Below are 71,618 nucleotides of genomic sequence, written 5' to 3' on the forward strand. Positions count from 1 at the left end.
TTTTGGTATACCGGCTTGTGGTTCGTGCTAGTGTTGAAGAGCGCATCTTACAGCTTGCCAAGAAGAAACTGATGCTTGATCAGCTTTTTGTAAATAAGTCTGGGTCTCAAAAAGAAATAGAAGATATTTTGAAATGGGGAACTGAAGAACTCTTCAATGATTCTCCTGGCTTGAACACAACTGAAAATAACAATAGTAGCAAAGATGAGACGATAATAGATGTAGCACACAAGCAACGGAAGAGGACTGGTGGTCTGGGAGATGTTTACAAAGACAAGTGCACGGATAGCAGCAGCAAGATTGTGTGGGATGAAAATGCAATTTCTAAATTGCTTGATCGATCTGACCTTCAAGATGGTTCAACAGATATTGCTGAAGGGGATACCGAGAATGATATGCTTGGCTCAGTGAAGGTAAAATAATTCACTTGCGTCTAATACAGTCTTCTATCATTTCTTTAAATTCTGGGTAGAATTGTACTGGTAAGTTATATGATGTGTGGTGTGAATACATGAATCTTGTTTTGCATGTATATGTTTGGACGAGGACCCTCTCCCATTCTTCCACTCTAGTTTAAGTTCTTACACGATGATATTTATTTTTCTGTCGAGTAATCTTAAGAGCTTATGCAATGGCTTTACTGTACTGTAGTAAATGGTTGTACTTGGTTCTAGAGGAGCTCTTTCAAAGTTTCATTTGTGATTAATGTGTAGAGTATCTAAACAGAGTTTGTTGATGCTCATGTTCCCTTTGCGCTAATATGCATCCTAGTGTGATGGGAAGTTTCTCTCTCCTACAAATGTTTTGTTCTGCATCAATTGACTGGTTAATTTCTCTTTTATTTTGATTTTTTTTCTTTGAAATATTCCACTTTGCTTACATACTGTTAGATATACAAAGACAACGATGCCCCTAATCATGATTGTAATTTTTTTTATTCAGGCGGTCGAGTGGAATGATGAGCCAACTGAAGAGCATGGAGTGGATGAATCTCCTCCTCACGGAACTGATGATTTGTCTACTCAAAATTCTGAAAAGAAAGATGATATTGTTATGATTGCCAATGAAGAAAATGAATGGGACAGACTACTGCGTGTGAGGCAAGGAGCTTTTACTTGCTTGTATCCTCTATTTCTGTAACATTTTACCTAAATCAAGTTGTGTGAATGTTTACTTATGCACCTAATTACCTATTTAAAAAGAATAGAATTATCATTTTAGCTCTAAACCATATAATGGTAAAGGTGCTACAGTTATGAGATAATGGCTTTTGAAAAATCAGAACCTTTTAAATGAAACCTGGGATAGGTTATATCTCTAGAAATGATGGTTGTACAATTATCATCATCATCATCATCATCATTATTATTTGGCAGCACAATTAGCTATCCAGTGTTCTGAATGTTTCTTCTGCGTATAATCTGGTTTGCAGGTGGGAGAAATATCAAAGTGAGGAGGAAGCGGCTCTTGGTCGAGGGAAGCGCCAGAGGAAAGCTGTTTCTTATAGGGAAGCATATGCTCCGCACCCAACTGAAACAATGAGCGAGGTAATTTGGTTTCTTTCTGATTTTAAGTAAACCTACTTTTAAACAAGCTTTAGAAGAGAAATGAAAAGGGTTCGCTCCTTTGGTAACATCTCAGTATCCTGAACGGTGTTTTCTTGATGTTAATGTTTTATTGATGTGCTTTTTCTACCAGAGTGGCGGTGAGGAGGAAAAAGAGCCAGAGCCAGAACCCGAACGTGAGTATACACCAGCAGGACGGGCTCTGAAGACGAAATAGTATGTTTTCTGCCTTTGAAATTTCCGAGTTTCTCTGCAGTTACTAAATATGGGTATAAAAGATAAATTTGTCCTTTATGGAGCATTTATAAAGTCCTACTTGCTGTCGGCTAAATTGTTCATGGTAGTTTGAATTCTCATACATTAATTTCAGCTAAACAAACTGGTTATATATGGTATATTGATACCTCCTTCCTGGTACTGGTTAGATTATTTCTATATTGGTCTGAATTATTCACTGTAATACTAATTCTCAAGCTAGTATATATGTTGTGCACTTGTAGTTGGTACTGTTTTCCGGAATGGTATAAGCTTCATAATTAAATGTGCTCTCAATGCTGAAAACACTTTCTATTATTGGACAGTGCTAAGCTCCGTGCTCGGCAGAAGGAGCGAATTGCTCGGAAGAAAGAAGCAGCATCACGTCCTCCTGAGGAAATCCCAGGAGTTGAGCCACTCCCACAATTTCCAACTAATACTAAGGGTGGGGACATAGGAGCTGGAGCAATGCATCCCGTTCAAGAGGTGCCTTCCATCAACTTAGTGGACAGCAAATCTAATCAACTTGCAGAAGCACAAGTTCAGAACAGCAACAACACAGATACCATTTCAAGGATCGACAGGCTTTCGAAACATAAAATGAGCAACCATTTTGATGCTCATTTGAATAATCCAAGCCGTACTCTACCTGACATTTTTGTCCCAAATCACCATATTAAGGGCGGACCAAGTACCTCAAACTCTATGCCCCCCAACAATTTGTTGCCTGTCCTGGGACTTTGTGCTCCTAATGCTAACCAGATGGAATCATCAGAAAGTAATGTTCCCAAGTTAAATTGGAGACAAAATAGACATGGAGTCAGACAAGAATTTCCATTCAATCTTGCCTCTTGCTCTGGGACATCCATGGATGCAGAGGTCAGAAGTCAGGAAATGGCACCAAATACCAAAATACCAGATGCCTCGACTGAAAATGTTAAACATAGTTTCAAAAATAGCATCCCTGACAGCAATCTCCCATTTGTTCCGGTATGCTCACTTAGTATGATGAGTTTGGACTTAATTTTGGGTTGCCATTGGCTTTATGTGTGGTTTTAATTCATATCCATTTGCTTTTTGCAGTTCCCACCTTCTGTTAAAGGAAAGGAATCCAATGCATTTGAAAAATCAGGTGCTAGATTCTCTGCTTTCCAGGAGAAGATGGCCCTGCCAAATCTGCCATTTGATGAAAGGTTACTGGCACGATTTCCGCTTACAACGAAGAGCATGGCAAATTCACATCTGGACCTCTTACCGAATTTGTCATTAGGAGGCAGGTTTGAACCTCTGAATGGATCTGGGCAAGACCTTCCAACAATGCCAGCACTACCTACTTTCAAAAATCCCCCTGAAGACATGTTCAGATATAATCAGCAAGACAGGGATGTTCCTCCCACCTTGGGTTTGGGACAAAGACCAACCCCATTCCCATCTTTCCCAGAAAACCATAGGAAGGTGCTTGAAAACATAATGATGCGAACCGGCTCTGGATCGAGTAGCTCGTTAAAAAAGAAGTCAAAATCAGATGGATGGTCTGAAGATGAGCTCGATTCCCTGTGGATTGGTGTCCGTAGGCATGGAAGGGGTAATTGGGATGTCATGCTCAGAGATCCCAAGTTAAAGTTTTCAAGGTATAAGACGCCTGATGATTTATCAGGGAGGTGGGAAGAGGAACAAGTAAAGGTCTTTCAGGGGCCAGCTTTTCCTGTGCCAAGATCTTCCAAGATGACAAAGTCTACCAAAGCTGCACATTTTCCAATCTCTGATGGAATGATGGAAAGAGCTTTACAAGGGAGCAAATTCATCTTGCCACCGAAATTTCAAAACCATTTGACCGACATGAAATTAGGGATAGGTGAGTCTGTGTCTGGTCTGCCACATTTTAGGACATTGGATCGACCTAGTTTGCAAAATGATCAGTTTGTGCCAGTACCATCTTGGAGTTCAGACAAACATAGAGCAAAACTACCTGAAGATGGTTCTGCTGAAGCATCTGATAGGCCTGGGACTTCTAATGTTCTTTCTGAGCACCCATTTATGCTCAATTCTTTTGGAGCCAGTTCCTTGGGTTCTTTAGGTTTGAATTGCTCAGGTGGCCTTGATATACGGCAGAAGGAAGATGAACAAGGAAACAGGAAGCGAGGAAAGTTGCCAGAACTTCTGGATGGATCGTCCAACGATTTGCGCGATAATCGTGCAAATGTGGGAAATGGTGAATCAATGGGCTCAGGATTGGCATCTAACGCCATTAGACCTGATCTTTCACACTCAAAAGGAGATGATGTAGCTGGAAGTAGTACTTCAAAAGACAAGCTTCCACACTGGTTGCGAGAAGCCGTGAGTCCCCCTGCCAAGCATCCTGATCCTGAACTGCCACCTACAGTATCAGCAATTGCTCAATCAGTTCGCATGTTATATGGAGAAGATAAGTCAACAATTCCTCCTTTTGTGATTCCTGGACCACCTCCATCCTTGCCAAAGGATCCCAGGTGTATCCTCAAGAAGAGGAAGAGGAGAAGGTCACCTAAGTTTGATCAGGGTCTTGCAGATTTTGCAGGATCCAGCAGGGACTTCCCCAGCAACCGCGATGCTGATAATGGTGCTTCAAGCTCAACTCCATCGGGGCCACCATTTCCTCTACTTTCTCAGACAGCAACTCGAGGACCTCAGCAGGTCGAATCCAACCTCAGCTTGCCTCTTCTAAATTTAAAAGATTCAAGTCCATCACTCTCATCCGGACTGTCTCCTTCCCCTGAAGTGCTTCAATTGGTTGCATCTTGTGTTGCTCCTGGGCCTCATCTTCCGCCAGTTTCGGGTGCTTCAAGCTTTCTTGAGGGCAAGCTCCCATTGCCAAGGCCTGTTGCCAGAGCCAAATTCAAGGACTCTGAAGGTGCCTTTGAAAACAAGAAAGCGCATCAAGTTTCACCAAAAACTTGGTGTCCACCTGAAGACGATATAGTAGAACTCCCTGACAGCGGAGATTCCAGCAAGACTCAATCGGATCCTTCCCGGGTCGAACGACCCGATGAGGTTGAGGAGGTATCATCCGAGGGAACAGTCTCGGATCATGCGGTGAGAGATCAGGAAACACAACTGTAGTTTCTTGAATTATAAATAAAAACCATATTCTTTTCTTGCTGCTTAGAGCCTTCTCACCAAGATTAGAGCCTTCTCACCAAGATGCTAGAATTTTTGTAGGTATGACAATGAGTGAAACTAGCAAATATAGGATTGTTGAGAACATGTGAAGGTTTTTGTCTCCAAGTGAAAATGAAATATAGTATTGCTTGCTGGGTATTTTGTTTTATTCCATGGCATTTTTTCAGTTGGAACAAGATACATAGTGCCATGAAGCATTTGGAAACATTTGTGCTGCAGTAACAGTACATAAACATTACTACTGCAGTGACATGTTCTATTCTATCATTCTGCCTAGGAGAAAGGGTAAAGTTTCATAACCTAATGTTCTTGAGAATTTTGAAATATATTGTATTCTGAATTTTAATGATATATACAAGCTGTTTATGTATATAACTCTTTCAATTGGATGGGTCCGAAATTTTTTTATTTTTTGGTTGTTATTTCCTAGGCAAAGTGAAATTGCCCAAAGCCAAATTTAAATAGTGAATAACTACATTTCAAATATATTTTCAAATGCCTGATGGATGTGTTACTTGAAATGTAGACATTTATTTCAATGTCTAAGGAATTATAACTCATAAATCATATATAAAAAGTGAAGATTTTATCTAAATATAGAATTGCCTTATACTTGAATTAACAATTAACATGTGTTATTTGATCCAACTTTATAATCTCATACTTTGCAGTTTGCATATCAATTTGGATCTATACAATTTTTCTAAATATTTAAAATTGGATTAACTAAATTCCTAAAGTGGTTCTTCAGATTTGGGCTGTGCACCAATTTGACTCTTGAGATTCCAATTATACTATTTTGGACTCCAAGATTGCGCTCCGGGCTACATACTGGCTCTTCACGCCAATTTCGGCGTGAGTCAGCAATTGACTTGCTGATGTGGCATAACTATTGCCACTTAGGATGAGCATAACAATTAGATGACGTGGATAGGAGTGTACAATTCTCCAATTTAGTCCCCGTTCCCTTTATAAACCCTAAAGCTTCTTCTTCCTCCTCTCATTCTGGTTCTCTCCATCCACGTTCTATTCTTCATCTTCAATCTATAGAAATAATCGTTGCCCATGATAGGCAGGCATTGGGAGCCACATTGCAGGAAGCTTGAACTGGTCATTCATCATAACAATCTCTAAGTTTACTACTCATTCACCATAATAATCCTTCTCATTCACCATCGTGTATCTAAATTAGTCCCAACACCAAACATTACAATAGTTTATACCAATCATGTCTAGATTAAAGTGAAATGAAGTGAAGTTACGAGAGTACTTTTTGCATATCAGAAATGAAGCTCCATCCACGTGTTTTATAGTCACTAAGATCTTTATGTAGCAACTCTAGGAACCACTTCCAATTATCCTTGTTCTCCACTTCCATAATTGTCCATGCAATGACGTATATATGGTTGTTAGCATCTTGTCCAACAACCAATAGGATTTATCTTGCTTGACTCAAGTTTTCACTTTCTTACTTTACTTATGGATAAAATGGAATATATCTTACCCTACTTCACATGAATAGGAATAGAAGAGAGGGATGTTCTAACTCGACCCATAAGAGGAAGGGTAGAGATAGATTAGGGAAGGAAGTTAGTATAAGTCTTTGTACTTGTATCATTGCCCTCCGAATACAGTCTTCAAGAAGGCACCATCAAGTCCAATTAGTGGATGACACTCAGCCTTAAAACCATTCTTGCATCCACTCAAACAAACGTACATCTTCTCAAAAATTACCTCACCACTTGGCAAAAGCTTTATGCATATCTGAATTGTGGAACCTGGGTTGGTCTTCAGCAGAGTTTCACCATAATTCCTCGTCAAGGCATATTGTGCCTTCGCATCACCATAAATTACATTCCTAGCATAAAAAAGTGTCCGTAAGATTGAATTCCTATTAAGTGACAAATCGTATTTGGTCTTAAAGAATGTTGTAGCCTCACAATGCCAAATTGAGATATTTTCTCACTTTTTTCACCAACTTACTAGCCACCCAGTTTCTATTTGCTGTCCTATTTTTATCTTCTGTTGGATATATATGATCATCTAGGAAGGTCTTAACTTGCCAACAACTGTTCCCATGATCCCTCGAAGCATAGACTACCCACTTGCATTTCTTCACTTTACATACTGCCCTAATCTTTTTGCTATCATTCTTTTTGAACCTGATTCGCCTTCGTTCTTGTATAGTAAACTCCCTCGTTACCTCTTTGAAATTCCACTTAGTGTTGAACTTTATGCCTACTTCCAAGTGCAATTCACCAAACCTAGCAACATGCCTAAACACTGGAAAATTTTTCTCTGATTCGTCCTCTTCATCCAGCTCATCTTCTGAATTCGGTGGGATTTTCATCTCCAAAGAATACCATGAATCTGCACTATCGAATTCTGAAACCCGGATCATAGGCATTATAAAGATCAGCCCTGGTACCCCTAACAAATCCAATGTCAACTTCGTCATCTGAAACGTCTTCCACAAATGCATTATCATCAACACAAACCTTCTCCTTCCCTTTTTCCTTTCCACTACCCTACTGAACCTTCTTTCTCAGATTTTATTTTCTTTTTTTATTCTTGGAGGAAGTAATTTCGTCTCCAATGCCTGATTCAAATGAACTATCTTCCAGCAGTACGAGCTTATACAGCTTATCGTAAGCACTCTCATAGCTGTTATGAGAGTCTAAGTCAGAAGAGAGCAATATGGCATCACCTCCATCTAACTTGATTTTGAAACAGCTTTCCCTAAAGCCTTGGGGGTGAAAGATCTCAAACAATAATATCTCCTGGTCTTGGTCACTTTCTTTTGTGTAGGTTTCAGGATTATCTTATGTAACATCCTTACTATCAGAATGTCACGCTTCCGGCTGCACCACTTTAATAACGAGGACATTACGATGACTTCTATATACTTAATAATAAAATAGAAGCCTTTTAACTCGAAACTGTATCGCTGTATGCTTTAAAAAACTAAAAGTTCTTTTTCTTTTTACAAATATGCTTATATAAACAAATTCAATCACACACACACACACACACACACACGAGACTTTTCATACAAGTAACTTAAAAATATTACAAACATAAATATCATTACAACTCCTATCCCTCTTAACTAAGGCGAGAAAAAAACTATAACTAATATATAAATATACAACAGAATCAGATGTGTAGAAGAAACTCCTTAGTTCCTCATCCGTCCTAAAAAGAAAAATATGTAGGGGGTGAGAACCTAACCACACGGTCTCACTAGAAAAGTTTTGGAATTGTCATGAGAGAAATATAAAAGAAAGTTGTTTTCAATCACAATGATCATCGCTCGTCTTGTGAATCTTTTCAAAAACTAACGGTTACTTATTAAAAACCCAAATTCATATTTCCATTATAAAATCTTAAAAGTTATTTAAACTATATGAATGACCAACTTGTTCTAAGCGTAGGTTCATTAAGTCTATGTTAAACCAGTTTGATTTTTCATACTTTACTAAACTTAAACATAAATCAATCGCGGCCTCCAGCCCATCACATAATCAATCATGGCCTCCGGTCTAAGCAAAAGCAATCAACACACAACCCACCGCAGTCAATGTGAATGTCAACGAGTTAATACTCAAAATGGTCTCTGAAATTTGACCCCCGACGTAATTTAGCCCTCAAACTTTCAATTGACTCAAATTGTACCCTAAAATTTTGACCCGTGCCTCAATTTGATCCTTCCGTAGTTTTCCGTCACTGGAAAGTTGACCTGGCAAATTTCAGGGGCCATATGGTCAACAATTTGGTTTCAATTTTTATTTTCTATTTTCACTTTCAATAATTTCTATTTTTAAGATTTTGTGAAAAAAAAAGAAACAAAATTATACTAAACCAAACAGTAAAAATAGGCACCAATCAGTCCCTGGTTTTCTTGAATAAAATTATACTTACCAAATATAGTTGATTTTAAGGGAAATCTGATTAATGAACCCTTAACTCTTAGCTCCCGGTTTTGCTTGTTGTTTCTACTTTGTTTCTCCAAAACTGCAGAACTACTACTGCTACTTTTCCCAGCATGAAAATCTATCACCTTATTTACCTTTTCATGGTATACAGCAGGTGGGGCAAGCCTCAATTGAGGCAAGTTTTCTATCTGAATAAATCTCTCATTTTTCTGCAAGCTGTTCAAGATCTCAAACTGCAAAACCATTACTAAGGTTAATAAAATCTCTAGAAAATTCATGACCTTAATATATAGTGATTTGTGTGTAAATACTCGTGATATCTGTTGATGTCCATAAGAATTCTCTGCTATATCATTTTCATGCAGAGGAATGGGGCTTCCATGTGGGGTTGGCATCTTGTAGAGAATCTGCTGATCAAGCCATTGTCAACGATAGCTGATTTGTTTCTAGACCTCAAGATTTCAGGTCATAATGCAAGTAACAAGAAGTTCCAAATGTGATAAAATAAAATGGTTAAATAATAAATACTTAGCCAGATAAAAGTTAATATTTGGTACCACTAAACATCTGGGAACCAAAAGGTTAATATCATCAAAAGGGTCCCTGAACTCACTTGGTGATATTGAGTGCTCTCACAAAGTTCTAGTACATATGCATCCCAGTCTGAATCAGGCAGTATTTCCGAAAGTGCAAGCACTTGTGTTTCTTTATTTTTTGGAGTTAAACCATGAACCAAGACATTTGTTGCAGAGTACCTCTCTGAAGTCAAATATTCAAATATTTGACACAGTACATCCTTTGAGATTTTAGCTCTTTGGAGAGCGACATAATAGGCAATGAACTCAAACAGATAACCCATGTCCTTCAATGGCCACTCTTTTATCAACCCATCATCACCACTACTAGAGGTCGTGTCTGGTGAAACAGATTTAATATCAATTAATTTAACAAGAGCATCTACTGTGTTCTGAACCAAAGTACTTTGATGTTCTGTAATACCATTTTCTTCTTTTGCTTCTTCAATGGATTGATCAATCGAGTTTAGTGAAGATGAACCAGTAATTGAAATTTCATCTTCATCAAACGCACATCTAAGAACATCTAATGTAGCTTCAGTGTCCAACTCTAAGAGAAGATATACATTCAGACAGGGTTGTTTTGCAACTAAGTTTGATTTTGCCTGTGATTTTGAAGCATTAGAGTCTTCTAACAAGAACTCTACAAGTTCCTTTCTAAGAGTCTAATTTCAGAAAGTGGTTTTAAGTCTCACCGATGCTATGCGCACATGGTGTTGCTGTAGGCCAAGTTGGAAGCTTTTCACACTTGTTTACCTAGTACTATGCATATCAGGGTCACCCAAAATTTCCTAGCACAAGCAACGGAAGATTCAGAAGAGGAGTGGATGCAGACAGCCAACCTGAGCACCACGATGGCAAAGAAGAACCAGAATACGCAGAGCCAGAGCAGAGGCAGATGCTGACTCACAATTATGACGACGATGATGACTCAAAGGCCGAAGCAGAGGATGGCGAAGGCTAATGGAATAAAGAAGCACCAGAAGAGGCAGATCCAGAGAACATGCTAGAGCTACCTGAGGCTTGCTCCTGCTCCCCAATCCCCCTGTTTTTCTCTTTCCAGCGTGTCAAATGCTGCCGGCACCACTTCTAGTGGCCGACCACCACTGCTGCTGCTCAGTCTAGCAACCCTGTACCCCTTACTCTGTCTCTGTTTGCTTTACTTCCAGGTTTTTATATTTTATATTTTATTTTTTTCGTTTCTTTTAATTTCTTTGTTCATTTTAGTTAATTTTGATTAGTTAGTTTGATTTGGTTAATTGGTTAGTTAGATTAATTCTCTCTGTTAGTTGATTATAGGTTAGGTTAGGTTAGGTTAATTTAGTTAGTTTACTAGTTTCTGATTCTTGGCTCAATGTGTTTGAAATTGTTCTAAGTTGGTGATGTATGGTGGAGATTCACTGTTTTACTACTGTTTTTCTGAGTTTGCTGTTATATTCTGTTGAACCAGTTTGATTGATGTTTTTGTTGGATTAATGGATAATTTGCCGACGAGCTAAATTGGTTACTTGATCTGATTGTCTGAATTTTGTTAATCCATGATATTGATTGCTGGATTCTTTGGTTTTTACTTTATTATTTCTATTTGCCATGTTGTTATGCTATCTTACATGTTGGATATGGTTTAGTGAATATGTATTATGTGCTGATGAATTGGAATTGCAATTTATTGGTTTGATCATGCCGAATTTCTGAGTTATCTTGTTGCTTTTGTGTTATTAAGGCTGAATTTGATGCATTTGTGTTGCAAAGTTCCCTTATTATTGTTATTTGGTATTGTTTCTGACTTTGCATCCCAATTATTTGCAACATACATCAAAATGCTTTTTATTGAACATTTTGGTCAATTCTTTGACATCATTTCTTATTCTCTTCCTGTTTTACCTATTTGCATTGATGGAGTTTGAATTGGTTTTAAATTGACCAAAATGTTTGCATTTGGTATGTTTGAGGTTCTTTTTGCCTAATTATACAAGATTGACAAATTTTGGCCTATGTAAAACATTTAATTCATTTCGTTTGTCCTTAATTGGTTTTTGGAATACATTAGGCTTGGAACTTCCCGTTTTTCATATTAATCTTGTGATTTTATTGTTGGAAAGCATTTTGGTGTTTGAACTTGCTATACTTGCCTTGTTGACCATTATTCTTGTTTATTCATTCACCAATTGCTTATGCTTTATGCCTATATGTCTCATTTATGTTTTGAATTACATGTTGTAGCTACCATGTAATTTGATTCATTATTTCTTGTTTAGGCATTAAGTTGAGAATATTGCTTCTGTGCCCTTGAGTGCTGCTTATGTATACCCTTGCTTTGTTTGCCGTGTGATTACATTTCACATACACCTTTTTTTTATTCTTTTACAGGATGACCGCCAGAAAAGGAAAGGAAAAGACAAAGGGCATAGAGCCGAGTAAGAGGGGAAGAACCCGACAAATTACTGAATCAGTGGATAAACCACAATCTGAGAGGACGATCAGTAGGAGAGGCCAGATTAATCAAAGAACACCTTCTACTGATCTGTCTAAGTTCTCCAACCTCTACTCAGAGCTCAAGTTTTTTGAATTTCAAAAGAGGAGCCTCCATGTTGAGCGAAAGCTCCAGATCCTCCCTGAGATGAGAAAGTTCACTGATGATTGGATTGATCAGCGGGGATGGAAATGCATCTTGGGTTCTTGAATTCTATGCCAACTACTACATGGGAGTCCTCGATGCAGTTTACCTCATAGACAAGCAGATTTTGGTGACTGACGAAGTCCTCGAGGAGATCCTTCACATCCCGCCTAAGCTTGAAGGCCAGGATGATTATGAGAGGGCGGAGGAGGATCGACTCATTTTGACCTTTGATTGGCACAAGGTCCTAGAGGTGATAGCCCAGTCGGATAGCACATGGATTTATGGTACTCAGAAATCGGGCCCCAAATCTATTGCCATCAAGTACCTGACTATTGAGGCCCGAGTATGGCATCAGATTCTCACTAACTATGTGATGCCAAGTACCTATGAGACCGATATCACAGCAGATATGGCGGTTTTTATCTGGTGTGCTTTGGAGGGTAAACAGATGTACCTTCCAAGACTCGTCAGGAAGTACATGGGACGAGCTCACATCATGGGCAACCTAGCCTTCCCTTGCTTGAACACTCGGTTAGCTCTGAGGGCCGAGGTTGTCTGGGAGGACGCTGATGAGAGACCTACAATCGCCGGAAGTAAGAAGATCATACCTCATGGCGACTTGTACAAATCTTAGCCATCCACCAGATGCAGAGGGTGCAGCCAGGCATCCACTTCAGCACCAGCACCTAAGCAGCCACAGTTAGCAGCAGCACCACCATCACCATTATCACAGCCGATCCATCATCTTGTCCAGAGACTCTTCGAGGAGATAACCCGCTTGGAGCGTCGTAGGAAGTGACGCTATGAGAATATCAAGCGTCAAAACTGGAATTGGGACCCGATGATCGAGGAATTAGACACCCCTCAGAGCATTGCAGTGAGAAGGAGCAGAATCCACCAGTTAAAGGTGGTGATGAGTAAAGCTCCAACTTGTTTTACTTGCACGGAAGACCGTGCATATTTTTAAATGTGGGGAGGTCGAGCGACAAGATCGGCTGTTGGGTGATAATTTTTCCTTCCAAACACTTACTTTTTTATTTTCATTATACTTTTTGATTATTTGCTAGTATTTTGATACTTTGAGTACCTTTTAGTTTATTGTACTTTTTATTTTGATTTGTATATATTTTAAATATCTTTTCGAGTTTTAGCGTATTTTACTTCTTGCATATGGTTTGTACATATATATCTTTAGCATTTAGTTATTATTGGATAATGTGATAATGATTTGTACATATATTCTAGTTTACTTTTCTATATGCATATGATGATTTGGATTGATAGAGAATAAGAAAAGAACCTAAAATTTTGATTTTTTATCCAATCGCATCATGCATACATATATATACATAATAAGTTTAGTCAAAATAATTAATTTTCAAGACATTTATTTATAGGGCATCCCATTAATTTGAGCTTTTATGTGTGGTTGAATTATATTAACCACTATTTTCATTCTTGTGTGTTATTCTCTTTCTATGATTGCAATATTTGACTTGTTTAATTTTTTATGTCAAATATTTTGTGTATGAATGCATTTACATCATTGAGGCCTTTATTTTATTTAGCTCACTTACCCAAATGGTCTTACCTTTTTATCTACCATTGTTAGCTAATATTGAGCCTATTTAATCCCCTTTTTGTTCTTAATTTTAGCACAATACTACTCCTAAGTGAAAAAACAATAATTATTTAGTTTAGATCTTTGCTTAGACTAGTGAGAATGTGCATCATCTAAGTGTGAAAAATTTGAAAATATTGGTTGAGAAAAATGGGTATTTTGCATTTTTGTTGAAAATCTTGAAAATTGGGTACATACTCATGCATTGAATGTTGAACCATATGCACTAATCTTTTTATATATATTATCTTATTGAAAAAAAAAAGAGTTTGAAAAAAAGAAAAATGAGAAAACAATAAAAAAGGGACAAATGTTATCAAAAAAAAGTTTGAGAAATAACTGCATATGTGATATGAATTAAAAGAATGCATGAGTGTGAAAAAAAAGTGAATAATAGGTAGTTAGATTTTGCATTAGAGTTGAATAGGTTGTCATAGGTTAGGTGGGGGTTTAAGTTAATCAAAAACTCAATTTCAAGTCTACTTAGACAAATACAATCTTACCATGACTCTAACCCCATTACAACCATTTAAAAGTCCTCATGATACTTGTATATATGCATTGAATAATTATTGATTGTTAGATGAAAAATAAGTCTTCGAAAGCAAGATTATAAGAGAATTGAGTGAATCGACCCTATACACTTGAGCGATTAGAGAGTATACACATCTAGCGAGAGATTTAATTGCTCAATTCTATATTTTCACCTTTTATTATCTATTATCTTGCAAGTTATTATATCTTTTAGAACTCAAATTGATTTATGAGGATTGCATTGATTGCTATATTGAGTTAGCCCTCTATACATATATGTTTTTTTGAAAATTAATTTGTTTTGACTAAGTAGATACTAATAGATACAAGTAGATAGATAGATAGACAGACAGATATAGATAGAATAGATATAGATAGCTTGCTTTTAATTGGTGTGAATATCCCTTGATCTTGTCTTTCTTGATGTTTAGCATGAGAACATGCTATTGTTTAAATAAAGGGAGGTTGATAAATCCATATTTTATGATGAATTTTGGGTGGAAAAGAGTAGAATTTATCAACTTATCTTACATTTATTCATTGAAATTGTATGTTTTTGTGAATTTCTCTTAATTGTGCTTAATTATAAAAAACATATTTTATGCTTTAAAATTGCTAAATTTAATTCACTTTTATCTCATTTGATGCCTTGATATATTTGTTTAAGTGATTTAAGGTTTAGAAAGCAAGAATGGTTTGAAGGAATGGAGGAAAAGCATGCAAAAATGAAGGAATTATGAAAAATTGAAGTTTTGAAAATATTTCACAAGTAGCAGCACGTGATTTGCTTAAGTAAACATGTGGATCGCGATTTCATGCCCATTTTTTTGTCTAATCCAACTCATTTGTTATGCATATGGAGGCAATATTCAAGGGAGATCAAGCAAGTAGTGTAAGTAGTATAGTAGTAGTTTAAAATGATGTTTTAGGTAAAATTCTAGTAGAGGCTCCAACTTCTCTCTAGAATTTAGGGTTTCTTAATTTAATTTCTTCTTAATTTTAGATTTTTATCATTGTTTTCGTTTAATTTTTTTTATATTTTCATGCTCTAATATCTTGATTCCCTTAGTTTTACTTGTTAGCTTCTCAATTTTGATTAATTTTAGTTATTGAACACTTGTTGAATTTTTATTTTCTTTAATGTAATTTTGATGTTTTTCATATTATTGTTGCTTAATTGAGTTATTATTATTGCTTTCTTATTTTGGTATTTATAGATTTTATAATTCATGCAATTTACCATACTTTTTTTAGGGAGAAAAATTCTAAATGACCCCTGACAATTACCTCAAAAGACAACGAGACCCTTGACAAAAAAAATACCCAACCCGACCCCTGTGCCAAAAAAAGTCAATGTTGTTTTTTTTTGCACAGGGGCTAATTAGTCCCAAAAAAAATGTCAGGGGCCGGGTTGGTATTTTTTTTTGTCAAGGGCCTCGTAGTCCTTTCGAGGTAATTGTCAGGGGCCGGGTTGGATATTCATGACCTTAAGTTATTGATGTCCAATATTAATTGGTAATTTAGGATTGTTAGTTGATTTTATTTCTATTAACGCTAGTCTTTCAATAAGTCTAATTAGTGAGTTGGCTAGGACTTGTAGATTAAAATTAATTATGTCTATTTGACTTTCAACAAGATGCCTTTTAGCATTTAAAATCTGTTTGCTCTTTATTTTCTTACAATTTAATTTCTTGTCAATTGCTTTTAAAATCTCTTTTTCTCATAACTAATAATGTGCATACCTCACTACAATTTTTTTGAGAGACGATCCGGGATTTAAAACTTTCGATTTTTATTGAATTGAATTTGTGACAAACAAACTAAACTCTGATTTGGATTAGGGGTGGCAATGGGGCGGGTAGGGGCGGATTTTCGCCCTATCCGAACCCATCCCGCCCCGCCCTACAATAACCCGCATCGAACTCGCCCCGCTTCTACCCGCAGGTAGTAAAAAGTTAAACCCTAATCCGCCCTTACGGGTACTGCCCCGCCCCTACTCGTCCCTATAATTATTAAAATCCAACAAATAAAATTAAATTTTAAAATTTATATAACCTTCATTACATACATAACATAAATTAAAGTAAAAATTTAAATATGATACAATATTATTAATCATTTTACTAATTATTTTATATATAATGGGGCGGGTCTAACCTAAACCCAATCCCGCCGCGCCCAAGAACCCGCCCCGTTAAAAATCTGTCCCATTGCGGGGCGGGTAGTTACCCTCCTCGAGCGGGTAGGGGCAAGCTGGGTACCCACGGGTTCGGGTAGTGTTGCCACCCCTAGTCATTTGTTAGTTTGAAACTATACTATTGACAATATTCTTTTTGAGAAATTCTGAACCGACGTTTGACCCGCGTCAAGCAATTATGACAAGTAGTACAATTAGCAATTAACAGGATGTCAATTAGGCAAGCCAAGTAATTATGCAGACCCAAGCAAATACAAACAAATACAATATGATGCATGCCTGTCCTACGAACCGTGAGCTCAAGTGTCGGTTAAATTGTCAGAACTTAGACACATCCGGTAGCTAACCCGGACATTATCTCTCAATACGAAGGGAATCCTGAACCTTCCAATCAGAGAGAGACTATGATGTAAAGATAGGAAATCATCAACCTAACTCGTTCATACCACAACCAGAAATTGAATCGAAAGGAATTCTTAACCTTCTCCATTCAATTTTCCGATGTAACAACAGAAGAAATCCTCAACTCCGCTTGCCCACTGCAACAAGAGAGAGAATCATCAACCTCAACTTATCTATAGCAGCAAAAGAGAGAATCATCAACCTCAACTTGCCTATTCGTGAGCAGGACAAAGTCACCGTCCTCAAAACATCAATCAAATTCTCATTTCAAATTATAATCAAGATCAAAGTCAAAACCGCAATTATATATAATCATATTTCAATCAAACCTCATCATAATCATAATTCATCATGTTCACATATATAGATGTATAACCAGAGGGAATCTTCAACCTCCCCACCAATTCATTATCAATGTATCATACTTAGATTCATTAACCCCAATTCCTTATTGACTTATCAATTCCATCCTTTCATGGGTAGGGTAACACCACCATCCTCACTGTGGGCAGAAAGAACCACTATTCCCGTAGCAATTTCATCGATTAACCAAGCGTTTATCTGGGAATAATTCGATTTAATTCATTATATTTTTTTCTAGTTTATTCAAAGCTTAATTATTAGTTATTAGACTTCACACAGGGTTAAACATGGGTTATAAACATGTTGAGAAGATTAAATAGTTCAAAAACAGTATTTTGGCCAAAATGGAGTGGCTATGCATACGCATGCCTTGTGCGTACGCACGAATCCCAAATCATGCATACGCATCCATGATGCGTACATGCAAAATCCACCACTTTTCAATTCTATTATCTATTTCATGCGTATGCATGACCAATATGTTTTTTTTTTTTTAACAAAAGAGCTCAACACAGTAAAATGGAGCGACAAGGTCATCAACAGAGTCTGAAAAACAAGTACAAACAAGAAACATAACGCCTAGTAACAATCCCTTGTGTTATCTCCGGCATTGCCATCAAAAACAAAAGGGATCCAAGCTACACCAATCTCTGTAGCTGATCAAAGATTTGTGAAACACCGCTTCTACTCCAGACTCCTTATATTAAAGATCCGCCCATTCCTCTCTAACCACACATTTCAAATAACTGCAAAAAAACATATGAACCACTTGTTCCGCTCCTCTTTCCTGTTGATAGCTCCTGTCCAGCTCTCAAAATGCTCTTTCAATGAATCCGGAATAGCCCACTGCCTCTTAAGGTCAGATAGCCAAGCGCCCCACACCTGCCAAGTAATTTCGCAACCAAGAAACAAGTGATAGATATGTTCAACATCTTTATTACACAATACACACATGTGATCACCCTGGCTAATAATTCTTAGCCTAAGCAACCGTTCTTTGGTATTCACCCTGCTTATCAAAACAAACCAGACAAATAACTCCACTCGTGACGGAACCAAGCCTTTCCATACTGTTTTGGTAAAAATGTAGCTGGAAATCTCCTCCGGAAGTGTTTCAGCCTGCATCTCCTGCACAAAAGAGTTAGTTGAAAATATCCCTTCCTTGTCAAACTTTCAAAAAACTCTATCCTGTGTACCACATGCTAACTTTACGGACCAATATGTATGTACAAGATTCAGTTATCCTAAAAAATACGACTCTGCATAATTTAGTTTTCACCTCCTTTTCAAATATCAATAATTTTTGCTACAAAATTTTATTTTTATCCATTCTTATATCGTTTTAAAGCTCTCATTATTATCTTTAATTCAAGACAAGTTTCATCAAATTTCAAACTCCAAGTGCCAAGTTATTTCCCGTCAAAATTGGTCAAAGGCTCATCTTTACCAAAATCTGCATAATGTCATTTTAACCAAATTCACTAATTTACTTTATTCCAAACTACCACAACCCATCACTAAATACTATCAACACACATTTATCAATACTCAATCACCTTCTAATCATTCAAGCTCAATTAACCCAATTCCCTCTCATATAGCATAAACCATCAAAATGCACATTCACAACAACAATCATAACTCATCAATTATCAATTCAAACTCATTATCTCAACTACAATTAGCCACATGGCACTTATGCACTTATCATAAATAGTCTTAGTCCCAAACTCTCACATCAATAATCATAATAGGCAATTAAACCACACCATTATAATTATGCCCACATACATATACATATATTCATAGCGTAATTCAAGCTACCATTCAATCAATTAATCACTACAACAATCAAATATACAAATTTACGAGACTCACTTGATCACCCAAAAATATAATTTTCATATTGATATCGATTTATAACAATTTTTGGTAATAAAATAGTTTTAAGAAAAACTCCTACTTTGCTGACGATAGTTTCTAACCTTTGAATTTCGTTTACAATCCAATCCAAGCCTCAACTAAAGCTCCACATGCCAAACTAAGCGTTCAATTCTGCACCAAATCAATCCAAGCACTCAAGCAACACTAATTATGTCAAATTTTTCATCACTTACCCTAAGGTTTTCGTTCATTTATTGGGAAAAATGAGAGAAAATAGTTCTTTTACCTTTTTTTGTAAAATCTTGGTCAAAACCTCGCTAGAATTCAAGGTTAAGCTTTCCCTAATATAAACATTAAAATCACAAAATCTCAACTTTAAACTAACCAAAACGTGTTTTTAGAATAGAAACAGAAAATAGGACAAAGATTTCGAAGTTTCTTACCACAATAGCTAAATGAAATCGAAGAGGAAGTCGAGACGAACGCATAGCCGTAAACATGTCGTCAATTGGAACTACAGATTGAAAGTTATGTGGATTTAAATATTGGTGTGAATGGTGACAAAAAAGGAGGCTATGACACTCTTCTTCTCCTCTTTGTTGGTCTTTCTCTCACTTTTGGGGGAATATGTGCTGAATTGTTAAGTTATGAGGGTTATAAACTTTGGGTTTGAGCCCAACATGAGTCCGTTTGTGGTTTTTGGTGTGATTAGCCCCATCTTGAGCCAAAACATTTAAGATAAGTGTCTGAATTTTTGTTTTAATTTTTTTTTATCCTTCCTAAAATAAGGTTCAAAATCTCAAATAACTTATATTTTAATTTTCAAAAATTTGAGATTTTATAATTTAGACTTAAGCTTCAGTTTCGAATTAAAATTGATAGGCCTTAGCATTATTTCTTTAGCTTGAGGAGTATTAGTCACTGTAGGGTTAGGATCATCAGTTGCTTTGCTCACACTCAATGGAGGAGGCTTCTCAGTAGTTTTGAGAGAAGAATTTTGGACAGTGGTAGTATTTGACTTTGTTTACTTTCCAAAATCGCTTATTCGGTCATCAAGGTACACCATAACCTCCTGCCCTTCTAATATCTCATGTGATAAAATTTTATGTTCAATGTACACATTAATAATACCATCATTTTTTTCACCAAAAAAATACATCTCTCTTAACACATTATCAAAGTTTAAACGTCTCAACCCCACTCCCAGACTCCTTCCTAGCACAAGCCACCACACTTCCTTCACTTTATCATAACCTAACTCATTGACGTAGTTTCTCAAATAGAACACATCCAACATGTCCACATCAACCTCATCTAAACAGTGCTTGTCAGGAGAATAAGCCAACCTTCCATCCTTACTCTTTTCAAAAAATTTTCATGATAAAACATTATATATAAAACTACATCCATATGCATCATAACAAAACAAGAAAAAACTTAAAATACATGAAACTAACAAAAAAAATAAACACACTACACCATCATAAATAGCTCCTGTTTTATTCAACAAAAACAGAGCATTCAAACCTCGTTCGAACATATGAAATTATGAACAACAAAAACTCAACAATATATTATTCCCAAAAAATTATAAATGCAAACGAAAAGAGTAACTTAAACAATCATGGAAGAATGATAAATGAGCCTAAAAAAAATTGACCTTGAAGATAGCTTAAATAGCTTCCCGCCCTTTGCTTCAATAGCTCTCCAGGAGACTTCCTTCAACTTTCGCGCAAAGAAACGGAAGAAATTGATGACGAAGCAGTGCTGGCCTAATCTATCGCCATTGTCTCTGGCTATGGAGGTGACGAAGCGTTGATGTCAGAGAGAAAATAGGAAGAAAATGTAGTGAATGATCAACCCTTCACCCAAGCAACTATTTCATTCCATTAAGACCGAAACGGCGACGTTTTAATTTCAAAACGCTTCAGCCGTAAAATGACGTCGTCCCGCTCATCCTATGTGGCAGTAAATGTACCACATCAGCAAGTCGGTTGTTAACTCACGCCGAATTAACGTAAAACGCCAGTATGTAGTTTAGAACATAATTTTAGAATCTAAAATAGTGTAATTATAATTTTAAAGGCTAATTAATGTACTGTATAAATCTGAAAAACCATTTTGAGAATTTAATTAAAGAGTAAAGGATAAATCCGGCCCTGACCTTTTTTTTTTGCGGACATTTTCGTCTCCGATGATTGGAAAATACATTCATGTCCCTAACCCTCCGAAAAAGTGGACATATTTACCCTTCTGTTAGAGTCGCTCCGTTTGGCCTGACGAAAAACGGTGACATGACTCTCGTGGCGCTGACCTGGCCGTTACGGAATGCCACGTAGGATGGAATTTTGAAAAGAGGACGTATTAGTCCCAGGAACCCAAACGTCGCCGTTTCTCCCTCACCCCTCCAAACAAACTTTAATCCCCTTTTGCATTTTCAACCAATATTCCAGATTTCAGATGAATAACAGAGCAATTCAGCGACATATTCACTAACAGAGCACAAATTCAATTTCACAGGCTCAGTTCACCATTCAACCAGTCCAGATTGTGTAATTTATGAAGAATCAGCCACTTACAAAAAAATGCATATGAAGGAAACGGCTTTGCTCGAGGAGGAAGTTGCCATCCAGGATGGCGGAGCAGCAGCGGAGGGGTTGAATCTCCCATCGCAGCAAGTGGCGCTGGCGAAGCTGCAGTTCTACATCGAGGGCTGGATCCTGAGCGGCGAGAAAAATTGGTCTTGGCTTTTGGTCCCCAGAGTGTTCTTGCGGCGGCGTCCTCGGCGGAATCGAAGGTTCCGAGCCAAACCCTTGCTTTCTTCAACGAGTCTCTGATTTCGGCGGCGAATCTTCCCCACGGTCTCTTCCTCGCGCCGCGGTATCTAACTTCCTTCAATACTGGCATCGGCCCTAATTCGTTTACCTCCGCCGTGGGTTTCAGAGCCGCAACTCCTCTGCCTCTTCCCATGGCGATGGCTTTGGTTTTTGATGAGCGGATAATTTATACACTTTTTGACACTGTTTTTAGTATGTTTTTAGTAGGATCTAGTTACTTTTAGGGATGTTTTCATTAGTTTTTATGATAAATTCACATTTCTGGACTTTACTATGAGTTTGTGTGTTTTTCTGTGATTTCAGGTATTTTCTGGCTGAAATTGAGGGACTTGAGCAAAAATCAGATTCAGAGGTTGAAAAAGGACTGCTGATGCTGTTGGATTCTGACCGCCCTGCACTCAAAGTGGATTTTCTGGAGCTACAGAACTCGAAATGGCGCGCTTCCAATTGCGTTGGAAAGTAGACATCCAGGGCTTTCCAGCAATGTATAATAGTCCATACTTTGGCCAAGAATTGATGACGTAAACTGGCGTTCAACGCCAGCCTTCTGCCCAAATCTGGCGTCCAGCGCCAGAAAAGGATCCAAAACCAGAGTTGAACGCCCAAACTGGCACAGAAATTGGCGTTCAACTCCACAAATGGCCTCTGCACGTACTACACTTAAGCTCAGCCCAAACACACACCAAGTGGGCCCCGGAAGTGGATTTATTCATCAATTACTTACTCATGTAAACCCTAGTGACTAGATTATTATAAATAGGACCTCTTACTATTGTATTAGACGTCTTTTTGACCATCTTTGGTCTCAGTTTTATTCCATTGTTCATCTTAGGAGACTATTGATCTCGTTTAGGGGTCTGGCCATCTCGGCCATGCCTGGACCTTCACTTATGTATTTTCAACGGTAGAGTTTCTACACTCCATAGATTAAGGTGTGGAGCTCTGCTGTTCCTCAAAGATTAATGAAAGTACTACTGTTTTCTATTCAAATCATCTTATTTCGCTTCTAAGATATCCATTCGCACCCAAGAACGTGATGAAGGTGATGATTATGTGTGATGCTCATCATCCTTCCCCCTTATGAACGCGTGCCTGACAAACACTTCTGTTCTACATGAATTAAGCTAGAATGAGTATCTCTTAGATCTCCTAACCAGAATCTTCGTGGCGTAAGCTAGAATGATGGTGGCATTCAAGAGAATCCGGAAGGTCTAAACCTTGTCTGTGGTATTCTGAGTAGGATTCAATGATTGAATGACTGTGACGAGCTTCAAACTCGCGATTGTTGGGCGTTAGTGACAGACGCAAAAGGAGGGTGAATCCTATTCCAGCATGATCGGGAACCGACAGATGAATAGCCGTGCCGTGACAGGGTGCGTGAGCATATTATTCACTGAGAGGAGGGGATGTAGCCACTGACAACGGTGATGCCCTTGCATAAAGCCAGCCATGGAAAGGAGTAAGACTGACTGGATGAAGATAGCAGGAAAGCAGAGATTCAGAGGAACGAAAAGCATCTCCATTCGCTTATCTGAAATTCTTACCAATGATTTACATAAGTATTCCTGTCCCTATTTTATTATTTATTATTCGAAAACACCATTATCACTTTATATTTGCCTGACTGAGATTTACAAGGTGACCATAGTTTGCTTCATACCAACAATCTCCGTGGGATTCGACCCTTACTCACGTAAGGTATTACTTGGACGACCCAGTGCACTTGCTGGTTAGTTGTATCGAAGTTGTGACAACTATGTATTGAGATCAGAGCACCAAGTTGCTCACGTGCCAGGAATAGTTTGAGCCTGGACATCACAATTTCGTGCACCAAGTTTTTGGCGCCGTTGCCGGGGATTGTTTGAGTTTGGACAACTGACGGCTCATCTTGTTGCTCAGATTGGGTAACTTTCTTTTCGTTTTCTTTTCAAAAATGTTTTCAAAAATAAATTATTATATGGCTTCAGAATTTTTAAGAATGAATTCTAGTGTTTCATGAAGCATGTTGAAGCCTCGCTGGCTGTAAAGCCATGTCTAAATTCATTTGGACTGAGGCTTGCAATTTGTTATCAAGAGCAATTTAGTTGTTGCTCATCCAGCTGCTGCTGATCCATGATCATCTGCTGAAGCTTGGCTGGCCATTGGCCATGTCTAGTGTTTTGGACTGGAGCTTTCTTTGAAAGCTTGGCTGGCTAGTGAGTCATGTCTAATTCCTGGACTGAAGCTTTAGACTAACATGGCAAGATTCCTGGAATTCATATTAAAAATTTTGGAATCCTTATTTTCCTTTTTCAATTAATTTTCGAAAAAATCCAAAAAAATTTAGAAAATCATAAAAATCAAAAATATTTTTCTGTTTCTTGTTTGAGTCTTGAGTCATATCATAAGTTTGGTGTCAATTGCATATGCATCTAGCATTTTTCGAAAATTTCATGCATTCATAGTGTTCTTCATGATCTTCAAGTTGTTCTTGGTAAGTCTTCTTGTTTGATCTTGATGATTTTTTGTTTTGTGTCTTTTCATGTTTATCATATGCATTCCTGAATTCTTAGTGCGTAAGCATTAAAGAATTCTAAGTTTGGTGTCTTGCATGTTTTCTTTGCATTAAAAGTTTTTCAAAATTGTGTCTATGATGTTCATCTTGGCATTCAAAGTGTTCTTGGTGTTCATCTTGACATTCATAGCATTCATGCATGCATTCATTGTTTTGATCTAAAAAAATTTCATGCATTGCATTCTTTTAGTGTTTTTCTCTTGCATCATAAAAATTCAAAAATAAAAAAAATATCTTTCCCTTTTTCTCTCATCAAATTCGAAAATTTGGATTGACTTTTTCAAAAAATTTTTAAATCAAATTATTTCTTATGAGTCAAATCAAATTTTCAATTTGAAAATCTTATCTTTTTCAAAATCTTTTTCAAAAATCAAATCTTTTTCAAAATTCTTAGTTATTTTCGAAAATTCCAAAAATATTTTTCAAAAATCTTTTTCTTATTTTTAGACCAAATTTTCGAAAATAACATAAACAATTAATGTTTTGATTCAAAAATTTGAAGTTTGTTACTTGCTTGTTAAGAAAGATTCAAACTTTAAGTTCTAGAATCATATCTTGTGATTTCTTATGAATCAAGTCATTAATTGTGATTTTAAAAATCAAATCTTTTTCAAAACTAATTTCAATCATAACTTTTCAAAAATATCTTCTTATCTTATCTTTTTCAAAAATATCTTTTCTAACCTCCTAACTTCTTATCTTTTCAAAATTTGTTTCAACTAACTAACTAACTTTTTGTTTGTTTCTTAACTTTTTCAAAACCACCTAACTAACTCTCTCTCTCATTTTCGAAAATATCTTCCCCCTTTTTCAAAATTTCTTTTTAATTTATTAATTATTTTATTTTTTAAATCTTAATTTTCGAAAATCACTAACATTTTTCAAAAAAACCATTTTCGAAAATCACTAACTCCTTTTCAAAATAATTTTCGAAAATTATCCCTCCCCCATCTCATTCTATTTATTCATTCATATCCTAACATCTCATCTCACCTCTCTTCCATCCTCACAGTTGTGTTTCTTCCATTATATTACATTCTTTGTCTCCCCCTCTTTTCTTCCACTCACAAAGGGATCCCTATACTGTGGTATAAAGGATCTCTATTATTATTATTATTTTTCTGTGCCTTCTTCTTTGTCATATGAGCAGGAGCAAGGACCAAAACATTCTTGTGGAAGCAGATCCAGAACCTGAAAGGACTCTGAAGAGAAAATTAAGAGAAGCTAAAATACAACAATCCAGAGATAACCTTTCAGAAATTTTCGAACAGGCAGAGGAGATGGCAGCCGAAAATAATGATAATGCAAGGAAGATGCTTGGTGACTTTACTGCACCTAATTCCAATTTACATGGAAGAAGCATCTCCATTCCTGCCATTGGAGCAAACAACTTTGAGCTGAAACCTCAATTAGTTTCTCTGATGCAGCAGAACTGCAAGTTTCATGGACTTCCATCTGAAGATCCTTTTCAGTTCTTAACTGAATTCTTGCAGATATGTGATACTGTTAAGACTAATGGAGTAGATCCTGAAGTCTACAGGCTCATGCTTTTCCCTTTTGCTGTAAGAGACAGAGCTAGATTATGGTTGGATTCTCAACCTAAAGACAGCCTGAACTCTTGGGATAAGCTGGTCACGGCTTTCTTAGCCAAGTACTTTCCTCCTCAAAAGCTGAGCAAGCTTAGAGCTGATGTTCAAACCTTCAGACAGAAAGAAGGTGAATCCCTCTATGAAGCTTGGGAAAGATACAAACAGTTGACCAAAAAGTGTCCTTCTGACATGCTTTCAGAATGGACCATCCTGGATATATTCTATGATGGTTTATCTGAGCTATCAAAGATGTCACTGGACACTTCTGCAGGTGGATCCATTCACCTAAAGAAAACGCCTGCAGAAGCTCAAGAACTCATTGACATGGTTGCTAATAACCAGTTCATGTACACTTCTGAAAGGAATCCTGTGAGTAATGGGACGCCTATGAAGAAGGGAGTTCTTGAAGTTGATACTCTGAATGCCATATTGGCTCAGAATAAAATATTGACTCACTAAGTCAATATGATCTCTCAGAGTCTGCATGGAATGCAAGCTGCATCCAACAGTACTCAAGAGGCTTCTCCTGAAGAAGAAGCTTATGATCCTGAGAACCCTGCAATAGCAGAGGTAAATTACTTAGGTGAACCTTATGGAAACACCTATAACTCAACATGGAGAAATCATCCAAATTTCTCATGGAAGGATCAAAAGCCTCAACAAGGCTTTAATAATGGTGGAAGAAACAGGTTTAGCAATAGCAAGCCTTTTCCATCATCAACTCAGCAATAGACAGAGAACTCTGAACAAAATGCTTCTAATTTAGCAAATCTAGTCTCTGATCTATCTAAGGCCACTGTAAGTTTCATGAATGAAACAAGGTCTTCTATTAGAAATCTGGAAGCACAAGTGGGCCAGCTGAGTAAAAGGATCACTGAAATCCCTCCTAGTACTCTCCCAAGCAATACAGAAGAGAATCCAAAAGGAGAGTGCAAGGCCATTGACATAAGCGCCATGGCCGAACCTGTGAGGAAAGGAGAGGACGTGAATCCCAAGGAGGAAGACCTCCTGGGACGCCCAGTGATCAATAAGGAGCTTCCCTCTGAGGAACCAAAGGACTCTGAGGCTCATCTAGAGACCATAGAGATTCCATTGAACCTCCTTATGCCCTTCATGAGCTCTGATGAGTATTCCTCTTCTGAAGAGAATGAGGATGTTACTGAAGAGCAAACTGCCAAGTTTCTTGGTGCAATCATGAAGCTGAATGCCAAATTATTTGGCATTGATACTTGGGAAGTTGAACCTCCCTTGTTCATCAATGAACTAAGTGATCTGGATCAACTGACATTGCCTCAGAAGAGACAGGATCCTGGAAAGTTCATATTACCTTATACCATAGGCACCATGATCTTTAAAGCTCTGTGTGACCTTGGTTCAGGTATAAACCTCATGCCCCTCTCTGTAATAGAGAAACTGGGAATCTATGGGGTGCAAGCTGCTAAAATCTCACTAGAGATGGCAGACAGCTCAAGAAGACAGGCTTATGGACAAGTAGAAGATGTATTAGTAAAGGTTGAGGGCCTTTACATACCTACTGATTTCATAGTCCTGGATACTGGAAAGGAAGAGGATGAATCCATCATCCTAGGAAGACCTTTCCTGGCCACAGCAAGAGCTGTGATTGATGTTGACAGAGGTGAAATAGTCCTTCAATGGAATGAGGACTCCCTTGTGTTTAAAACTCAAGGATCTCCCTCTGCAACCATGAAGAGGAAGCATGAAAAGCTTCTCTCAAAGCAGAGTCAACCAGGGCCCCCACAGTCAAACTCTAAGTTTGGTGTTGGGAGGCCACAACCAAACTCTAAGTTTGGTGTTGAACTCCCATATCCAAACTCTAAGTTTGGTGTTAGAGAGTCTCAACAAAGCTCTGCACATCTGTGAGGCTCCATGAGAGCCCACTGTCAAGCTATTGACATTAAAGAAGCGCTGTTGGGAGGCAACCCAATGTTTATCTAATTCTTATTTTTATTATTTTTCTTAGGTTCATGATCATGTGGAGTCACAAAATAAATAGAAAAATTGAAAACGGAATCAAAAACAGCAGAAGAAAAATCACACCCTGGAGGAGCATCTGTCTGGCGTTCAGCGCCAGAACAGAGCATGGTTCTGGCGCTGAACGCCCAAAATGGGCAGCTTCTGGGCGCTGAACGCCAGAACAGGCATGGTTCTGGCGTTCAACGCCAGAAATGGCACACAAATGGGCGTTGAACGCCCAAAATGGCCACCAACCTGGCGCTGAACGCCCAGAGTTGGGTACAAAGGCATTTTTACATGCCTAATGGGTGCAGGGATGTAAATCCTTGAACACCTCAGGATTTGTGGACCCCACAGGATTCACTCAGGATCTGTGGACCCCACAGGATCCACTCAGGATCTGTGGACCCCACAGGATCCCCACCTACCTCCACTCACTTCTTCTCACCACTCTCTTTCACACAACCCCATAAACACTCTTCCCTAAAAGCCCTTCACCAATCACCTCAATCTCTCTTCCCCATTAAATCTTCACCACTCACATCCATCCACTCTTCCCCATAAACCTACCTCATAAACTCCACCTACCTTCAAAATTCAAAACCAATTTTCCACCCAAACCCACCCATATGGCCGAACCTTAAACCCCCCTCCCTTCCCTATATAAAGACCTCCATTCTTCATCAAATTCACACAACACACCCCTCTACACTCCTCTTGGCCGAAACCACATCTCCCTCTCCCTCTCCATATTTCTCCTTCTTCTTCTTCTATTCTTTTGTTTATTGCTCGATGGCGAGCAATATTCTAAGTTTGGTGTGGTAAAAGCATAGCTTTTTTGTTTTTCCATTACCATTGATGGCACCTAAGACCGGAGAATCCTCTAGAAGAGGGAAAGGGAAGATAAAAGCTTCCACATCCGAGTCATGGGAGATGGAAAGGTTCATCTCCAAAGCCCATCAAGACCACTTCTATGATGTTGTGGCCAAAAAGAAGGTGATCCCTGAGGTCCCTTTTAAACTCAAAAGAAATGAGTATCCGGAGATCCGACATGAAATTCAAAGAAGAGGTTGGGAAGTTCTAACAAATCCCATCCAACAAGTCGGCATCCTAATGGTTCAAGAGTTCTATGCCAATGCATGGATCACCAAGAACCATGATCAAAGTAAGAACCCGGATCCAAAGAACTATGTTACAATGGTTCGGGGGAAATACTTAGATTTTAGTCCGGAGAATGTGAGGTTGGCGTTCGACTTGCCATACATGGAAGAGAACGCACGCCCCTACACAAGGAGAGTCAACTTTGATCAAAGGTTGGACCAAGTCCTTATGGACATATGTGTAGAAGGAGCTCAATGGAAGATTGACTCCAAAGGCAAGCCGGTTCAACTAAGAAGATTGGACCTCAAGCCTATAGCTAGAGGATGGTTGGAGTTTATTCAATGCTCAATCATTCCCACTAGCAACCGGTCTGAAGTTACTATAGACCGGGCCATCATGATCCATAGCATCATGATTGGAGAAGAGGTGGAAGTTCATGAGATTTTACCTCAAGAACTCTACAAGGTGGCTGACAAGTCCTCCACCATGGCAAGGTTAGCCTTTCCTCACCTCATCTGCCACCTATGCAATTCGGCTGGGATTGACATAGAGGGAGATATCCTCATCAAAGAGAACAAGCCCATCACTAAGAAAAAGATGGGGCAAGCAAGAGAGCCCACTCATGGAACTCAAGAGGCGTATGAAGCTCATCACCATGAGATTCCGGAAATGCCTCAAATGCACTTTCCTCCACAAAACTATTGGGAGCACATCAACACCTCCCTAGAAGAATTGAGTTCCAATATGAGACAACTAAGGGTGGAACATCAAGAGCACTCCATCATGCTTCATGAAATAAGAGAAGATCAAAAAGCAATGAGGGAGGAGCAACAAAGACAAGGAAGAGACATAGAAGAGCTCAAGGACATCATTGGTTTCTCAAGAAGGAAACGCCACCATCACTAAGGTGGATTCATTCCTTGTTCTTCTTTCTTCTGTTTTTCATTTTCTATGTTATGTGCTTATCTATATTTGTGCCTTCATTACATGATCATTAGTAGTAGTGACTATGTCTTAAAGTTATAAATGTCCTATGAATCCATCACCTCTCTTAAATGAAAAATGTTTTAATTCAAAAGAACAAGAAGTACATGAGTTTCGAATTTATCCTTGAACTTAGCTTAATTATATTGATGTGGTGACAATGCTTCTTGTTTTCTTAATGTATGCTTGAACAGTGCATATGTCTTTTAAAGTTGTTGTTTAAGAATGTTAAATATGTTGGCTCTTGAAAGAATGATGACTAGGAGACATGTTATTTGATAATCTGAAAAATCATAAAAATGATTCTTGAAGCAAGAAAAAGCAGCAAAGAACAAAGCTTGCAGAAAAAAAAAATAATAGGCGAAAAAAAATAGAAAGAAAAAGAAAAAGCAAGCAGAAAAAGCCAATAACCCTTAAAACCAAAAGGCAAGGGCAAATAAAAAGGATCCCAAGGCTTTGAGCATCAGTGGATAGGAGGGCCTAAAGGAATAAAATCCTGGTCTAAGCGGCTAAACCAAGCTGTCCCTAACCATGTGCTTGTGGCGTGTAGGTGTCAAGTGAAAACTTGAGACTGAGCGGTTAAAGTCAAGGTCCAAAGCAAAAAAAGAGTGTGCTTAAGAACCCTGGACACCTCTAATTGGGGACTTTAGCAAAGCTGAGTCACAATCTGAAAAGGTTCACCTAATTATGTGTCTGTGGCATTTATGTATCCGGTGGTAATACTGGAAAACAAAGTGCTTAGGGCCACGGCCAAGACTCATAAAGAAGCTGTGTTCAAGAATCATCATACTGAACTAGGAGAGTCAATAACACTATTCGAAATCTGAAGTTCCTATAGATGCCAATCATTCTAAACTTCAATGGATAAAGTGAGATGCCAAAACTATTCAAGAGGCAAAAAGCTATAAGTCCCGCTCATATGATTGAAGCTCTGTTTCATTGATAGTTTGGAATTTATAGTATATTCTCTTCTTTTTATCCTCTTTGATTTTCAGTTGCTTGGGGACAAGCAACAATTTAAGTTTGGTGTTGTGATGAGCGGATAATTTATACGCTTTTTGACACTGTTTTTAGTATGTTTTTAGTAGGATCTAGTTACTTTTAGGGATGTTTTCATTAGTTTTTATGATAAATTCACATTTCTGGACTTTACTATGAGTTTGTGTGTTTTTCTGTGATTTCAGGTATTTTCTGGCTGAAATTGAGGGACTTGAGCAAAAATCAGATTCAGAGGTTGAAAAAGGACTGCTGATGCTGTTGGATTCTGACCGCCCTGCACTCAAAGTGGATTTTCTGGAGCTACAGAACTCGAAATGGCGCGCTTCCAATTGCGTTGGAAAGTAGACATCCAGGGCTTTCCAGCAATATATAATAGTCCATACTTTGGCCAAGAATTGACGATGTAAACTGGCGTTCAACGCCAGCCTTCTGCCCAAATCTGGCGTCCAGCGCCAGAAAAGGATCCAAAACCAGAGTTGAACGCCCAAACTGGCACAGAAACTGGCGTTCAACTCCACAAATGGCCTCTGCACGTGCTACACTTAAGCTCAGCCCAAACACACACCAAGTGGGTCCCGGAAGTGGATTTATTCATCAATTACTTACTCATGTAAACCCTAGTGACTAGATTATTATAAATAGGACCTCTTACTATTGTATTAGACGTCTTTTTGACCATCTTTGGTCTCAGTTTTATTCCATTGTTCATCTTAGGAGACTATTGATCTCGTTTAGGGGTCTGGCCATCTCGGCCATGCCTGGACCTTCACTTATGTATTTTCAACGGTAGAGTTTCTACACTCCATAGATTAAGGTGTGGAGCTCTGCTGTTCCTCAAAGATTAATGAAAGTACTACTGTTTTCTATTCAAATCATCTTATTTCGCTTCTAAGATATCCATTCGCACCCAAGAACGTGATGAAGGTGATGATTATGTGTGACGCTCATCATCCTTCCCCCTTATGAACGCGTGCCTGACAAACACTTCTGTTCTACATGAATTAAGCTAGAATGAGTATCTCTTAGATCTCCTAACCAGAATCTTCGTGGCGTAAGCTAGAATGATGGCGGCATTCAAGAGAATCCGGAAGGTCTAAACCTTGTCTGTGGTATTCTGAGTAGGATTCAATGATTGAATGACTGTGACGAGCTTCAAACTCGCGATTGTTGGGCGTTAGTGACAGACGCAAAAGGAGGGTGAATCCTATTCCAGCATGATCGGGAACCGACAGATGAATAGCCGTGCCGTGACAGGGTGCGTGAGCATATTATTCACTGAGAGGAGGGGATGTAGCCACTGACAACGGTGATGCCCTTGCATAAAGCCAGCCATGGAAAGGAGTAAGACTGACTGGATGAAGATAGCAGGAAAGCAGAGATTCAGAGGAACGAAAAGCATCTCCATTCGCTTATCTGAAATTCTTACCAATGATTTACATAAGTATTCCTGTCCCTATTTTATTATTTATTATTCGAAAACACCATTATCACTTTATATTTGCCTGACTGAGATTTACAAGGTGACCATAGTTTGCTTCATACCAACAATCTCCGTGGGATTCGACCCTTACTCACGTAAGGTATTACTTGGACGACCCAGTGCACTTGCTGGTTAGTTGTATCGAAGTTGTGACAACTATGTATTGAGATCAGAGCACCAAGTTGCTCACGTGCCAGGAATAGTTTGAGCCTGGACATCACAATTTCGTGCACCAGTTTTCAATATAAAAAAGAATAATTTGGTGATGTTTTAAGGAACAGAGCGGAACTCAGATTGGGAAACGATGAAAAGAATCAAGCTTTGAAATCAAATAAGCATTTCAATGTGTGAAATTTTGATGGGTCATTCACACTGATTTTCAAAAAAGAAAGAAAGAGAAAAAAAGAAAAGCAACACATTCTTCTTCTTCTTCTTTTTTGAATCTTTGTCTTTGTTGTTGAGTGTGGTGTGGAGGGTGCGCATGGAGAGGGGAGTAGAGTGTGTTAGGGTAAGCGAGGGAGTGGAAAGGGATGGGGATAGGGCAAGGAGAGGAGGGGCAGCGTAGGTGGTGGTGGAAGAGGGAGTCAGTGGAAATATGTCCTGTTTTGAAACGACATCATTTTGGGGTGGGAGGACTAATATGTCCTGTTTTGAAAAGCTACACGTTTTGGTGTGAGAAGACTAATATGTCCTGTTTTAAAAAGTTACATGCCATGTGTGCTCCCGTAATGGCTAGGTCAGCGCCACGGGAGCCACGTCAGCGTTTTCCGTTGAGCCCAACGGAGTCACTTTAACGGAGGGGTAAATTTGTCCGCATTTTAGAAAGGTCAGGGACATGAATGTATTTTCCAATCCTCGGGGACGAAAATGTCCGCAGAAAAAAAGTCAGAGACGAATTTGTCTTTTACTCTTAATTAAATTTAGTCACTACAATACGAGTGTGACCTCATTGGTTGCAAAAAGTTTTTTTTGGTCAAAACATGGTGGACCATTGGTGCTCCTTAAATACATTTTTGGTGCGACATAATTTAACCGCAAGAAGAAATTGCGCATTAGATCATGTAGAACCACATAGTGGTGAACATAAGTACCTATTATTGTTGGTTTATTTTATTTTATACTAAGTCGCTTGATATGAACTATATATATGGCTTTTCCAATGAAAACTGTGTTATAAAGTGGTTTCTTTAGTGGGAAGCGTGCTGATAGATATAGATAGATGGATCTGAATAACTGAGTGACCACGCAGACGCGGTTTTGTGCTTTTAAACCTTTCTGGTCACTTCAACAGTTCAACTATTATTCCTCTCCTTCTTGAGTTTCCTCTTTCAGAATCACACATTTAACCTTATAAAACCATAAAAACAATTTTTGGTGTATCCAAAATCAACTTATCCATTGAAAAATAGTTTAATATTGATGCACATTTTGCGAAATCATCTTCTTATATATATTTTTCAAAGCATCGTTCACATCATTAATATAAAAAATAATTATTTTTATTAATATTAGTCAAGTACAACATTTTATGTTATTTTTAAATATTAAAAATAAAAAATATATTTTATTTTTTTCTAAAATAAAATAATAAAAAAATACATTGGTTGCAATTTACATACATTTTATAGAATTTATTTTTCAGGGCAAAAAACCCTAATAAGCCAAGGCAAGTTTCGCATTACGTAAATAAGTCAAAAACAAAATCGTTTCAGCAATGAGCCAAGGCCTATTTTAATGTAATTCGAACCAGCATGGTTCGAACTACATTCGTTAGTAAATCGAACCAACTTAGTTCGAATTAGGAGGAGAAAAAGTTGAACGTAATTCGAACCGATCTGGTTCGAACTCAAATTGCACATAATTCGAACCAGGCAAGTTCGAATTATACCAACCATAGCTAACCATGTAATTCGAACCAACCTGGTTCGAATTACCCTTCTCGTGGCTCCAATAGTAATTCGAACCACCCTGGTTCGAATTACTCAAGATTCGGCTATATAAGGAGTTCGAATCAGCCTCATTCGAACCATTCTTCATTTCTCCTACCCCACCAAATCCCAGAGAAAACGATCCAGATTCTCTCCGACGAAGACCTGAACGGAATACTCTGCTGATGGGGGACGATCCGGCACGGTTATATCGCTTGGACGGAGTTGCTCATATAGCCGGGGTCATCAACGACAAGGTTAGTACAGAAATAACTTCGTGCTAGCGGTATATGTGACTTAGTGGTTTTGCCTTTGGTTTTAGTGGCGGTTTATGTTAGCGATAAAGCGTAGTGGTATTGCTGGTGGTTTAGTTGAGAGGTTTAGGATGCGGGTTAGATGGTGGTTTAGTTGGTGGTTTATTTAGTTGGTTTCTGTTGGTGGTTTATGTTAGTGTTTTACGTTAGTTGTTTAATGCTAGCTGTTTTACGTTAGTGGTAGGTGTTGGTTGTTTTGTGTTGGTTGTTTTAGGTTGGTGGTTTAGTTGGTGGTTTATGTTAGTTGTTTTATGTTAGTGGGATGGTTTAGTTGTTTTATGTTAGCTGCTTCATGTTAGTGGTTTATGTTGGTTTTTTTATGTTGGTGGTTTATGTTAGTTGTTTTATGTTAGTGGTTTGTGTTAGTTGTTTTATGTTAGTGGTTTGTGTTAGTTGTTTTAGTTAAGCTGTTTTATGTTAGTGGTTCTAGTTAAGCTGTTTTATGTTAGTGGTTTAGTTGTGTGGTCTATGGTAGTTGTTTTGCATGTGGTTTTCGTTCATGGATTTTTATGCGGTTTGATTTAGTATGATGTTTTGTTGATGATTTATCGTGTTGGTTATGTTTGTCATTGGTTATGAAGCTGGTTCTAACAATGCGGTGGTCCATGATAATCCAAACTCCTGTGGTCACTCGAGATGGAGGTGGCAAGGCAAGCGTGAGGTCCATTGTACCGTTTGACCTCCCAAATGCCCTTGCACTGCCGGAGACTCAGTCGAATCAACCATGTGCACCCATTCCCAAACTCAGAACACTTGCCCATATACCGGCAATAATCAGACTCCACTACCTTGTACTGTACCCCTCGCCGGATGCTGTAAGTCTTCACACTCAACAGGGCATCATCTTTATCCTGAAATTGCTGACCAACCTGGAACTCTGTCAGACCAACAGTCCCTTCCGCATCTCTAGCTCCGAATCCAACAGAGTGCCCAGAAACCCCCTCCTGCCTCATGGCATCCAAGTCCAAAGAGGAAAAATGTGGTGGATACTGCTGTGTGCCAGAGCTAGAACCACCTACCGCCAGTGCAGGCTCACTCGCTCCGATATCATCGCCGCTGTCATCATCAATCATATCCAGTTCGACGTCATCATCTTCTACATCACCCAACAATCCGTCTCCAACGCCAAGCGGTGCAACGCCTTGTAAAGCGTTCGGCAGAATATCAAATGATCCTACCTCGTTGCCTACGCTGTCATTCAGATCAACAGCAAAAGACGGGGAGGCGACAGGTTGGACTGCTGGCTCGTACACAGGGACGGAAGAAGAAGCAACGGCAGGCCTAGAACTAGAACCGGCTGCCGTGGCTAAAGTGGTGGTATTCCGGTTTGAACCCCCTGAGCTGGATACCACATCAACCAGCTTTGCCAATAATTCTGGTGTTCTCACCTCCGGAAACTGCCGCCGACAAAGAAACATGACTTGCAAGTCCTCATCACTACCAATCGTGAAACAATCATACTTCACGGTATCCTGGTGGACCGTGATTGGAATGCGATAGAAAAACTTCTTAACCCGCTTTGCACCTTCCAGACCAAGCTTCATCAGCACAGATCTAACAAGGTCATCATAGCTCGTCGTAGGACTCACGACAATACAGAGAGGATCCTTATCTGTGAACTTCACACCGGAACGAGTTTTCCTCTTAATGGATCCTCTGTGATGAACCAAAACAACAAAACTCTCCTCACTAGCCATCTTACACCCTCTAATGAGAGCAACTCACGTTTACAACCATATATATACTGCTCTATCTCCCACTAATTCGAACCAGCCTGGTTCGAATTACTTGGTGCAGCTTCTCTCTCTATAATTCGAACCACTATGGTTCGAATTATTTGGTGCAGCTTCTCTCTCCATAATTCGAACCAGCTTGGTTCGAATTACGTGCGTTGCTAGTTCGAACCACCCTGGTTCGATTTAGTTAGATCTCTATATTTGTAATTCGAACTGCTTTGGTTCGAATTATTACTGAATGCAGTTCGAACCACACTGGTTCGATTTATATAAATATATGCTTTGGCTCATTACTGAAACGATTTTGATTTTGGCTTATATACGTAAATTCGGCCTGGCAGTGGCTTATTATGGTTTTTTGCCCTATTTTTCATATAGATAGTAAATTGATGTACTTGTCCGATGTTAACAATTAAGATATTTTATACATTTGTGGATGAACTAAATACGCAAGAAACATGTAGCATAGCGCCCTTAGTGTTTATCAGAAGTTCATCGGAAACGTGAAAGCTCCTGAGCAACACGTGTCACGGTAAATTTTCAAAGGTTAAATTTAACAGTATTTGTATAATTTTTTGGAGTATTTGAGAATGCTACTAGAAAGTTCTAGAAGGTTTCGGAATACCCTAGAAAGTTCTAGAAGACTCTGGAAGGTCATAGAGTATTTTAGAATAGTGTAGATATATATAGAAGTATAAAGAGTGATATGGAATAATTTAGAAATATTTAGAGAGTTGTGGTAGGATAAATATTTGTAAAGAAGGTTCTGGATAATTAATCTGAATCGTTGATTAGATTTAATCATAACCATCCATTGAGGAAGTGGATGGTTATAAATAGGGGTGAGAGTTAGAGTTAGTTTTTGTGTGTGTGTGAATCATTTGTAACAAACACTTGAGGAATAAAGTGTTCTTCCACCAAAGTTTCCTTTCTCTTGTGTTCTCTTGTATTCTTAGCTTTCTTGCTAAGTATTAAGGGTTAGGCTGACTTGGTCTTAGCTCAAAAGGTTGAGTAAGTTCGAGTGCCGGCACGGTAGTGTTGGAATGTGTCCAAAGCCATGACATGCGGCAAAGATTTCAACCAGTTTTTGCAAAGATTTACGCAGACAACTCCCAAGCAACACGTAGGAGCGGCTAACTGCAGCAGATAGAGATTCCAACCAACTTTCATAGAGATTCACTGCACGTTTTTGAAGAGTTACAAAAATTTTTCAACATTGAGAGGACATGTTAGACTTGTGTCTGCATACAGGGGACAACTCCTATCTCCGAGAACAAATAACGCAAACTTGAAGCTCTCTAAATTAAGCTCAACCCTCCCCTTTGTTGCATTGAGTGAAAATTCAAAGTGGGAGAAGAGAGAGATTTTCAGAGGGGAGTTCTGCAGCGGCAAAGAAGAAGAGATTAGTAGTTTTTTGAAAAAAAATTATTATAGATAAAAAAAAAATTATAAATTTGTATTAATAAAAAATAGTAGATAATTATACGATACTTGAAAAATATATTATCAATTATTTGGGTTATTCAGTTTATGTATGTCAATAAATTCAGCTTTTTTTTGTATTTAAATTTTTTAATTTTAGTATTGTTATGTTATTTAAATTTGTAATTATTAAATTTAATAAATAATATAAATATTAAACTATTTTCAGATAATATTTTTATTTTTTCAGTATAATATTATTTTATTTTATATTTGTAATTAATAAACAAATTAAAGAAGAATAATTAATAAATAATTATTTTTTATAATCTTCGTTCATTTAAACTAATATGTATATTTAACGAATAAATATATTTTTGTTATACTAACCCAACAGGAATTTTATGGTTCGTAAACTTGATCCAACGGAGACGTGGAATTCGATGGTAAAAGACGCCTTACGAGTAACAAGATTCTACTATGTTTTGAGAATTGGGGTGATAAGAGGATATTACCCCGTACTATCTGCTCTTGTGGAAAGGTGGAGGCTAGAGACTCACACCTTTGTTTTGCCGGTGGGTAAGGTTACCTTTACATTGGAGGACGTGGCTCATATATTTGGCTTACCAATTGATGGAGAGGTTGTGAGCGACTGAACAGATAGCAGTCATGACCTCTTGCAGAGCCAGAGCATCGCGATTTTTCAGCAGCGAATCTGTGAATAGTTCCTCCAAATCTTATATAAAGTTGGAATGGGTTCGCCATATCAGAGACGCAAAGCCGTTGGACACTTTGGAATCTATTCAGAAATACGTAAGATGCTAGATTTTCTGTTTGTTGGATTTGACCCTATTCATGGATAAGTCGACGGTCTATGCCCACCCGAAGTATCTACCGTTACTCCACGATTTTCAGCGGATCCACACTACAGTTGGGGGCACCATGTCTCGTGCATCTTTACAGTGCATTGTGTCATGAATCATGGTATGATTGCAAGGAGATAGATGGCCCTCTTAATCTTTTGTTTGTTTGGACATGGGAGCGAATGTCGTGTATTGCGCCCGTTCCGAGACAGCACCTTTCAGCGGCTAACATACAAGTTGCTCGGAGGTAACAGTTCCTATTTTAGTTGTGTATTCTATTGACGATGCATATTTGATTGACGACACATTTTTTAATTTTTTCAATGTTATGTGTTGCAGGTGGAGTCATTCCTCACGATCCACAGCATGGTTATCAAAGACCACAGCGATATTTAGGCAGAAAATAGACTACATGGATGAGGTTAATGTTTTTGCTTTGTGTGTGTTAATATCCAACATAAATATTAAGTTTCTAATTTTCTAATAATATATTGCAATTTGTCTGGCAGCTGTATAAAGGATTGATCATACCCGACGAGCTACATGGATACATTGAGGTGTGTAACACCGTTGTTCTGTTATTGTCGTTCAAGTGTGTTGAGTGGCACCCTACGAACTGAGTGATATATCAGTTTGGATTTGCACAACCCACCCCAGAGCTAGTGAAAGTCATTAGACCGAAAGAGCATTGCATCACTCTTCGCGGAGTGTAACTTCAAGATTGAAAAGTTTTACATGTGGCATGGATAGAGGAATGAGGCAATCGCCGCAACACTCGGTTGCGAGATCTGCACCCACTTTCGACTTGGGACTTTAGACCGTCGGCTGAGTACCATGATTGGTACGTGGTTCGTTCGGAGTATTGCTGAGATTGTCGGAGCAAGTTCCTCAGTTACCAGCACCTCCGTCACAGCATAGTTATCAGAATCGAACCGGTAACTAACCCGGTCGTCAGACTACTGGATCACCAGATCACTAGTTCAACCGTTAGGTTACAGGTTGAACCGGTTGATCCAGTCATAATTAAATAATTATATAAAAATTATTTTTTTATAATAAATTTTTTATATTAAATTAACTTATTTTAAGATTTCAATGATTCATTAATTAATTATATTAATAAAATATATATTAAAAAAGTTAATATTTATAAATATTATATAATTATCAATAATAAAAATATGATATGATTAACAAAAATATTTTTGTTTATCTTTTAATTTAGTGATATTTTTAACAATATTTAATGTTTTCTTTTAATAATTATGTAAAATTAAAAAAATAATTAATTTAAGTGAGTAAATATAAAACAAAAGATTCAATTAAATTAAATTAAATATATAAACTACTCATCAGAATAAAAAGACAAAAGGATAAAGAGATTTTAAATTTTGCTTGACTAAAAAGAGTTAATAAGATGAAGTTATTAATTAGGATATGTCTAATAAGTTATAATATATTTTTAAAAAGGCACATATGTTACTAAAGAATATCTTAGCCTGGTGGTTACAAGGACTTTTATGTCCTGGTAGTCCTAGTGCCAATTTTTTGAAATCGGTGAGCCCGGACTTGGGTAGATATGGCCTCTGGTTGACGGGGTCTGCTTGGGTTTAGAAATTAAGTTGTGTAATTATCATTTTAGATTTAAGTTAATGTAATTTTTAATTAATGTTTTATAAGTTTATTGTATCAAATTTTAATTATGGTTCGTCATCATGTGGCCCAATTGATGTCTTTCGTCAAATGCTAATACCTAGTTCCTAACTCCAATGACATCGTACCACCGGGCATATGACTCGCGTCGCTCTTGCAACCTCTTATAGTTGATGTTATACTCCTCCACCGTCCTTAAATATCCTATATTGACAAGTTTTTGCAAGTGTAGGATTTTGAATGCCATTAAAAAGTTACTACTGATGTGCCTAATATTTTTCACCATATTTTTGGAGGTTGCCAATCACCTCCGGAACGATTTACTGCTGCCCGGATGGACTCATGTCGATCTGAGATTATATCCACCATGTCTCTTTTAACAACATGCCTTCGTAAATTACTGAGGAAAAAGTATCACACATCAGCGGTCTCCCCCTCCACGAGGGCAAAAGCGGTAGGCACAATATTCTGGTTCCCATCTTATGTAACAGCAACCAAAAGTGCACCTTTGTATTTTTCTTAAAGGTGTGTGCTGTCAACCTGAACCAGAGGCTTGCAGTGTTTGAACGCTCTAATGCATGGATTAAAACTCTAAAATACGCGGTGAAGTATCCTAACACCGTTTGTCTCCTTATTCCTGTTATACAGAGGTCGTGTTTCTATTTGGACAATTGAGCCAGGCATCTTCTGAACCATGACCGAGAACTACCACGGCAAAATTTGGTAAGAATCTTCCCACCCACTAAAGATTTTGGCTATGGATTTCTCCTTTGCTAACCAAGCCTTTCAGTAACTGATGGTGTAGTTGAACCTTGACTGGACTTCCGCAATTATAGATTTCACCTTCATGGACGGGTCGGTCTCAACCAATGGCCTTATAGCCTCAACAACTGTGTCCGAGTCCAACTTAAAATGATCATGTAAAACCGTTCTCATGGTGCATGTGTGTCTATTATTGTATCTCCGTATCTCCCAATAACCTTTTTTTCGTATAAATCTGGCTCGGATAAGTCAGTCGCACCCACGATCATACGTCTTGCATTTTGCATAAAACGTCTGTGGCTCAGACTCATAAACATTGTAGTCGACCGTTCTAGAGGTAGTGTAACTTCTAATTGCTGCGACATTGACTTTCTAGAACTATATTCTATTCCGATCCTGAACTCCCATCCTCAGGATCAGCAGCATCTACACAAAAAAAAAAATAGTCAATCATTGATTCATCCAAAATATAAATTAAGAAAAACGTATTATTCACTACTCACGTACCTATGTTTGCATATTCGGGAAATTCCAGTACATGCATCGTGTTAAGATCCAAGCTACGCATAAAAGGTGGAACGTTCATCGGTTGGCTGACTACGGGAGGAACCACTACATTTTTCACCGCTGCCTCACCTCCCACATCGCCATCCTCATCTTCGTCGCTGGCTTTATAAGTAGCTTCGAAGTTCTTTTCGCTATTACTGTTCATTCATTCGTACACTTCAGCTCTATCATCTTCAATATCTTAATCAAGTTGAATCCTATCTTCCTCTATATTTTCAAACTCAACATACAACTCGGTCTTTGGTTGTCACACCTGAGTTTGCCGGTTAATATGAAACATATTCTGCATACTTGCTTTGTCAATGATCAACATAATATCAAACTGTATTAGATCACCAAATACTATAACAGAATTCCGGTACAGAATATTGTTCACTCTCCTCAATATATTGTTCTCCATGCTTTGACAGATACCGTTCTAAAGCTCTATAAACGTCATGGTGCATGAAACCACAAACAAAAACGGATTCTCACACGCAAAGCTCAATCCCTCATGAGTATTTCGTATAATCTCACAGTTGTGATACACCCCTAAATTTGCGGTACCCTCCATTACACCAGAAACACACTCAATCAACTCTCCTATTCGCAATGAAATGATACCAAATTTTGCCTTATATAGTAAGAGCACTCAACACGCAGACCACGTGTTGCATCGCCAATAAATTAGAGTGCGACACGTAAGTAGCACGCCCCCTACGTGTTGAGACAACACGCGCTCACGTACTGAGTCAGCATGCCCTCCACGTGTTGTAGCTGTCCAAACTGACACGTCCACTAAATTATACACCAAATACCCCCATTTCTAACAAAAATACCAATAATATTTTCATATTATCAAAAGAGGAGTGCTAGGAGGCCAGTAACTTTTATGTTTTGTAACTATCAATTGGCCATCAATAGTATTTTTAATGGTGTGAGATTACATTCAATGGTGGGAGATCATTCACTTTTCTTTTGATGGTTAAGTGCTGACCACAAAACACAAAATATTGTTGGTCCCTAGACTTTTCCTTATCAAAAATAACCTACATCCTACATCTACGGAATAAGGGAATTATATATCTAATAATTAACTTGTTTAGGAAAACATTTACCATAATTATCAATAATACTTTTTTTAACAATTTTATTCTTTACTTACTTAAAAAAATGGTTTCAAAAAGTATAAATATTTTAAGTAAAAATAAGACCACGTTTTATCCTATAATAATGTGATAAATTAAAGTAAGTAATTATTTTTAACTATGAAAAATTCAGATACGAATATATAATCCATCCTCCCAAACATACCTTAACCCACAAACTAAAACAAAATCAAGGACTATGACTAGGAAAAGTGGAAAACTATTTCATGTGCTCCAAAACTAAAATTGGTGAACAAAATAATTAATTTGGATGCTTTTGGATTTTGTTGTCACCTATGTGTGTGTCTGTTAGCATGGAATCATTAGATAGATATATTCACTCCAAAATTGACTATAGACACAAATTCTTTATGACAATTATATATATTACCTAATTAATGAAAGCATATGTGTACAATATAATGTTTGGTGTGTTATAATAGAGTTGTTGACCGTTAGTTATAGGACCTATATTATATTACAGATAAAAGAACTTAACAGCTGTATTATACTAGTTAAACCTAAACCATGTGTGTTTGGGGGTTGATTTTGTGAGCATTATTTGCGGAATTTGGTCTCAAAATACAATATATAATATATATAGGCTTGGAGAAAGGAGTTGACATGCACATGGCTTCTCACTATTCAAGAAGCAGCTTCCTCTATTTCTCACATATACACCCCCTCGGTTTTTAAAAATGTAAAGTATAAAATTAACTTTAGTCACGTTAATGATATTTCTTTATGTATATACCGCGCACACATTCAACCTAGAATAACGCATCACTATGCTGGACGGTGGTAAGTGGCAACTTTCTCTGTGACGAGATCGATTCATTTTATTTCCATTGCTTCTACCATGTTAATTTAAATTCTTAGTTTAATTATTTTTAATTCAAAAAAATAACGTGTTACATATCATATTCACATTGTCTAATTATAATACTTTATTCAAAATATTTTTATTTCACCTCAGCATCTACGGTTCATAGACGATTATTGAATTCAACTTCCAAATACTATACCAAACGTTTAAATACCGAATAATATTAATTAGAGTACATTTTTAAAATAATTTATGAGATTCATGCGATTATCTAATGTAGTATTTGATATCTCAATTTTATCATTGTAGTTTTCATAGAATTTCAGACATCATATTGGTTTTTGGACATCAACCTTATAATAAAAGAGACACGAATAATTATATAAGTTCTAAGTAAGCTATCACAAAGCTTTTAACCCCACCAAGAGAATCCTATAATAGCACCATTTATCAAGAGAAGACGAAAGAAAAGAGGGTGAAAATAGAAAAGACGAATGAAGTGTTTATGTTTAATTGAAAACCGTTTTACATGTTTAATTTCCTTTGATAGGGTCGTTTTTGCCAAAATTGGACTACAAAACAAAACGACAACGTTTTGGTACATTCTATCATAACAAAGTGATGCCATATAGTACTGTGTTATGATGTTTGAAGTAGGGGTGTGCATGGGCCGGATTTGATGTGATTTAGATTCGACCTGAAATATATATCAGGCCTATTTATTAGACTCGAACTCGGCCCTAAACCCGATAAAACTTATACACTTTTGGGCCACGATTATACCGGGTAAAAATCGAGTGAAAACCGGGTCGTTAACACTACATTACCTTGATACCTTCTTATAAGCTAGCATGTGAAAATATCCAAATTTCCAAGACTCCAACCATTATTTGACATGGTAAAATTCACTTAGAAAAATATAACAAGAACCAACTCTTCTCTAAAATTAAAGCATAACCATAATCAATACTAATATTCTCTAATAACACCAAATATTTAAATCAATATAAATAACACAATATTATACATTAGTCTAAAATCTTATGTATTTTAAACATAAAACATTAATTTATAGTCTTATAATAACTAATAACACAAAATATTAAGGTTTACAATACTTAAATTCCACATAAGAATAGCTATCATCTATCACTAATAATACAAAATATTAATTGTGTATGATTACCGGGCCACCGGACCGACTTCGGGTGACCCGAGCCATGGCCCGAACTCGACCTGAAATAATGACCGAGTCTATTTTTGAGATCCTTACCCGACCCTAAATCCGATAAAATCACACTAAAATAGCCCCTAAAGTGTTTAGAGCCAGACCAGATCTTCGAACCGGATCGGGTTATGCACACCCTAATTCGAAGTTCTATCTTAAGATTATAATGGTAAAATTAGAATTTTTAAGATTATATTAGATTATTGCGTGAATCTCAAAAGTTACTGTATATAAAAATTTATTTTATTAATTAATTAAATACTTGCATAATTGATAAAGATGGACAACTCTAAAAAGATAATATCTAAAATTATTTTATATAATATAAGATTTATAATTTTATATATAAAATATCTATAATTATATATTTATTATATATTTAAAATTATATAATTATTTAATAATAATTAATAAATATTAAATAAAATAATTTTAAATTATTTAGCTTATTTTTTGTTGTTTATCAAATATTATTATATATCTAAATGGCACTGGTGACCAACATTATCGTTTGCATATGAGTTTATTCCAAACAACCAAAAATAGAATAAAAAATTATTAGTTAATTAACTGAGCCCTCAGCCAAGTTTGTTTAAATTAGCGTATCACACGACACGAGGTTCTATGTCTTGGTCTTACTAGATACTCTATTGTTTTTTGGTTTTGATTATCTATGGACATTTCAAACATACAGTTGAAAAACTGAGGAAGAAGAAATAAATCAGCATTTGAAATAGGTTTAGTTAGTTTGATAAAAAATTTTGAATAAGTCTATGTGTGTTTAAAAAAAAATGTGTTTGTGTTTTTAGTTTTGAAAGTTTAGCAGACTTTAAAAAATACAGTAATACACGGAGACCTTCTTAAAACTTTTTTTTTTGTAAATTTTTAAAAGTTTAATATAATATTCTTTACTGATAAACAAAACTGCTATTTAGATTATGTTATTTTAAATTTAAGATTTGTTATTTTTGTTTAGATTATGTTTTATTTTAAATTTAAATGTAGTGATTTTTAAAAGGACTAATTTTGTTATAGGATGTTTCTTAGATTTTTCACTTAAATAAAATAAAAAAAATTATTATTTTCTAAAATTTTATTTTTTAATTTTAATTTTTTAAATATATTTTTTTTATTTAGGGCAAGTTCGCCACAGCGAACTCTATATTTTTTTATAGAGTTCGCCTAAACCTGACGAACTCTATAAATTTTATAGGGTTCGCTTAACTCAGCGAATTTTACTTCATCAGTACATAGAAGTCCACAAGAATAATACATAGACAACAAGTATGACTTCTTCAATATTATTGGCGGCAATGATCGTCTCCAGAAATACACATATGCATGAAAATAAGCCATATTTAACAAGATTTTTTTCGATTATAAATAAAAAAATCATTATTTTTTCAATAAAAATATAACTTATTTCTGTTTACGTATTGCTATGTACTCTGGAGATTGTCATTATTCATTGTAAAGTTTAAAAATTTGAGTTAGCCATTTTTTAAAAATTTGAAGTGAAGTTTGCCGATAGTTAGGCAAATTCTATAAATCTTACTTTAAAAAAAATTATATTTAAAAACTTAAAGTTAAAAAATAAAATTTTAGAAAATAATAATTTTTTATTTTATTTTAGAAAAAAAACCGATGTTTCTTGTATTCATTTTTTAAATAAAAATTGACCTCTACTTAGAAACACAGTATCCATACACACAAGTGCAGAGAACAAATTAAGATTACACCAACTTGCCATTTAATTAATTAATATATGTTAAGCAACATGCCCTTAGACATACATTAGATCCCTAAAACTACTTAGTAATACGAAAATCTTTGGATCATACCCATATCTCTCCTCTTTTTACCGCACTAATCATAATCTAGAGACGAGCACAACGAGTTATAACTCAAATGGCATAATTTCTTCGTTGTCGCTACTATCTTTAAAATAATAATAATAATAAAGAGCTGAGTTATTTCTCTAACGGGAGTGGATGAGTTGAAGAAATAGTAGTAGCAGTTGATGATGATGATGATGATGGATTAGCGAGGAAGCGAGAAGAGAAAGCAGAGAACTTATAATAATCTTGTTCTTCGAAGTTGAGTGAGTAGCTTAATGGATCATAGCGGCATTGGAATGAACTCTGTCTACTTGTTGTTCTTCTTCTGCTCCTGTTAACGCTCTTGACGAGTAGTTTCCTCATGAACTTGGTGACCACACAGCAACAATGGCAGCTGCTGTTCATGGATTTGGTGGGTGTGTTTGCTGCAATGGCGGTGGCAGAAGAAGAAGAAGAAGAAGAATTCATTATGTTTTGATTTGGAGAGGGTAAAGGCCACACTATTATTCTTATTCTTTTGTGTGTCATATATGAATATAATGTGATGGTGACAGTGATGAGTGATGAGAATTCAGAATATGAATAAGATTCTGCTGTGACTGTGAGATGCACAATTTTGACCACTATATATAAACGCGCCCCCCCTCACTCATTCATAATTCAATCCCCCAAATTTTTGTAAAAATATTCTTATAAAATAAAATAAAATCTCTCCCTAGATCTGAGATGAAAGTACAAAAAAAAGTAATAAAGGAGGGTAAATATAATAATAATAATCTAATTTTAATATGCTGTTAATGTTTTTAATTATATAATATTATATTAAAAAAATAATTATTTTTTAATATTAAAATAGTTATTTTAGTTGATTTGACTAAAATATAATTAATTATTTAAAAAATGTGATTAAACGAGACTAATTATTTTTTATATGATATATAAAGTTGTGTAATATATTAATAGAAATCTAAATTAGTATATTTTATAAGTATGATATATAACATAAATCATGAGTGCCAATTTATATAATAAAAAAATCGTGATTTATAATTTTATAAATTATAGTTTTTTTTTTAAATTAAAAAATTGAAATTATTATTCAGGATTTTTAATTATTTTTTCTTATTTAAAATTGTCATTCACGATTATTGATTACTTTTTTAATTTTGTCTTATTTAAAATTAATATTTATAATTTTTTTATTTTATATATTTTTTATATCATTTTATTACACTAAAATAACATAATATTCACAAAAATCGGTTTTTTATATTTTGTATTGTAGTACAAGTAGTGTTTTTTAATAATGTAAAAACTTTATATATTTTTATTTTATATAAATACTACAAATTTAATGGTCAAATTTGTAATTTTTTTATTTTAAAAAAAATTTACAAATCTAAATATCAGATTTATATTCTAATACTAAAAAATTTTTTGAACCTGCAAATCAAATCTTTTGATTTGGTTTTTCTAAAAATTTTTTTACCTAAAATCAATCCTTATTTTTTTATTTCACCCAAAATTGACCCTCAATTTTCTATGTCAATCTAAATCTGAGACTCATTTCTAATTTTAAAAAAATTATCTCTTTATCTATAAAAAATACACTAATTCTTTATAATAATGTATAACACACTCTTTCAATCTATTAAAAAAAATTAGCCACAAAAATCATCAATAACATTTCAATATTAAAAAAATCATTAAAACTATTATGCAAAATATTTTATAACATTAACGTATTAAAATTAAAAAATAATAATATAATATAATATAAGTTGGCTTGATTGAAATGTACAACAGTTAGCCATGTGATGAGAGTGTAGTAACTGTAGATTAGTATATGATCATGATCACATGAAATTATAATAAGATATGATTTGATAACGAATAATATAATGATGAGGCTGATGTGATGATGGCAGAGCAAAGGGCCAGCCAGAAGCTTGTCATGTCTAGTGGTTTCTTTTTCCATCCAAACGGAAAACCTTTTTTCTTTTTTCTTTTCAATACAAATTTACAAGTGTTTAAAATTAGGTTTTATTCGAATTTTTTTCAGAAATAAAATTTTTTTTTTTTTGCAGAAACTATTTTTAAACTTTAATTATACAAATACAACTTTTTTTTTAAAGCAAGTTTGCCGCACCCGCGCGAATTCTATAAAAATTATAGAGTTCGCCTAACCTTCGGCGAACTCCCTTTAACTTTTTTGAAATCCGCATTTTTAATCCATTTTAATCCATTATTAAATTACTATTCCACCTCAACTCATGACAACAATAAAGAAGTTTCGTGGCCCACAAATTCAGCCCAACAGAATACATAAATTCAATTACAATTTTCGTCTTTATTATCTTATTTTTATCTCGTCTTTATTTGCTTTTATCTTTCATAGGACAATGCTCTATATATATTTAGTTTTACCCTCATAGTTTACAATATACTTCAATACAATTTTCAATCAATCAACAATCAATAAAATTTCTTCATCTATTCTTCTACACAGGAGTACACAAAAATACACAAACAACTACCATGGCTTTTTCAAATTTTTTTAATTATAAATTAAAAAAATAAGTCATATTTAACAATGACAATCATTATCATCGTCTATAAAAATACACAAGTACATCAGAATAAGCCATATTTAACAAGGATTTTTTTTAATTATAAATCATATTTTATTTTGAAAAAATGATGATAATGGTTGCCATTATTAAATATGGCTTATTTTTTTTAATTTATAATTAAAAAAATATTTTTATGTACTCATGTATACTGTTTGTAGATCTATATACTATTTGGAGATGATGATAATGGATTAAAATGGATTAAAAATGCGGATTTCAAAAAAGTTAAAGGGAGTTTGTCGAAGGTACGGCGAACTTGCTCTATAAAAAAAAATCGTATTTGTAGAATTAAAGTTTAAAAATGGTTTCTGAAAAAATATAAAAAAAAAAATTATTTCGGACAAAAATCTATAGTCTGCATTATAGTCCGACCATTCTTACATGTTCTGAAACACAAGTGTTCCACTTGTCTTAATCGTTAATCTGAATTATAAAAAATATGTAATATATATTAATTGAAATCAACTGTTAAAATAATTAATCACAAAAAAAAACTGTTAAAATAACTGAAACATCAATATTTTTAATACACTTAAAATTTTTCCTACATGTTCCAACTTGACATTGAATATTATATTAAGCTAAGGTGAGTCCAAATATAAATCCTAATTTTCATATTTTAACACTACAATAATACATGTGTTGTTAGTAATTTAGTATCCATCAACTCTTCTATATCATGCGTGCCTTGGACAAAAAAAAGCCAACATCAGGGATAACTAATTTTCAGTTATTTGTTTCTGCATATTTAATTATAATCATCACTATACCACTACCTACCATATGGAATAGTACTGTTAAATTAATAGGAATAGGAATAACCTATGCCTGTTTTTTTTTTTATATAAAAATTATTGTTGTGTGATTTTTTGTTATGGAGAAATGACATATTTTAATTTAGTTTGGAGGTATTCATAAATTAGAGAATTTGATTTGTGTTTAAAAAAATTAAAACTCACAAATTGGAGAGTTAGATTTATACAAGTTCACAAATTGAGAAATTAATTTTGTGTAAGTCTACAAATTGGATGGTTGGTTTTGCATTTTAATAATTTTAAAAAATTAAAATTTACAAATTAGAGAGTTAGATTTGTGTAAGTTCACAAATTAAAGAATCGATTTTGTGTTTCAACAATTTTAAAAAATTAAATTTTATAAATTAAAGAGTCAAATTTGTGATCTCTATATAAAAAATATATCAAATTTTACACATTATTAAAAAACACTACTATAAATCTAATATCAATATTAAAAAGCGATAACTTATTCATGTAGCATTAATTTGATTTCCACATATATAACTTGATATTATTCCACCCCTAATTGTGTAAGAGTGGTCTAGTAATTTATTATCTAATACCTTAATAAAAAAAAGTTAAGTTCAAATCTTATATTAAACATAGAAAGTAATATGTACCTATTCCATCGAATTACACACAATAAAGATAAAAAAATAAGTAGGGATGTCAATGGGACAGGACAGGGGCGGGGGATGCCTCCCTGCTCCCCATCTTCGCCCTCAGATTTGCTCCCATTCCCGCCCCATTTCTTGCCGTGGGAAATATTGCTCCCCATCCCCATTCCCCGCGGGGACCCCATTCCCCATGTACATAATAGTTCTAACTAATTATTAATTTTCATATGAATAGAGCTGCAAGTATCTATCTTATACAAAAACTGCAAGATTTTGTACAAAAAGTCTAAATGACACGATGGTGACTTCTTTCGAAATAACGCAATGGGGACGCAACGACGAGGCAAAGGACAAAGTAGTAGACGAGGTGGGAGACGCGGCAACAGAGAGGAGAATGGACACGACGGCAGAGTTATGAAAAGGAACGCCGTAAAAAGAAATTACGACGCGGTAAGGGTGATGGCACAGTGAGGTGTGACGATGCGGTGAGAAGGATGACGAGGGGGTGGCTGCAGAGAGGTTGGATGAAGTATGGACTGCCTTAGGAATCTCTGAATTGAAGAAGGGTTATGCAAATAAAGATTAGGAATTTTGGGTTTCTATATATATGTGTGTGTGAGAAATGTCTAAAAAACATATATGAGAAATAAACTATTAAGGATAATTCAAGAAATTCATAAATTTCGGGGAATAGCGGGGACGGGGCGGGGATCCCCGCTCGGGTCCCCGCGCCTACTTCGGGGGAATTTTGTCCCCCATCCCCATCCCCACGGGAAAAATTCCCCACAATCAAATCTCCATTCGGAGCAGTCCCCGCAGAAATTCCTACGTCTCGAAAAATTTTGCCATTCCTAAAATCATGGTTGAATTTAAGATAATTAAATTTCATTCGTAAATACATGAATTTAAATCTTAAAAAATTGTGTTAAAGATGAACTATATAATTAACCACTTTAGAAATACTATAAATAAAAAAAATAAAAATACTAAAGATAAAATTAACTTCTTAAATTTAGTATTTTTATCTAAAATATATATGAGTTATTAAATTAATCATCATAGATTTATATATAATTAATTTTTAATTTATTTTTTAATAATAAGAACAATAATAGAAAGCAAGGGGCTATGTTAAGCAAAGTAAGAAGGAAAGTACGCAAAGGCATAGCATGGTAAGAGGAATATGGGAACCCACTAGGCACAAATTTGAAATTTCTCAGTCACAGTACACAGTAGTCATTGGTCAATGTACAGAGAAATTATTTGACTGCACTGCACTGCTCTGCCTCGTTTATGCAAAACTAATACTATTTATTCATTATTAACATGCCTGGGTTCCACTCACACTCCTTAACTATCAACTCCAATTTTCTTTTTTCTTATAATCTTAAAAAAGAATATTATAAATAACAAGTTTTATCAATTATATAATTAAATATATTAAAGAAATTAATTTCCCCTTTTAATTTTCTTAAACAATATTCTGAAAACACCTTTTAGCAAAATCCTAATCATATATGATAGATTTCATTAGCCTAGCTTTTTAGGTAGGTCTAACCGTCTAAGATTCAGTATTATTTAAAACTAATATCAAACATTGGATTGTGGGCCAAGCTTCAGCATTGCCTTTTTCGTGATCACTGATCAGTATTTTATACGGGTGAATGCTATGGTGTTTTTGAGATTGTGCTTATCTTATTAAAAAAGATAAATAAATAATATTTAATAAATTTTAAATATTTTATTTTTTATTTTTAAAAATAAGTTAGATAATTTAAGCACCATAATAAAAGATACCATAAAATTTAACTTTTATATATCATTCATCAATGTGCAAACAAAAGTTAGTTCGCAAAATATTTATATATTTATTTCAATTTATTATTTTGCATTTACCAATTTTAATTAAGTTTCTTTATATTTTTAAAATAATCGTACAAATTATAATAAAATTAATTAGACTGTAAGCTAAGCAATTATTTATGTACAAATTTATATAAAATAATAATAAAAAATATTAAATAATTTAATATATTTCACTATAATACAACATCAATTAAAAAATATTGTCAAATATCTAGCGCAAATTTAAGGATAAATTACATGAATAAATTGATTGATAATTAATATTATATAAATGTCTTAAATTGAATTGTGTTACATATCTGTCTACTACTAGTATACTAAATACAAGTAAATGTATGGAATCTAGTTGATTCGAATTACTACTTATGTAATATATAGATGTAAATCAAATCTAATTGATTCGATTTACTATTTATACATCACATTTGTTATTTTAGTTCAAATAAAATATAGTCTCATTTAGATTCAAATAAAATATAAAAAAATTAAAATGAATAAGAATAGAAATTCAAATTTTGTATTTTAGTTCAAATTCCAAAAAATCTACATTTTTATAAACTTGTAAATTCAAAAGGAAAAAAATCATTAAAAATCATCCATTGATTCATTAGCATCTAAAAAATTATTACCGATACTTTTGATGTTAAAAAAGTTTTTTTTTTTTTTTTTTAAGTAAAGGAACTCAATACAACAAGGTAGAGTAAGAAGTACAAAATAACCAAAAACGAAAAAACAAATACAAAGAAACTAAAAAGTAAAGATTAAAATAACTGAATCTATAATAATTTCTGACATTGCTATCAACAACTATTGAGATCAACTCTAAACCATTCTTTGTAGTTCATCAGCGACTGATCAATAACAACCACAACACATATTTTAGTGTAAATCAAATTTAAAAACAGGACAAACATATAATATAATTCAGTTTAGGACATCTTCTCAATATATTTATCCATGTAATTTATTTCAAATTCAAGGCATATTTTTTCTTTACAGAAAGAAACTAAACGAAAACTAATATTTTAATCAAACAATAGTTAGAAAAGAGAAAAAATTAATTGAGTAATTATACCTCGAGAGCTATTAAGACTGAAGCTCAACCAAGTTCTGATTCAACCAAGGAGCATTATGTTACGATTTTGGACACACTCCAATGCTATTTTGTCGGCACTCAAATTTACTCAACCTCTTAAGTTAAGACCAAGTCAGCCTAACCCTCAATATTTAGCAAGAAAACTAAGAACACAAAAGAACACAATAGAAGAAAAACTTTAGTAGAAAGAACACTTTATTACTCAAGTGTTTGTTACAAATGACTCATACACTCAAACTCTAACTCTCATATCAGTTTATAGCCATCCACCTTCTTAATGGATGGTTAGGATTAAATCTAATCAATGGTCTAGATTAATCATCCAGAATATTCATTACAAATATCTATCCTGCCACAACTTTTTAAATACTTTTAGATTATTCCATACTACTCTTCATACTTTTATATACATCAAAACTTTTCTAGAATACTCTATGATCTTCTAGAGTCTTTTAGAACTTTCTAAGGTATTCCGAAACCATCTAGAACATTCTCAAACACTCCAAAAAATTATACAACTACCGTTAAATCTAACCTTCTAAAATTTACCGTGACATTCTCCCCCCACTTAATGTGCAGACGTCCTTATCGCGTTCTGTTCATGATATTGCTCTAGGTGTTATTGGAATTGCCACAGGTCTTCACGAGCTTCCCAACTAGCTTTGGTTATCGGGAGTCCTTTCTACTTGATCAAGTATTGGATACTTGGTGATACTCTTCTTCGTCACACGACGCGATTAGCTAAGATCTCTTCAATTTCTTTATCAAAGGATCTAATCACCACAGGCAGAGCACGACTCGAGTCACCTCTACTTGGTTCATCTTGGTCTTCATAATATGGTTTAAGCATACTCACATGGAAGATCGGGTGGATCTTCATTGAGGGAGGGAATTGTACTTTATAAGCAACCTCCTCAACACGTCCAATGATCTCAAATGGCCCTTCGTATTTGCGGATTAAGACCTTATGAACCTTGCGAAAGGCTTTGAATTGTTGTCGAAGAAGTTTAATCATTACCCTGTCTCCCATTTGATAGCTTGCATGCCTCCTCTTCTTATCTGCTCATTTCTTCATCCTCTTTGCAGCTTTGTCGAGGTAAGAATGAGTGATATCTGCTTGTTCTTCCATGACTTAATCATATAATACGCTACAAGGCTCTTCCCTGAGTAAGAAGAAGAAAGAGAGTGTGGTGTAAGCGGTTGTTATCTGGTCACAATCTCGAATGCACTCTTCCCTGTGGACTCACTCTTTTGTAGATTGTATGAAGACTGAGCAATGTCTAGGAGTTTTATCCAATTCTTCTGATTAGCGCTTACACAATGCCTCAAGTAATACTCGAGTAAGGCATTCACTCTCTGAGTCTGCCCATCAGATTGAGGATGGAAGCTTGTTGAGAAATGAAACTCCAATCTAAGGAGTTTGAACAGCTCTGTCCATAGTCGTCCTGTGAAGCGTGGATCTCGATCACTAATGATACTCTTAGGTAATCCCCAGTACTTCACCACATTCTTGAAAAATAGTCGTGCTGCTTCCTCTGCAGTCCAGTCAGTAGGGGCAGGTATAAAGGTAGCATATTTCGAAAATCAATCCACTACCACAATAATAGATTCAAATCCCTTGAACTTTGGTAAGGCAGAGATGAAATCTAAAGACACAGTTTCCCATGATTGCTCTGGCGTCGGCAGAGGTTCCAACAATCCACTTGGTGTCTTGTTTTTAATTTTATCTTGTTGACACATAAGACAAGTCTTCAGATAACTCTCAATTTCATCTCCCATTTGAGGCCAATAATAGGAGGATTCAATAAGTGGCAAGGTCCTTTGTTGTATTCTTTCATTTGACACCAGCCCATTTGTTGTCATGGCATTCCTTCACTTGGTGATATCCTGACCTCAAATCTAGCTTGTTAAGTACTCGATAGTCGATGCATAGTCTCAACGAACCATCATGCTTCTTTTGGAACAAGACTGGTGCTTCAAAAGGTGCCTTCGATGGACGGATGAATCCAGCATCTAGCAAATTCTTCAGTTGCTTCCTCAAGTCCTCAAGTTCTAGCGGTGCCATCCTATAAGGTGTTGAGGCAGACAGCTTTACTCCTGATTCCAATTCAATTTTGTGGTCCACCTTCCTCTTAGGTAGTAGTTATTTTGGCATCTCGGGAGGCATCACATCCTTATTTTTTCAAGGACTTCCTTGATTTTGGGAGGAACATCTTCTCTTTCAGATGTTGATTCCTCTTGTAATAGAGCTAAATATGTAATCTCTCCCTTCTTGAACCCTTTCTTGAGTTGCATAGCAGAAAGCATCGGTAGTCCTCCAGCTTTAGATATTGTAGGGACCATGCATGAAGACCCTTTCTCCATGACGCATACTATGTCGTAGTATGGCATAGGTATTATATTTTCCTTCCTTTACAAATCGAGCCCGATGACCATTTTGAAATCGTCCATGGGTGCTACTGAGAAATTCACAAGGCGCTTCCGAGAACCAAAAGTCATCTCAACCCCTTTTTCTACTCCCTTAAGGGGTTCACCCTTAGTATTTACGGGTTTGAACTAGCCATTCTTTTCTGTGATCTTCAACCCAAGCCTCTTTGCTTCATCAGGCGTGATGAAGTTGTGTATAGCACCAGTGTCGATCATAGCCATGACGGATTTTTTGTTGATAAAGACTTTGACATACATCAAGCCTTTCATTTTTGTAGTGCTTACCTCTTTGCCCTTCATAGCATTCATGAGTTGGATAGATTCAACACACTCAATTACTTGAGATTGAGTCTCTCATTCCTCGACGATATATGCCAGAGTCCCTAGCTTAGAAAGTCCTTCATTTGGTGTGTTCCCTTGCACAAGAAGCATCCTCCTTTAGGCATGAAAGTCTTCTTCTTTTCCTCGTACTCTTTTTTTGAAGAGTATTTTCCTTCCTTCTTGGTTGAGAAACTCTTCCCCTTGTCTCCCCTACCTTTAGTAGAACTAGGTTTGGAGGAAGATTTGGGTTTAGAGTCTCTCCTATGATACTCAGTGAGTGATTCGGCCACCACGATGGCCTCATTGACATCCTTAACATTCTTTCTTTGTAGTTCTTTCTTTGCCCAAAGTTAGAGTCCATCAATGAAGAAGAACAATGCATCCTCTGATGCTAAGTTGGGAATTTGAAGCGTAAAAGTAGTGAACTCCCTTACATAGTCGCTAGTCGTACTCTTGTGCTTCAACTCCCTCAACTTCTTCCTTACTTAAACCACATTCTCAGGGAAGAATTGTCTTTTCAACTCCCTTTTGAAATCTTTCCATGTGGCTATGTTGCAAGTACTTTTTTCCATATCTGCGTACTTTCTCCTCCACCACAAAGTAGAATTATCAGAAAGGTAGAGAGCTGCAGTGCGTACCTTTATTACTTCTTCGACCACCTCTTTGCCTTCAAAGTATTAAGTACCTCTCCATTTGCTCTCGAGCGTCCCTCGTGCCCTTGAACTCCTTTGACTTTGGGAGATCAATCTTTGTCGTCTCCCTTATAATAGTTGGTCAAGATTTTGCCTCCTCGATCCAAACTCGAACTTTCTCAAATAGCTTTAAGGAATTCTCAAGCTTCTCTTTTATTTGGAGCATGCTTTCTTTGAAAGTATCTAGTTCTCCTAACACGTGAGTCTCGAGGGTCTCCTTGTCATGTTCTATCATTTGGAAGCTCTCATCCATAAAGAATAGAATATTCTCCAACATAGAAACTCTCTTTTCTAAGAAGTTAGAGTCCTTACCTCTAGGCTCACTTGAAGAACAAGCCTTCTTGCCTCCCCATTGAGAATGACTAGCATCCCTTCCCATTTGAGGCTCAACATGCTCCATGGTTACACTAGAAGTCATACCCACAAACCACTTGTACTCCCTCTCGAACCTTGCTCTGATACCAAATTGTCGCGGCCTTGGACACATTCCAACGCTTCCGTGCCGACACTCGCACTTACTCAACTTCTTGAAGTAAGACCAAGTCAGTCTAACCCTCAATATTTAGCAAGAAAGCTAAGAACACAAGAGAACACAAGAGAAAGGAAGTTTTGGTGGAAAGAACACTTTATTACTCAAGTGTTTGTTACAAATGACTCACACACTCAAACTCTAACTCTCACCTCCTATTTATAGCTATCTACCTCCTTAATAGATGGTTAGGATTAAATCTAATCAATGATCCAGATTAATCATCCAGAACTTTTATTACAAATATCTATCCTATCACAACTTTCTAAATACTTCTAGATTGTTCCATACAACTCTTCATACTTCTATATATATCAAGACTCTTCTAAAATACTCTATGACCTTCTAGGATATTCTAGAACATTCCGAAACTATCTAGAACATTCTCAAACACTCCAGAAAACTATATAAACACTGTTAAATTTAACATTCTAAAATTTACCGTAACAATTAGTTTGTAAAGGAAAAAAAAACTAACTACTTTCGATTTCACAGGAGATACGAGGTGTCTATTGTGTAATAGAGTTTCAATTTTCGAAATTTCAGTATTCAGCTATTTTTTTTCTTTGTTTCTTAAAAATATATAAAAAATAATCATTAAATTATTTATTTTTATAAAATATATATTAAACTATAAAATATATATAAAAATTAAATTAAATAATATATATTTATACACAAATATATATTAATTCTCTTTTATATGTACATAATACTTTTATTTTTTTTTCTCTCAAAGGATTATCAAGTTCGATTCCGACAATAAGATCTAGCCGTGGGTATTATTATTATTATTATTATTATTATTATTATTTATTTTGTGGGTTTAGCATAGTTTAGTGTTAATAATTTTTATAATCTGAAATTATTTTAGAAATATAAAAAAAAATTATTAAAAATGAATAAATACAAAACAATAATAATATACCGACTTGTATTACACGCATATAAAAGTTGATGAATGATGGAAGAGATCAATCAGAAAATCTTGAGAAAGCTTTTATTTATTTATTTATTTATATTTATTTATTTTCTTTTTATTTATATTTTCGTAACTATAATACCTACCTAAGAATTTTTATTGTTAAACATGTATTAATCAAATTAATGTTGACTTGGTTGAATTGAAAGATGTGACTAATAATTAATAGCATGGCTGTAACAAACTGACAATAATCAGTTAATCACGACAAGGAAACTGAGCATCCATCCTTGTCTATTTCCCCGACGTCAGGGTAATTCAATATTAATTAACATTTTTTCAATAGATATTTCATATTTATTGAAGATTTTTAAAAAATAAAAAATAAAAAATATCTTAGATCACTTAATAGCAAATCTAAAAATAAATTATAAATATACCAACCGAGCACTTCTCATTTTTTTCAAAGGAAAACATTATGTCAAAAAAATTTAGTTATAAAATCGTTCAATCATATGTTGTTCTAAATAGTAAAAAATCTATTCAATACCAAGTAATAAATATTTAAATAATATCAAACCAGTTATATACACTTGAAAGAAACAAAAAAAGAAAAAAAAAACCTACTTAATATTCCTTAGGGACATCTGCTGTTATCAGATTCAGTTAGGAATTAATTAGGTAAACTATACATTACTTTTCAACGCTTTTAGAAAAGAGAATAAAATCATTCATTGAAATAAAAATGTATTATAAAAAAACAATTATATTATGTACATATTAAAAATTATTGCCAATCTATCAGTATATATATATAAAAATACATACTTAATATCTTATAAAAAAAGATTTATATTTCTATAAATAAATTTGATTATTAATTTATTATAATGCAAAATTAATTATTCTAGTATAACAATTTAATTATTTTAATGACTAATTATTTAATTAATATATATATATATATATATATATATATATAACGTTTACTTGATTTTTTTATAATAATTGATCGAAGGGAGTCAATCAAATAAAGACGCTTAAAACGTTTTTTTTTTAATACATGTTATTGGATCCAAAGTAAAATTAAGCAGAGGCATCAATATTGAAAAATCGGTTAGTATCGCTTCTTCAGGGACCTGGCACAATGTTCATCATCAGCAGTAAGGTGAGACAACAAATGCCACTGTGCGAAAGCGTCCTCGCCCAAAGTCTTTGCAGTAGATAAGGATGGAGCATCGGCGGCGGGTGTGACGCAAGTTTTGACAGAGAAAATTGTGCTGCAGCTTGAGAGTCCATTAAAGGCGGGATCGTCGAAGACAGGGACATCATGTTGAGTCTCAGGTTTGATATTGGAGCTCCCTTTTTGCTGTTTTTTATGGATAGTTTTAATATCATAGCTTGGAATGTGAGGGGTGCGTCTAACAAGATGGCCCGTGTGCATTGCAAAAATTTGGTGAGAATATATAAATCATCTTTCTTCTTTCTCTTTGAGACTCATACTGTGTTTGATAATTTGAAGAATTTTTGGGATAAGTTAGATTTTTATTGTGTTGGTATTGAGGAAGCAGTAGGATACAGGGGGTGGCATTTGGTTTCTATCTTCTATTGCTAATGCTTCTTGTGTGGTTATTGACCAAATTGACCAATATATCACAGTGAAAGCGAGTGTGGGAAACTTAGTTTGGCTTTGTAGCGCAGTGTATGAGAGTCTTCAATTCAAAAAAAAAAGGTATGTTTTGGGATCATTTGCGTTCTATTAATTCAGGCCATAATGGACCGTGGCTGGCCGTTGGTGATTTTAATGAGATTGTGGCGCTAGTACGGGTGCTTATTTTTCTTCTCACAGAGCTAGTCTATTAGCTACTACTCTAGATGACTGTGAACTCTTTGATCTTAAAGTGACTGGTAGGAGATATACTTGGTATAAAATAGTTCAGGCTGGCAGGGACTTGGCTAAAAAGTTGGATAGAGCTCTAGTTAATGAGGCGTGGATGACAATATTTTCTGAGGGTTATTCTGAAATTCTTAGCAGGCTTCATTCTGATCATTGTCCTATTTTAGTTTGTTGTCATGGTGGCTCCAGAGTGAAAGGTTCTCGTCCTTTTAGGTTCCAAGCTGCGTGGGCAACACATCCTTCTTATAAACATGTTATTAGTAAGGCTTGGAATCAAGAGTTTGGAGGCATTAGTGAAAGGCTTAAAATGGTTCAACAGGTTTCTTTAGACTTTAACTCAAAGATTTTTGAAAATATTTTTGTGCGAAAAAGTAAGCTGAAATATCAGATTGATCAGATTTAACGGTGTTTGGAGGTTACCGATGTGTTATCTCTGAGAATTAAAGAAGCTGAACTGAGGAAAGATTACAATAGGCTTTTATTGTAAGAGGAACTTTTTGGGTACCAGAAATCTAGAGAGCAGTGGGTCAAGTATGGGAATAGAAACACTAAATTCTTTCATCTTCAGACTTTGGTGCGTAGTAACCATAATAGAGTACATGGATTATATGTTAGAGATGGGTCTTGGTCTACTGATCCAGATATTCTCCAGGAAGAAGCCCTCTCTTTTTACAAGAATCTCTTTGATACAACGGAAGAGGTTGAGGTTGATTGTTTAGGGGGTGTTTCGATGTCCACTCTAAGCACCGAGGCTTGTGCTAGGTTAATTGACCATGTCTCTTTTGCAGAAGTCAAGTCAGTAGTATTCAGTATGAGCTCTTTTAAGACTCCTGGTCTAGATGGCTTTCAAGCTTATTTTTTTAAAGAATATTGGGAGATAGTAGGCACTGAGATTTGGAATATTGTCCGGAGCGCTTTTTTGAGAGAGTACTTAAATCCTAGCATCATGCAAACTCTAATTGTACTTATTCCTAAAATTGATAACGATACCTTTAAGAAGGATTTCATGCCTATTAGCTTATGTAATGTTGTTTATAAAATTATCACCAAATTATTGACTAATCGACTTCAACCTTTTCTTCCAGATATTGTTAGTCCTTTACAAGGAGGTTTTATTTCGGGTCGTGGTGCTCCTGATAATATTATTGTGGTCCAAGAAATTTTGAATTTCATGAAGCACACAAAATTCAAGAAATGTACTCTTACTTTTAAAATTGATCTTGAAAAAGCTTATGATAGGGTGGATTGGAGGTTTTTGGAGAGTACTCTCATTGCTTTTGATTTTTCTATCATCACTGTTAATTTGATTATGAATTGTGTCCGTGCATCATCTATTTCTATTATGTGGAATGGGAATAGATTGGATAGTTTTGCTCCTAGAAGGGGGCTTAGATAGGGAGATCCAATGTCTTCTTACTTATTTGTGCTTTGTATGGAAAGACTTGCTTGCTATATATTTCATAAGGTGGTTGAGGGTGTGTGGAAACCAGTTTCTGTCACTGGGGTGGACCAAAATTTTTTCATTTGATGTTTGCAAATGATCTCTTACTTTTCTGTCAGGCTACAAAGAGTCAGGTCCAAATGGTCATGCATTCTCTTAACATTTTTTGCAAGGCATCTGGTATGAAAGTGAATCTTGAAAAGTCTAAAGCTTTTTGTTCTAAAAATGTGACTGCTCGTAGAAGAGATATTTTTACTAGTATTTCTTTAATACGTTTTGCTTTGAAATTAGGAAGATATCTTGGAATTAACCTTAATCATTCCCGTACTCGTAGGGCTTCTTTTCATTCGGTGATTGAAAAGGTGAGGAGAAGATTAGCTAACTGGAAAGGAAGGCTTCTAAATAAAGTAGGGAGACTTTGCCTAATCAATTCTGTTGCAGCATCCATTCCTGTCTATCATATGTAGGTATCCTTTTTTCCAAATTGGGTTTGCGATAAATTATCTTCTATGATGAGACATTTCCTTTGGAAGGGTCAAGTTGATGGCAGAGGTCTTTCTCTTGTTAATTGGAGGACCGTGATCACTCCAAAGAAATTTGGTGGTCTGGGTGTTAGAGATCCTGCATGTGTTAATATATCTTTACTTGGTAAATTGGTTTGGCAACTTTTTCATTGTCAGGACAAACCTTGGGTTGCTCTATTGAGGGCGAAGTATCTGAGGAATGAGTGAGTTTTAGATGGTCCTATCCCTTGCAATGCTTGTCATGTTTGGAAGAGTATCTCAAAGGCTTTTGGTGCTTTTAAGGATGACTTCTCTTGATGCGTTGGGTCACTTGATCAATCTTTTTGGTTTGACAATTGGAGTATTGAGGGTCCAATTGCTCAAGATGTCCCTTTTGTACATATATCTGACTCTGATTTAACTATTAGAGACGTTTGGAAAGATGGTCAATAGAATCTCCATGATGTTTTCTCTAACATTCCAGAAGATGTCAAACAGCGTTTGAATGCTTATAATCCGCATTTGAATGCTGGAGAGAGTTCGGATTGGTCATGGGGTGTGGCATCTTCTAGACTCTACTAAGTTAGGAGTGGGTACAGTTGGCTAGCCAAAAGAAAGTTTGACTGGAATGAGCATGATAATTGGTTCTGGGTATAGCGACTGTATATTCTTGAGAAGTACAAGTTCTTGATTTGGCTCAGTCTTCATAATGCTATTCCTACGGCAGAGTTTCGTTTGGGCCGTGACTTAACTTTATCTAGCACCTGTCATCGGTGTCAGAATGGTTCTGAATTCATTTTTCATTGTCTTTGGGAGTGCCCTAGTGCCAAGGAGGTCTGGAACCTTTTAAGCCTGTATTCAGATAACTCGGATTTACGTGATTGGCTCTACAGAGGTGCAAGGAGTAGAGATATTTTTCTTTTCTTTTCGACCATCTGGTGGATTTGGGGAAGCTGGAATCATAACTTATTTAATATAGATGACTCTTGGAGTGCTAGTAAAATGGTGAGTTTGATTCGTAGTTCAGTAAGGGAGTTTCACACTATTTTTGCTATGCATCAATCTTTGTCTCCTCCTTCACTTTGTTTGCATTGGGTTCCACCTCCAGTCTATTATGTTAAATTGAATTCTGATGCTATTTGTTTTGCTCCTTTTGGCTATGCTGGTTTTGGTTGTATCATTCGCAATTCTGATGGATGTTGGTTGAAAGGTTGCATTGAAAAAGTCGAAGTGTGCAGTGTTCTTTTTGCTGAATTGTATGCAATTTGGAGAGGTTTACTTCTTGCTTGGGATAGTGGATTTCGTGAGGTTATTTGTGAAACAAACTGTTTAGAAGCTCTTTTCTTAGTAAACCAAAGAATGCTTGGTAAGAATATTCCGGAATGGGATTTGGCAAAGCATATAAAGGAGGTTATGAATTGGATTTGGAGAGTCTCTATTATTTTAATTCAGAGGAATGCAAATAGTCTTGCAGATTGTATGGCTAATGCAGCTGCTTCTGGCGCGGACATTCACTCGAATTGGAGTCAACCATGGAGTGAGTTTTAACATCTAATAGATTTAGATATGAACCTAGCCAATTAATTTAGTTTTGTCTTTATTTTTCTTTCTTTTCTGTTTAGTCACAAAAAAAAACGTTTTTTTTAAGACGTTTTCTAATCATTAAAATTTAACATATATAATCGATTAAATTATATTATTTTTGTCAAAATTAACCCAGACAAATCGGTTTGACTAAAAAACCAATAAACCAAATTTTGAATCGATCTAAATTAATATTTTTTTATAAAAAATGATTAAAATATTCTTATTATATATATTAATTTTGAGAACTCTAATATATATAGAAATATTTTAATTATTTTTATAATAGAAATATTGTAATCATATTATAAAAAAAATATTAATTTAGACCAATTTAAAATTTGGTTTACATGTTTTTTAGTTAAATTAATTTGGTCGGTCTAATTTTAACAAAAATAATACGATTTATTCGATTACATGTGTTAACTTTTAATTACTAAAAATTTTTTTTTTTTTTAAAAAATGTTTCAAGTATCTTTATGTGAGTAACTTCTTTGATCGAAAGCTCCCTCCAACAACCATTTTGAGCACTTCCGGTGAAGCAACAGCATTGCAAACAATTTATGACCGAATTACTACTTCACGTAATCATTAATCAACACTATTAGTTCCAAGCAATTTAAAAAAAAAAAAAAGTTTTAAAATTTGACTCTTGTTTATGTGGTTCTATTTATAAGTTATAACAATCAGTTAACCCACTAAACCACCTATGTCATGTATTATGCATGTTAGAAGAACATTTATATATTCTACTAAACCTTTAATTTCTATAGTTTAGACCCAAATATTCATTTATCCTATCGCAAATATTTAGACAGCATGAAATCAAAGAGAACCAACCTAAATTCATGAAAAGAAACTACACAACTTATTTCAACATGATTGCCACCCAAAAAAACAAAAAAGTCTGAGTGAGTGACTTGCTTTAAAATTGCATCATAGGTTATACCTTGATATGATACAGTAAGCAATGTTGGGGCTATACATAGAAAATCTGACCCACATTTAAGAGACTTTCATGGGGAACATTGAAGATCACACTATTTTCCCTGCATATCTTCCTAAGGAATGCATATATATAATCAACTGCTATTTTCTTGTAGAACCTTGAATCTCTCCTTGCCCTCACCACAGTGTTCCCTAGTATGTGAACCACCCCAGCATCCCTGTTGTTATTCAAGAACTCGAGTTCGTCCACCTCGGTCTGGCTGCTTGTTTGACCGGAGGATTTCACATGCGGTGGAGATTTAGCCGGTTCTATTGAATCTAGTGAGGAAACTGATATATCCATATTGGATGATGCAGTTCTTGTGTTTCCATTGTTACTCAACATGCCATCCATGGACTGCACTGTTTTCTGTCCACATAAGCTGTATTCGTCCGAATCCGAACACCCTTCCATCATAGATTCGAGCCGAACAAACATGAAAAGGTTATCAAAGAGCTTTTTCTCAAAACTCTCATCTTTCTTATGCAGGTCTTTGTATCCATATCTTGCCACACATCGAAACATGCGGAAATTCTTAGGTCCAATCCTCTTGACAAGGAATCTCTCTTCTTCTGGGACTGTGTAGACAGGAAGATACTTGACGCATACGAAAACTACAACTGAATGGATTGCTGGGAGGTTGGTGATGAAATGAGAAAAGATGTGGGGTACTCCACTTGCAAGCTCTGTGTAGACTAGTCCAATTCCCGGGACTCGAACCAGCCCCAAACTAGGGCCAAGGCCTAGAATCCATGCCATTGAGACCTTACTATGCATTTCAAACTCATAGCGCTTCACCGTGCCATAGTGCCAAACATACATGATAACAAGAAATGCTCCGGCAATTACCAAGGGAACCCATCCACCTTGATCAATTTTGAAGAGTACAGAGGAAAAATATGTGCATTCGACAATTAATGATAAGCCGGTGAAGATGAGAACAAGAATCCAATGGCAGCGCCACACTAATATCATGATCATAATCATAAGGAATGTTGTAACCAGCATGACTATCACCACTGCAGTACCTGCCATGTCATTGATAATTTTACAATTAAATGCACACTGAAAAGAAGGATGAGCTGATATGTGTTAAAAAATCTATAAGAAAAAAAAAACTAGATTAACTCATGCTCAGCTAAAATGACAAAAAAAAAGCATGATCATAATATAGGATGGATTTCTACATGAGAAACTACACAACTCGTGTGCAAACTCTGAAAAAATGTGAGTACAAAATGTATTGATTCATGTGTGCAAAACTCTGGTAAATATAGATGCAAACTATATGCTTCTTGTGTGCAAAACCCCTGTAAATATGGATGCAAATTATTACTGGTCATGTAGCATTGCTCTTTTTTACATTTCATGTGACATTTTGTTAATATAATTGAGCATCAGAAATGTCTTCCAATGGCATGAAAATACTCATAATAGTGAACTAAGGGAAAAAACTTACCATATGCATTACCAATCTGGTTTTGATTTTCAAACCCAGCAGTAACAGAAATGCAAAGAATCATAAGGATCCAATTGATGTCCGGAATATATATCTGGCCAAGGAATGTCTTTGATGTATATACAACTTTAACTCTTGGGAAACATCCATGAGCAAGAGCTTGCTTAATAATTGAAAAGGTTGCTGTTATTGTGGCCTGGCTTGCAACTATAGCCGCTGCGGTTGCAACGACAAACACTGGCCAGTATATTCTATCTGCAGAATTAAAGGATAATCATCTTAAGAAACAAACAATTCCAAGTAATAGGAAAAAGCTACTGTGGAAATTTGGCTAATATATGTACCATAGGAATATGTGTAAGTTGATTCAAGTAGGGAGAAAGGAACAAAAAGTTTGGCACCAAAAATAGAAGAATACACTATAAACTAAGAATTTGGAAATGAAAAAATTGTTTGAGTCAGTACATAGAGATTTATAATTTGGAAGACAAATCATCTTTTAATTTAATATGATTATGCCAGTATAACAAACGAACCTGGAATAGAACGATAGAAAACATCTTGCGAATGATCCAAGTTATTCATAAGGTAAGCAGCTTGACCGGAATAGGCTAAAAGAAGGCAAGGAAACACAATTAATGTAAATGCAAGCTGTACAGCTGAGACTGGAAAATGAGCTAAGTCGGCAAAAAGAGCCTCCGTCCCTGAGAAAAAATCATCACAAATTGTCAAGTCCAAGAGCAACTATTAATAGAATAAGGAAATAAGAGTTTAAATTACCTGTTATACTGAGCATGATACCACCGAGGGAAGTCCAGCCTTCCTGTCCTCCTCTTTTGAAATAGCGATATATATACACCGGCGAGAATGCTTTTAGAACACTGCTTCCATGTTTCCAGATGTTAAATATACCTATGCCTCCAATTAGGAGAAACCAAAGGAGGACAATTGGAGCAAAGAGCCAACTAACTCTATCTGTACCATAATGTTGCATGCTGAAAAACCCGACCAATATTACGACAGCAACCAGGACAACCACACCTGTAATCCAGGCAGAAAGAATGTCTTCAACACTGATGAACTAAAGATTTGAAAACTATAAGCACTTATACATAAGTGGTAGGTGGAGAACCATACCATTACTCATATGTGGCTTATTTACCTTGATGCCACCAGCTGCTGACAAAACTGCAACAGAAGATATGGCAATGAATCTCTCAAAATATATTGGAAATGTATTAAGAATAAGATTATAAGGGGGAAAACCAGAGAGAAACAAATGTGTGTTGGGGGGAATAGTTGCAGAAAAGTAGATTGATCTCGACAACCTTCGTCACTACAATACATATAAAAGAAAAACTTAGAAAAGAATAGAATTCAACACAAATTCCTAGTGTGTTGGTTTTTTTTGTTTGGGTGGGGTTTCTTGTAAGGCATTGGCCTTTCTCATTGCCCTTGTATCAGAAGCTTCCACCATGTTTTCGATGCAACTGAGTGGCGCGAGCGTCGATATCAGCATTGTAATATTCACCCAAGACTAGTCAAGGGGCTAGTGCACAATGAGCCCGACGAGGCTGGTGGAAGAGGGTAGAATGTTAGGATCCAATTGTAAGATATGCCATCGCATACAAGATTTCTTCCATTTCTTTTATTTCCAATTCAAGTCAGCCTATGTTAAAATAAATGAAAGTTTACATAACTAGTCCCAAACTCGGATAAAAGGGGAAAGTTGTCTCATGCCATTGAAAGCTAAAATAGAACTTTGTCAAATCTTTATGACATGGATCAATAGACAACCTCACCTAGCGAGACAAATCTTGCTGTTGCCATCATCCTTTATTTCCAAATCATTTCATCAACCTTAGTATAACGAAAGAAGTTCATTGATCATTGAACAAACCAGAAAACAATCATTAAAAATCATGCTTAAGATTGGAACGACATCCTGACAAATGCCCAGCCCACCACTTACTCAAATAGTAATATCAATAGGCTGATTTATCGGTTGTAGCATAGTTTTAAGAGAAAACACCACGGCCTTACAAGTTTCAGTTGAATTGCATTCACATGACAACCAATCTAAGTCTTCTCAAGATCCTTATATAAAACTACACAATGTGAGAAACAAATAAAATATGAATATGGCATGGTTTTCTTCTCCATCATGATGAATGGCACAGGGTATTGTGTGCACCCCACCAAATTATATGGGAGAAATATCAGAAACTGGACCAGGTACATGCTTTAACAGAGATAATCTAGAGAAGAAAATAAGTCATACCGGATATAGCTGGGGTCAGAATCCCATCTCCAATCACCATGCAGGTGCCAACAAGGACAAGAATAAGAATGGCACTCCTCCTAGTTGCCTGTTCCTCTAACCATCTCTTAGTTTTTGCAGCAAATGACTTTTCCTGGAAGGTTGACCGACTATACGTTGTAAGCTCTTCATCGGTGCGATGCTGGTTTGGAATGGTTTTAATCTTGGCATGCCGGCAAAGCAAGGAATAAAGCGCAAATGTTCCCCCTGCTCCACAAATGTTAGTTTGGAAAAAACTTCATTGCAGCTCAGCAGTCTAAATCTGGCATACTTACAAATCCTATGTAAAACTAGTGCATTTTACTTACAATTATGAAAGAATCCAATTAGTTAATCTATCAACACTTATTCATGAGAAGTCTGACCTTATCCATTCAATAAAAACATACATAGAAAAGACTATACAATAATAAAAAAACATGCCTTTCCACTAAGTGGTGTTAATTACATAAATCAAACTTTAGTATTGCATTGGAAACTAACACAAACCATTCAATCCTAAATATTTTCTTGATGGTTTCACCCATTGTTTCTCTTAATCTCCATCTACCTCTATGTATTACTATTGAGGTTGTGGACTATTGAAACTAATTTTTCTCTCTCCTCCCTTAACAAGAAACCCTTTCATGACTGATTAGCCTAGCATTTCTTGCCAATTGGCAAATTGATTTTCATGCCACTAGAACTACTCTATAATCTAATATGATAAAGTACGGTCCGGAAGACAAAGGCACAAAGCACCTATCCCTATTTATAACAATGTGAAAACCTTAAACCTTAGTCTATCATCTTTTCTACGATAGTTGCTATACCAACTTTCTCACTTACATTCATTTCTAATCTATCTTGTCTAGTAAATCCACTCATTTAACGTAAAATTCTAGATGAATCTTGTTGAAAGATCATTAAAGATTAAGAAAGGGAGGGTCGGCTATCAATCTTTGAAGTTATAATAAGTACTATTTATTTTCTTTATACAGTTTTAAAGCCAAAAATTAACGAAAGAAACTATACCTTGGCCATTGTCGTTTGCTCTTAATACAACAAAGACATATTTGAGGAGCGGCACCAAAGTAAGAGAGTAGATAATCAAGGAAAGAGCTCCGATTACATCTTCTGGATCTTTCACTCCATGAGGAAATGTGTTGTAGAAAACATACAAGGGCGAAGTGCCCAAATCCCCATATACCACACCAAGACTCTGGAATGCAAGCCGCAGAAGCAGCACTGCAGAAAATTTCTGAACAAATGAAAACTTCATCAAAAACAGAATTATACACATACACCAAATTCCATTAGCTAAAGATAGTAACCTATAATTGTATTTGTATAGTGAACGATGAATATCCTGTCAGACTCAGACACTTCAAATAACTTCAACCAAATTAAAATTTTGATATATAATCAAATAGCTTTAAGGTATCTAGATTTCAAAAGGAGACAGGTGGTATTGTTTAAATGCATTTAGATTTCTCAACCAAATTAAAAGATAACAAGCATTCATTTTAATTCCAAAACTACAAATAGTCTCTTGATGAAGTCCGGCCACTATAAACAACTTTCCGAGATAAGTACATTAATTGAACAATTTAATGTTGATTGTTGAAATCATTGTTACAAATATTCATTCCTATAAGAAGAAAAAATGACAAAAGATAGGTTAGGTTTAATATATCGAATTTCCTCGACCCAATAAAAATAAGGAAAGTAATCTAGCAACAAGAGAAATAGAAAGAATGTAAAAACAATTTGCAATGCTGCATCATACTTTTTCTCTGTACATGTTCTTGAGCCTTCCTGCCTCTTCATCCATAGGCTGGTCAAGCTTCTGATCCAAATCCCACATACTACCTTTGTTATCGCCATCTTCATCACTCTCTACCCTCGAAGCCATTTCAGCACAGTTCAATGATTTCACACTAATAACACCTATGCAATCTTGGGTCCCTCTTCCTCAGTAAACACTGGAATTTCCAACAGATTGGCATTCAAATTCGAGCACACTTGGCATTCATGCCCATTCCAACAACGGATCCAAACCAACCTATAGAATCTGGAAAACAAAGCAACACTGCAGATTTTAACAACTGGTTCACGGAAAAACAATGACAACCCAATTTCAATAATCCACATACATAAAATTATTCGAATCCTTATACTGATCCAGCAATAAAATGAACTACCTACAAAAAAAAAAAGAGCTCAGCACAACCAGAACAAAAATGTTGGAGCTTTTTGCCAGAGATTATGCATGGATAAGCATAACAGAACTTAAATCAAGACGCAATAAAACTAGCATCAACTACCAAAGACCCACCACCAAAAAACAAAACTCAGAATTGAAATTCTTTTTTTTTTTTTTTGAAAAAAAAAATGCAAATTTGATAAAAGTAAGCATACCCCACTTAATGGAAAAGACTTATTTGTAGCTGCAAGCAGCACCAAACCTCACCGGTAGTTGCACAATCAGCTACTTCTCACTGGGAATGGCCAAGCATTCAGCTAAGAAAAAGGTTAACTTTTTCTTCTTCTTCTTTGTTATATCTCAGTGGCACAGGATCAAGAACAAAAACCCATCAGAGGTAGCTAGCTTCACATGTGCAAAGCATGAAAAAGACGAGAGGAAGAGGAACA

General features: G+C 35.7%; 7 protein-coding genes and 1 non-coding gene across 15 annotated transcripts in view; 2 read left to right on the top strand and 6 right to left on the bottom strand.

The window, feature by feature from the left end:
• Positions 1 to 5,349, top strand: part of CHR4 (chromatin remodeling 4) — a 12,899-nt gene extending 7,550 nt beyond the window's left edge. For both annotated transcript variants that reach the window (XM_016334966.3, XM_016334967.3), the window contains 6 exons: positions 1 to 413; positions 943 to 1,100; positions 1,433 to 1,547; positions 1,699 to 1,781; positions 2,147 to 2,810; positions 2,904 to 5,349. The exon at positions 1 to 413 is cut by the window's left edge and continues 2,356 nt beyond it. In XM_016334966.3, coding sequence (XP_016190452.1) covers positions 1 to 413; positions 943 to 1,100; positions 1,433 to 1,547; positions 1,699 to 1,781; positions 2,147 to 2,810; positions 2,904 to 4,919 — 3,449 coding nt within the window. In that variant the 3' untranslated portion in view covers positions 4,920 to 5,349. The remainder of the gene's footprint in view (positions 414 to 942; positions 1,101 to 1,432; positions 1,548 to 1,698; positions 1,782 to 2,146; positions 2,811 to 2,903) is intronic.
• A 3,277-nt stretch (positions 5,350 to 8,626) lies between these two features.
• LOC107631502 (uncharacterized) lies at positions 8,627 to 9,867 on the bottom strand. The gene is made up of 4 exons (XM_016334965.3): positions 9,528 to 9,867; positions 9,226 to 9,321; positions 8,901 to 9,147; positions 8,627 to 8,718 (listed from the first exon to the last, which is right to left on the bottom strand). The coding sequence occupies exons 1-4, from the start codon at positions 9,771 to 9,773 to the stop codon at positions 8,627 to 8,629; spliced, it is 681 nt and encodes a 226-aa protein (XP_016190451.3). The 5' UTR covers positions 9,774 to 9,867.
• Positions 9,868 to 21,528: 11,661 nt separating this feature from the next.
• Positions 21,529 to 22,080, bottom strand: LOC148572692 (ethylene-responsive transcription factor 8-like). Its single transcript, XM_088507698.1, has 2 exons — positions 21,690 to 22,080; positions 21,529 to 21,602 (listed from the first exon to the last, which is right to left on the bottom strand). The coding sequence occupies exons 1-2, from the start codon at positions 22,078 to 22,080 to the stop codon at positions 21,529 to 21,531; spliced, it is 465 nt and encodes a 154-aa protein (XP_088363824.1).
• Positions 22,081 to 26,177: 4,097 nt separating this feature from the next.
• On the bottom strand, positions 26,178 to 26,285 carry LOC148572693 (small nucleolar RNA R71). The gene has a single exon (XR_015908198.1). It is a non-coding gene; the product is annotated as a small nucleolar RNA R71 (small nucleolar RNA).
• Positions 26,286 to 46,846: 20,561 nt separating this feature from the next.
• On the bottom strand, positions 46,847 to 47,473 carry LOC107633843 (uncharacterized). The gene has a single exon (XM_016337440.2). The coding sequence runs from the start codon at positions 47,418 to 47,420 to the stop codon at positions 47,025 to 47,027; it is 396 nt and encodes a 131-aa protein (XP_016192926.2). The 5' UTR covers positions 47,421 to 47,473; the 3' UTR covers positions 46,847 to 47,024.
• A 7,152-nt stretch (positions 47,474 to 54,625) lies between these two features.
• Positions 54,626 to 54,931, bottom strand: LOC148572694 (uncharacterized). The gene has a single exon (XM_088507699.1). The coding sequence runs from the start codon at positions 54,929 to 54,931 to the stop codon at positions 54,626 to 54,628; it is 306 nt and encodes a 101-aa protein (XP_088363825.1).
• Positions 54,932 to 60,786: 5,855 nt separating this feature from the next.
• On the top strand, positions 60,787 to 64,181 carry LOC148572695 (uncharacterized). Its single transcript, XM_088507700.1, has 7 exons — positions 60,787 to 61,008; positions 61,198 to 61,491; positions 62,250 to 62,310; positions 62,422 to 62,492; positions 62,598 to 62,778; positions 63,118 to 63,194; positions 63,291 to 64,181. Exons 1-7 carry the CDS (start codon positions 60,787 to 60,789, stop codon positions 64,179 to 64,181), a joined length of 1,797 nt encoding a protein of 598 aa, XP_088363826.1.
• Positions 64,182 to 65,125: 944 nt separating this feature from the next.
• The window catches only part of LOC107631500 (potassium transporter 10), a 6,709-nt gene continuing 216 nt past the window's right edge, over positions 65,126 to 71,618 (bottom strand). Inside the window, exons 1-10 of one of the 7 annotated variants that reach the window (XM_016334961.3) lie at positions 71,385 to 71,618; positions 71,120 to 71,167; positions 70,753 to 71,037; positions 69,999 to 70,224; positions 68,946 to 69,191; positions 67,802 to 67,852; positions 67,445 to 67,705; positions 67,201 to 67,368; positions 66,665 to 66,919; positions 65,126 to 66,233 (exon numbers count right to left, since the gene is read on the bottom strand). The exon at positions 71,385 to 71,618 is cut by the window's right edge and continues 207 nt beyond it. In XM_016334961.3, the coding sequence (XP_016190447.1) occupies positions 65,197 to 66,233; positions 66,665 to 66,919; positions 67,201 to 67,368; positions 67,445 to 67,705; positions 67,802 to 67,852; positions 68,946 to 69,191; positions 69,999 to 70,224; positions 70,753 to 70,878 (2,370 nt within the window). In that variant the 5' untranslated portion in view covers positions 70,879 to 71,037; positions 71,120 to 71,167; positions 71,385 to 71,618 and the 3' untranslated portion in view covers positions 65,126 to 65,196. Of the gene's footprint in view, positions 66,234 to 66,664; positions 66,920 to 67,200; positions 67,369 to 67,444; positions 67,706 to 67,801; positions 68,239 to 68,466; positions 68,525 to 68,636; positions 68,653 to 68,945; positions 69,192 to 69,998; positions 70,225 to 70,752; positions 71,038 to 71,119; positions 71,168 to 71,384 lie in introns of those variants that run through there. The other 6 variants (XM_088508065.1, XM_088508063.1, XM_088508064.1 and 3 more) reach the window with 6 other exon arrangements.

Source organism: Arachis ipaensis, chromosome B3, assembly GCF_059453495.1.
Source record: "Arachis ipaensis isolate K30076 ecotype BB chromosome B3, ASM5945349v1, whole genome shotgun sequence".
Taxonomy (NCBI): domain Eukaryota; kingdom Viridiplantae; phylum Streptophyta; class Magnoliopsida; order Fabales; family Fabaceae; genus Arachis; species Arachis ipaensis.

Excerpts from the sequence above, each read along its gene's own strand:
- LOC107633843 (XM_016337440.2), bottom strand. The coding sequence starts at position 47,420 with ATGACACACAAAAGAATAAGAATAATAGTGTGGCCTTTACCCTCTCCA.
- LOC148572692 (XM_088507698.1), bottom strand. The coding sequence starts at position 22,080 with ATGGGAAGAGGCAGAGGAGTTGCGGCTCTGAAACCCACGGCGGAGGTA. Across the intron at positions 21,603-21,689 it reads TCCTTCATATGCATTTTTTT|TGAATATGTCGCTGAATTGC; the intron begins GTAAGTGGCTGA and ends GTGCTCTGTTAG.
- LOC148572695 (XM_088507700.1), top strand. The coding sequence starts at position 60,787 with ATGACAATATTTTCTGAGGGTTATTCTGAAATTCTTAGCAGGCTTCAT. Across the intron at positions 61,009-61,197 it reads GGCTTAAAATGGTTCAACAG|AAATCTAGAGAGCAGTGGGT; the intron begins GTTTCTTTAGAC and ends TTTGGGTACCAG. Across the intron at positions 62,493-62,597 it reads TTCATTCGGTGATTGAAAAG|GTATCCTTTTTTCCAAATTG; the intron begins GTGAGGAGAAGA and ends TATCATATGTAG.
- LOC107631502 (XM_016334965.3), bottom strand. The coding sequence starts at position 9,773 with ATGGGTTATCTGTTTGAGTTCATTGCCTATTATGTCGCTCTCCAAAGA. Across the intron at positions 9,322-9,527 it reads AGAGCACTCAATATCACCAA|ATTCTCTACAAGATGCCAAC; the intron begins GTGAGTTCAGGG and ends CTTGATCAGCAG. Across the intron at positions 9,148-9,225 it reads GACATCAACAGATATCACGA|TTTGAGATCTTGAACAGCTT; the intron begins GTATTTACACAC and ends ATGGTTTTGCAG.
- LOC148572694 (XM_088507699.1), bottom strand. The coding sequence starts at position 54,931 with ATGGGAGACAGGGTAATGATTAAACTTCTTCGACAACAATTCAAAGCC.